This window comes from Lepisma saccharinum, chromosome 23, assembly GCF_977018435.1.
Source record: "Lepisma saccharinum chromosome 23, izLepSacc3.1, whole genome shotgun sequence".
Lineage (NCBI taxonomy): Eukaryota > Metazoa > Arthropoda > Insecta > Zygentoma > Lepismatidae > Lepisma > Lepisma saccharinum.
Genome location: NC_139251.1, coordinates 27,167,107 through 27,237,138, shown reverse-complemented (window position 1 = coordinate 27,237,138; position 70,032 = coordinate 27,167,107). Strand labels below are relative to the sequence as shown.

General features: G+C 40.1%; 2 protein-coding genes across 2 annotated transcripts in view; both read left to right on the top strand.

Moving 5' to 3' along the window:
- Positions 1 to 9,294: 9,294 nt before the first annotated feature.
- Positions 9,295 to 50,200, top strand: LOC146005205 (uncharacterized). The gene is made up of 8 exons (XM_083144262.1): positions 9,295 to 9,409; positions 12,994 to 13,114; positions 15,002 to 15,214; positions 16,560 to 16,690; positions 24,681 to 24,896; positions 45,143 to 45,765; positions 46,703 to 47,064; positions 49,895 to 50,200. The coding sequence occupies exons 1-8, from the start codon at positions 9,350 to 9,352 to the stop codon at positions 49,918 to 49,920; spliced, it is 1,752 nt and encodes a 583-aa protein (XP_083000388.1). The 5' UTR covers positions 9,295 to 9,349; the 3' UTR covers positions 49,921 to 50,200.
- A 19,589-nt stretch (positions 50,201 to 69,789) lies between these two features.
- LOC146005232 (uncharacterized) overlaps positions 69,790 to 70,032 on the top strand; it is a 12,161-nt gene continuing 11,918 nt past the window's right edge. Inside the window, exon 1 of the mRNA XM_083144314.1 lies at positions 69,790 to 69,894. Coding sequence (XP_083000440.1) covers positions 69,838 to 69,894 — 57 coding nt within the window. The 5' untranslated portion in view covers positions 69,790 to 69,837. The remainder of the gene's footprint in view (positions 69,895 to 70,032) is intronic.

Sequence of the window (70,032 nt, the reverse complement as noted above, 5' to 3'; positions counted from 1 at the left end):
ATCAATCAATCAATCTGTCGTTCACTCGTTCGGCTGTGAACTGGGACGCCCACCCCCCGTGACCCACTATGATGCCATCTCTGGTTCCGACCCACATAGACCACCTTTCGTCATAATTATACATTTTGCACGTGACGTGATATTGTTATATTGGCTGCGTCGCCCCACTCTCTCTTATCTCCCCAGCTACTTCTTTATAGCGCAATGCTAGACGTGAAATTGACATAATATTGTCGTCAGGCAAATTCTTTACTTTCGATTTCATACCACCATCGGTGGATTATTGAGATGGGCGATGCCGCCGGATATAGATGTTGAAAACTAAGAATAAATTGTCATCAATTTAGAGTTAACGATAATAGCAGTGTCCCACCCCTTTGACAACTAACATTACCCTAGAAGGCACTTTATCCAGCCATTGTAAATCTAGCTCCATGAGAGTCAGTTTTAACTCCATTTAAGGTGAAATTTAGTTCTTTATGACCATCAGGTTTGGCAACACTGCCAGGAGGCAAGGGAAAAAGCATTGATCATATGGGAGTACGATTTGATTCATTCTCTTGGGAATATAAAACTTCCGATGGAATAGAAAGAGATGTCAACGGGAAGAGGGCAGTTTGAAGATGAATTTCACCAGCGGAAAAGTCGAAACTTCCATTTGATTACCCGTAACTTGATATTGAAGTTGATTCCCCATAAGGAATACATGGGATTCCGAAAATTCTTATTCATCATATTTTTCAAACATCGTGTCCAGATTAATAATCAACATAACAAAATGTTTGCACTTGCAACATGGAGAGAAATTCATACTTTTGGATACACCCAGGGTTTGTTGTAGTAGCAGTGCCCATTCGGGCGATACTGAAATAAATGCACAATAGCTGCGTAATTGTATCTCCTCGCCTTATAGACTGGGACAATTTTCGAAAATTCTGACTGTAGGAAGCATTTTTGAGGAAAAGCGGGCAAACAACATTTTCTGAATGTAATTGATGTTCTGATTACGAATATTTTGTTTGCCACTCTCGATTTTGGTGTTATATGCTTCAAATCGCGAAAAAACAAAATGGTGGCCATACGAAATTAGTTCCTATTAACTTTTGAAGGAGCAGAAATAAAATAGTGTTCTTGGTGTCAAACATTATGTTTTTGGGCATGCTGAATCCAAATATTATGTTTTGAAATCGCAAATTTTAAGCGATGTGCTCCAAATCGCTAAAAAAACAAAATGGCGGCAATACGAAATGAGTTCCTAATAACTTTTGAAGGAGCAGAAAGAAAATAGTGATCTTGGTGTCAAACATTATGTTTTTGGGCATGCTGAATCCAAATATTATGTTTTCTAATCTGAAAGTTTAAGCTATGTGCTCCAAATCGCTAAAAAACAAAATGGCGGCCATACGAAATGAGTTCCTATTAACTTTTGAAGGAGCAGAAAGAAAATAGTGATCTTGGTGTCAAACATTATGTTTTTGGGTATGCTGAACTCAAATATTATGTTTTGTAATCTGAAATTTTAAGCTGTTTGTTCCAAATCGCTAAAAAACAAAATGGCGGCTACCTTCATCCATGCAATGTTTCGTATCCATACTTTTGAAATATGAATAAAACAGTGTAACAGTAGGTTTTTAATACAGAAAAAAGTATAGAACATTGCTAAAGTAAAGATGCAAAATAATAATATTATTCGAAGCATAAGACCATATTGAAATATTAACAGTACCAGTGTATGATAAATCCGCACGTTATCCTTATTCAATCTTATTTTGCCTACAGAAATAGTATAACATTTTTCTAGTCATGGATATTCATGCACTCCGTAGTGCCAGTATCTGCACATTTGCAAGCTGCAGTACATACAAGCTGGCCTTTCCTGCAGGAACATGTAGCGGATATACAACCACCCAAATATCCACAGGTGACAATGTCGTAGCAGGGTTGTGGAATTGGTGGCAGCGATTGAAGTTTTGGAACGAGCTGTCCATCAACCATTTTCCATCCCAAGATAGTAGGTGGTGGTAACACAGGTTTTGGTATGACCGACTGCCTCCACACGATGGCTTTATAGTGGGTCCGTTGTACATGTAACCGTAGAGCATCGGTAGTGGGGAGCAGTGCTTGTGGTGTTTTTCCTTTGCTGAACAGCTTTACTCTGGCTTCATCACAGCTGCTTGCATCCGGTACACCATACAACTTGCATATGAACTTTTCTGCCTTGTGTGCTGTTTCTTGTTTCAATTCGTCAACACCAAGATTTAGTAGATCATTATTATTAGTGTTAAATATTTTCCATGCTGTCTTCTTACTGATCCCAGCAATGTAGAATACTGTGTCGCATCCTGCTATGGCGTGGAATGGGATGAGAGTTTCGAAGACAGTATCCGTAAACGAAAGCTTCTGCCTGACTTCATGTACTGGAATGTATTTTTTTTTTATTTTCCTGCTCGCAACCACAATTTCGTACATCTAATCTTGTGAAATGACGCTACAAATTGCACTAATACATCTGCATCACATGCTGAGACAACAATGTTATCAGCACCAGAATGAAGACAGTGAAGTACAATGCGCGTGTCCGCCTCTTCGTGGTTTGCCTGCAATCCTTCAATAGACAAATCACGATTGTTTGTTCGTACGTCATCCTCCTTGTGAAATCCACCGGAAACCACAAATATTTTGTCTTCAGCAGCATTGTTGATCAAATTATTAGAGAGAAAACAGGCCAAATCTTTTTTATTCTCTGAGTTAGCAAGAAAGTCACTGAATTTGTTGGGGATTGGCACGGATCCATTTTCTATTACTCTCCTTACTAAATGGGCATGTTTCAAGCGCCTATCCCTTGTTCCAGCCTTGATTGAAGTTGCGTTAAACCGATCAAAGGTGACATCAATCCTTGACATCAATCCTCTTAAAGCTTCTTCCCATAGAAACAACAAGGTTAAGAAATACATCTGCCAGTTGACCAAAGTTTAAAAACTCCTGCAGGCTTTCCAAGTGCAACAACTAATGCTTGACCATCTCTTATAAGGCATGATGCAGACGGAATTGATATATCAGGTGGACAAATTACATCCTTGGTCATCACATCAGCTAGAATGGCTTTGTTTCCTGTTCTCAGACTTCCATTTGTGTTGGCAAGGGAGATTGGAACTGGCATTAGTTCATGACACAACATGCGATTTAGATCCACATTACGACCTGCCTCATAGGCAGTTACGAGGCGCTGGAGAATATTCCTGTCAGTTTTCAAAATGGTTTCCTTGCCACTTACTACCAATTTAGCTTCATAGAGGGACTTAAAGGTCCTTGCATTTGAATTATGTAGAGGATCACTTGACTTGTGTGTGACTTTTACCAGGGGCCATCATCCTTTCCTTCACGAAGGTTTCTAGCTTTACCTGGCCCAGTGTTTCAGCTTTGAGGAGAGTATCTTGAATATCTGAAGTAGCTAAGTCCTTTGTTTGTGGCAATGTTCTGCAGGAACTGATAAACATCTGAAGATGATGGCTCACAGGTGCAGATCTTTTCAAATTTATAAGTGGACCCGTGGTTCTATGTTTCTATCATTCTGAAATAAAGTCATTTTTGTGGTTCTTTTATTTAAAAAAGAGGAAAAAAAACTACAACAATTTTCAAAAATGTCAGATTAGATAACATAATATTTGGATTCAACATACCCAAAAACATAATGTTTGACACCAAGATCACTGTTTTCTTTCTGCTCTTTCAAACGTTATTTGGAGTTCATTTGGTTTGGCCGCCATTTTGTTTTTTAGCGATTTTTAGCTCATAACTTAAACTTTCAGATTAGAAAACATAATATTTGGATTCAGCATGTCCAAAAACATAATGTTTGACACCAAGATCACTATTTTCTTTCTGCTCCTTCAAAAGTTATTAGGACCTCATTTCGTATTGCCGCCATTTTGTTTTTTTTAGCGATTTGGAGCAAATAGCTTAAAATTTCAGATTACAAAACATAATATTTGGATTCAGCATACCCAAAAACATAATGTTTGACACCAAGATCACTATTTTATTTCTGCTCCTTCAAGAGTTATTTGGAGCTCATTTCGTATGGCCGCCATTTTATCTTTTTAGCGATTTGAAGCACGTAACATCAAAATCGAGAGTGGCAAACAAAATATTCGTAATCAGCACATCAATTACATTTTGAAAATGTTGTTTGTCCGCTTCTCCTCAAAAATGCTTCCTACAATTTTTACAGCCACATTTCTGAGAATTTGCACCAGGCTATTAAGCACTTTTCCATATCCAGGAATGAAAATGCTAATTAAAAGCCTATGAGGGATAGCATTTCACTGATTTATACACAATCTGTCCCGGGAATCTCTACAGAGAGCGAACGAAAGCAAATCTCTGCGCAAGTAGTGACCCGAGAAGGCTCGCTCAAGTGCGAGGGCAAGTGAGTGCAGCTACCAGCCGTTTACAGCAGCGCGCAGTGCTAAGCTTCGCCCACTCGCTTTCGCCCCTTCCCTGCCGTCATGCGCGGCCTTTCTCCAGAGATTCCCGGGATAGAGTATATATCACTTCATGGTCCAGATTCTGACACAATTTTCCTATCAAAGCATGAAGTAGGAATGAAAGAAACGTATTCCTAAGCTTTTGTTGGCAGTTTAACAAGATGAAGGGTCTACAACACACTGTAGGCAGAGTGGGATTGTTTTAGGAACATCCGTGGCTGTTATGTATTTGCAGCTTGGGAGCGAGTCATAACCAATCAACAAGCGAACAGCTGACGTCATCTCAACGAAGCACCTACCGCCAACATTCCCGCTAATGCTCTACACTGTTGATAGGCTCGCCAGCTATATCCTGTCCCAGCTAACTGTAGAGCAGGGCCGCGCATAATGGCAGAGGAGGAGGAGGAAAATCGAGTGGTGAAAGCGCAGTGTTGCAAACCGTACGGTCCAGACCTTAGTCCGTACGCTAAATGCACGGCTTGTCAAAATTTGCTCTTGCAGTTTTATCCCTAATATTTCCCTAAGAAATTCTTAAACCAATCGTACGGATCTGGAGGCAAAAATACGGTCCATTTGCCATGTGCGTTCGGTATTATCCTTTTCAAAAGTTTGCAACGCTGCATAGCGAAGGAGGAAATCGGTTAACTCCCGTCGCCCATTACACAATCCCGTTTCTCTCACTGTTCATTGGTGGAGCCGTCTCGCGTCACTACTTCCGCAGAGACTTGTTCTCGTTCGCCTGGTCTACAGTTAGCTGGTACGCATAATAGACTCGCAGAGTAAGCTGAAGATGTTCTAAGAACTATCAGACTCCACCCAAGTAGTTTAGATTCGAAACAGGGTCACCCTACTTCCAATTCGGCAAAAATATATTCAAAAGAAATGTCCTCAACCCAAGCTGATAATAACAGTTATCAATATCAGATAAAATCTATTGGTAAAACGTTGACATTTTCACCCAGTATCGAACTGCACTTATATTTATTTTAAAGATTAACATTCCTAAAAGTACAGTCTCGGTGGTCCGGTCGGTAGGAAGCCTGACTGACTCGCGAGAGGCCAGGGTTCCATTCCCGGAACGGATGATTTCAGGTGATAACTTTATCCCGCAATCTCCCTGCAAGGAGTAGCTCTGGAGTTCACCCATCCTCTAATAAATATGTACCTGGGGAATAAAGGCATCCAGCCGGAGCGTGGTGTTGATCACATCACCTCCACAATAGCAGGCATTGTGAATGTGTGGAACCCTACCTCCAGATTTTCCCATAAGCCTTCACGGCTGTTTTCAATGTGAAGAGGTTGCTTTACCTCTTACATATTCCTAGATGTAAAATATTACCTTTCAGCCATGGACGTTCGCAAGATTTCTTCCAGAGTGGGGCAAATGAGGCATTTTCTCTAGGGAGGGGGGGAGGGATACTTTCGCACATAAGTGTTACCCCTTCAATAAAACACTCCTTCAGTTTGAAGTTCATATGTTCCACCAACATCCTGATAATAATATATCTTACTGAATCGAAATTATATGTGTGAAATGTGTAATTCTAGGTTAACATACAATTTCCAAGGAAGTGTGGATCCCTTGCTCCCCCTTTCGCACGTCCATGCTTTCAGAGAACACACTAATTTATTTCAGGCAAGCTGTTAATCGCGGCAAAAGGAATGGGAGATAAATGAATGTAAATTTCAGTTATAAATCTGAATAATTGTGTGAATATAAGATTAAGTAAAACTTGATGCTAAAAGTAAACTTATTTTTTGATCAACTCGCAATAGCTATTTTCATGAGAAATTCTACTTATCAGATCAAAGATCAAGAACGTTGGAAAGATATGATTTCTTTGAAAGCATGCGAAATAACAACTTTTATCAATATTGCTAATCTGGATTTATCTCCACTTCATCTTCACATGATATGGATAAGAATAATACTATCATTCTGCCATACATTAAAAGATATTCCAAGATGCGTCATTTGGCTCAATATAATCGGAGCTCTGATAAAAAAAGAAAGCAAATTCAGATAAGAAAACACTAAGATTGAATTTTCATTTAGGAATGTGATCGCTGACGTTTCCGTTCTATTTATTATGTTGCCACCTAGCTAGATTTCTTACTTAACACCAGAGGCGTCTCGTGAACGCATGCGGTGCATGCTGCGCATGCGTCAATTGTGGGAAAAAGGACAGCTTGCTCTGCGACGACATTCATGAGCATTTCTACATTCTAATTTCTTCATATAGGAGAAGTATTTATTTTACACGAGAGCGCTGAACTAAGCTTATATTACATTTCTTGGATCTGAAGTGACGCATGCGTCAATTGTGGGAAAAGAATTATTACTTTCTTTCACTTCAGATCCAAGAAATGTAATATAAGCTTAGTTCAGAGCTCTCGTGTAAAATAAACACTTCTCCTATATGAAGAAATTAGAATGTAGAAATGCTCATGAATGTCGTCGCAGAGCAAGCTGTCCTTTTCCCCACAATTGATGCATGAGCAGCATGCACCGCATGCGTTCACGAGACGCCTCTGCTAACACGCTACTGCCTTCTGAAATACGAACATATGAAACTTACTGGGCGAATAACTATTTTACTAACTATAGAAATGTCCCATTTAGTTGGCTACAAGTTTAAGCAATCTATATAATTAGAACAAACTTTCAATTATGACTTTAATTGTGCGAGGACTTATATGGTGCACGTATAATATATACAACGTAATTGTATTTATATTTTATGCTTTATAAACTTAGAAAGAAGAAGAAAGAAAGGTCGATTGCACAAAGAAAATACAAAATATTGATTGATTGATTGAATTGTTGTTTTAAGTCCACTTTATGCACAGAAGTACTAATCGGGACTGGACCTAGAGTTTAATGTGGGATGGGAACCACTGTGCCATGTGCCTACACCGGGTATCGAACACGGGACCCCTTGATTACAAGGCAACGACGATAAATGCAAAATATGACGTAATCATCTGACTGTAGTGCGTTCGACTAGGGTTCGATTCCACGGATGGTGACCTCATGCAGAAATAATTCCGTTCTTTTCCTTGCTTATGCTTGTCTGGAGTTTACCCAATGTCTCATCCATGGGCACCTGGAAGAGGCAGGTAAAGGCGGCCGAAGTGTGGTGCTGATCACACCTCCCCTTATTTCCACACTCTCCACATGCCCACTTTATTCTCAGAAAGGTATATCGGGACTGGGCCTTTGGTTTTTAAAGTGGGATTTGGACCATGTTCCGGCCCTCCCAGATGCCATAGTGGCGCCTTGTAATCAAGGAGCTCCGGGTTCGATTCCTGGCAGAGACACATTACTTCCGATTAGCCTGTCAGAACATAAAGTATGGATAAACAACCTCAATGTTGTTCCAGAGTTCCCGTATTCGTTCCGAAAGCAGCAGTCAGCCTAATTTTGCCAATAGCCGAGTCCAGTTAGGGCATGCGCTCTAGGATCGATGATCTCGGTTAAAGCAGACGGACTATAAATAACTTAGACCAGTCATCTCACTAGTATGTCGGAATAAGTTACATGCTGCAGCTACTTTGATTTAGATGAACATTTTTCATATAACTTGAATTCTATTTCACTACAGTTCTGAACGTTTTTTTTATTTTTGTTATTCTGCGTCGGTTTTCTGTCACTTTTGGATGGGGATGAGTAATTTATTGATTTATTATTTTACTTCGCCTTTCTGTCAGTTTTGATTAATCGCGAAGATGAGGATAAATGGTAATCAAATGAGATGGATGAACGGACAATCACACGCATATAGGGACAACACAACACAAGCTCTATAGAGAATTATCCTGGCCGCAGGTCCAGGCGCCAGAACCTCGTTAGTCTGCAAAATGCAGTCCAGGGTGTACTACGTGGAAATGTGGTTGACATTTTGGTGTCTTCAGAAAGGGTCACTTCTTACACTCCCGGTTTATTGATTGAAATAAACTTTTTGGAAAAGTCAACACTTGGGTTATTTGCACCCATCACATTATACTTGGCCCAGCCCCTTACCACAACAAAAATCATAACTTAAAATCTCCTTACCCATATTAAAAACTGAGGCTGTACAGGGGCACTCAGTACATATGTGAACAAAACACAGGACAAACCTTAAGTCCTGACGCCAGACCCTCGTTGGCCTGCAGTTCCTGGGGTGTACTGCGAGGAAGTGAGGCTTACTTTTGAGGCCTTCCCTTACGTCCGAAGGATGAGTGACATGATAAAATTGATGAAGTGACACTCACAAAAGAACGCCCAGGTTTGGATTCGAACCCGGGATCCCCGGCGTTGTAGCGCGCTGTGCTAACCACTCCCCCGAGGAGGTTGGCACAGCTTCGAAGAATTTGAATTATTGTTTTAAATCCATTTTATGCACAGAAAGGCTAATCGGGACTGGACCTACAGTTTAAAGTGGGATCCGAACCATTATGTGCCGCCACCGGGTATCGATCCCGGGACCCCTTGATAACAACGACGTTACCACTACGCCATCGGGGAGGCCCAGCTTCCAACAAGACAAGCCACTTGATTTAACAACAATAACTAAATACCGGTACCATATACATGTGGGTATAGTGAGGAACCATGCATTACAAGCCTCGGACAATTATATAACAAAAACAATATCAAAACAAACTACAAGTTAACAAAGAACGCCCACAAACTGTGCATACAAGCACTTGATATCCCTATCAGAAAGTTAATAAAAATGCCGCACAAATGAAGCAATGAAAAAAATGAGTTGCTTGATCAGACTACCTCGAAAAGATAACCAAAACACTTTCCTTATCTTATCTGACAATGAAGGCAGTGCTTGCAGTTGTGTTGTTGGGAAGTCCTCCATTGTAAAATGGGATGTTGTGGGTGTAGTAATAGAGTTACAATAATATTTGCTGGAGTTTTTTGCCTGGTAAGTGTAAACTTGTACTATTGTAACCATTATAATTTATATAGTTCGAAGATGCGTACTTGTTATAGCAACATGGGCTGTGTGAATGTAGCAATTAGTCACAGGTTTATGGGGAGCTTTAAATATGTAGTTGTCACTAGTTCCCGCTCGTGTCATTGGCTCGTCTTCTACAAGCCCGTGCAACTGCACAACCGAGCTGGGAATCGTGAAAAAATTCACAGAAATCTGTAACCAGAAAGTTACAAAATTTTGTAAACACATTCCCCCAAACCCTTGTGAAGTCAGGTAATGTATATTTGTTGAATTGAACAAGTGTGCATCTAATTATAGACCATTCCTTATAAAACTAATATTTCAAGTAGGGATGTGAGCAGTTCTATTTCCGATATTAGAACCGATTTCCTTATTCAATATTTTACTTTCCAAATTTTGGACATAGAGGCACGGGTGATAATAATGGCACCGTATATACAGGATCCCTCAAATTTTCATTTAAAAGTTGTGAATTTGTAGGAGTTCGTAATTGTAACGCAAGTTTCTGCAAACAACAAAGGTTGTATATTATGCATATAAAATTCCCTGCATGAAAATTTAGTACGGCAATTAATACGAAACTTCGATGACATTGTACTCGAAGAAAATGTTCATTGATCAGGGGTTCCTATTTATCTGTTAGTGTGCAACAATCCTTTAGATCAATAACAAATATAGAATAATTTTGATAATGCGTACAATATTGTGGAAAATTGTTAACCTGTTGTGCAACAGCCTGTGAGGGCCAGGGCCTACCTACCGACTTCCGGACTCACTCCCAACAGTTACGGGGTGACGTGTGGTCAGCACGACGAACTACCCAGACGTTGTTGTAGGTTTCCGTGACTGGGTTACGCTATTCATTCGTAGCACGGCCACGGACATATTGCTTCACTTTTTTTCTGGATTCCCGCTTTCACGGGGTGTGCTAATATGCATTTTGTATTATTAATTGACCAAAATAATATAAAGGATAATCATATTTGTAAAGCTAGTGTTAAGGTGACTAGATCTACTGGCTTTAAATAATTGAGGACTAAAAGTGGTAAACGTTGTAAGTGCCAAAAGCGAAAGTGTTGGGAAATCGCATCGTTCAGCACATCAGCCCGTAAGAACGTTCACACTAGTGCCTCTTTAGACGCTCTTTGAACTACTTAGAGGGCTACCAGCCACATTTCATGTTTACCACATTGTAAAGCATGGCACATTTCACAGTTTAACGTTTAAAACGGTGTTTGAATTATTGTGGCACTTACAGCGTTTACCAATTTTAGTATTCAATTATATTTAATATTTTCTAAAGTTTCTCTCTCTCTATCTAAACGTGTATATATGTAGATAGAGTGCGAGATCAATATTTCAGCTGCATAAAAAAAATATTTCTATAATTAATTTTTATGATTAATATTTCTAACATTCGTCACAGTGTAAGTAAGATTACGATATATATTCTATTTTTATGATATTAACAGTATTGTTATCAGATCATCTTCTTACATGTAAAAGAAATAAAACTTACTTTCTGGACACTACAGGGGAAAACGCATGAAATTCTATTTATGTAGGGACACAAAACATTATTTAGCTAAGCTGGTCCTTACAGTTAATAACCCTGTTGCATAGAGGCCATATTGTTATAGTTTTGACAAGTTTAATGCAGTGACGTGCTTTGCTGTTGTTCCTGAAAAGGAATAACAAACTAACACTGTCGTCTTGAAGGTCTGTTTTCTTGTAATGATTTCAAATATCAGAACTTTATCCCTTCTCATGTGAAAAGTATTTCCGTAACAACGTGAAATATCAAATATGTATAGTCTAATACACACACAGCATTTTTATGTTCAATAGTCACCACAATCGGTTAAATATAGGCAATATCAATTCACACACCACGTTTGAAGAAACCTCGAGAAATTTCTGTTGGAACAGCAACAAGATGAAAACTAGTTCCTTGATTACTTTTTATCTCGTTGCTGTTCCAACCATTTAGGAACATTTTTATTTCTCTCTCATTTTTATTATTTCTTTCCATCCTCATTATTATTATAATCATTATGTGCTACTTACTAATTCATATTGCACGTTCTCTTTAACACAAAAATAACATCACTATTAGTATTACATGTAAGTTTCTCTGTGTATTTTTGTCAATCTTTATTTATCTTATAATTTTTGTGTATTATCAATCATTGTGTATTGTTTTTTTTTATTCTTTCTCACTTTCTTATTGACAATGATTGGTTGTAACAACTGACCAAGAGGCCGAAATGCACTTACTTTAACAAAGATGATTATTGTTGTTGTTGTTGTTGAAGTATCGGCACTGGCGTACGCAGGGGGGCTGAAGGGGCTACAGCCCCCTCCAAAATTTTGAGAAAATCAACATTTTAAAATAGAAGCAGTGAAGAACTCTGGAGAATCCAGATTGGTAAAGGCAAAATCGCCTTAAAATGACCCCTGATTGCAATTTTTGATAGTAGAAAGTTTTAAACATACGAAATATCTTATTGTGTATGTCACTCACGGCCATAAACAATTCCAGCCCCTCCCGAAAAAATCCTGCGTACTCCAGTGAGTATCGGTAAATGTTCTGCTCCACCACATCACCACTTAACTCTTGCCCCTTTAAAATGAAATCTATTTCCAATTTATGTTGAAAGAGCTTGTGATGAATGCGTTTTTAAGATTTAATATCGCTATATCGTAACCAACTGTGAAGTTCGTGGGATCTTACCAAGAATGTTAACCAATTAATCAATGGGTGATGTAAGCTATTCATCATTCATCCTCTGATGAGGGCACTCGTCATTGGCATGAGGAGTTAACGCTTGGCAATACGAAAGGTACAAATAAAATTTAGGAACTTAACAGCTAGAAAAGACAATGGTCACTCGTTGGGTTTTCTGAACCTTTGAACCTGAATCATGGCTGGGTCTTAGGGTAGTTACCTGTCTATCTGACGAATGAAGATAATTACGATGAATAAAAATATACTAAGTCCTCTGTTGGCTTTTCTATCGGTTGACCAGCGCGTCGTCTCACTTCTGCTCCACTGCTCTCCTAACCTCCTCTCCCTCCTCAATTCCAATCCAAAGTCAGTCCCCTCTCAGCTTGTATCACCTCTATATTCCCTAGGCCATGGAGCTCTTCCTCCATGCCGAATCGTGTTTTTAATTGCCACTATGCAAACCGCTGACTCCATAGACAGGAGAAACTACCTGTTTCCTGAATACCTCAGGAGGTTTGCATAGCACAACACTGTGCATTGTTTACATGCCTCAGAGGTTGAGACAACTGAGATAAACAAGTGAATGCCCTGGTCAACATGAAGCATTCAGAGAGGCTTTTTAAAATAAACATATAATCTTAGGGATTGATAGAATATGCCGTCTGATTACCACGCGAGAAACCCGGGTTCGATTCCTGGGCATGAGTAAATTACAGGTATGAATTTTTGGACCACTCTGTACATATTCCATGGAACAAACTTAGGGTTATGCAAAATAATTAATTTAATCATATTACTAAAATGATTTTCCTGTCTATTTCAGATTGAAGCGGCAATATGGCTGATCTTGTCTATAATAGGGATGATGCTCTACAATTGCGACATGGAGGTGACCGTGTCGCCCTCGCATCCTGAAACTTTCGTTTACCTGGTATATTTCTACAGTGAGTAAATACTGAATTTGAGGTTCTATGTATTTGAGAGCTTTATCATTCTGTTTATATAATGTTACTTAAAATTTAACTTTTCACACGTAAGTGTAGCATAAGTTCCGACCTTCGATTTTTGACATTGCAGAAACTAGACAAGAAAAGTCAGCTAATGCCAGGGCCTCATCACGACTGTACTGCTCTACTAAAAATTAAAACACCCCGGCAAACTCTTGAACTAAAGTAGATAGCCACTTGTTTTCCTCCAAAGACGGTGGAAAAGAAGACGGCTCAGTCGGCTTCGAGAAGCATCGTTGTTACTGTCTAGTAGTTTAGCAGCAGCCCAACAGATGGCTCTGTCTTAAGATTTGCTCTTTCATCGTTCTAATACATTGCTAATAGTCTTTGGGAAGAACGGGACCCATAGGATTCTAACCCAGACAAGTAACCCATTAACTAAAATTTAACATTTTTACTACGGAACATTGCGTACCCACTTAAGCATTAACTTTAACACTTTCTCAAACAATAACTACTTCTTCCACCAATACCTTAACCCACTTTCCCATACCTATCCTGACGCATCAAAGGTCCTACCTACCCTTCCTGGAGCTTCCAGAATAGTTCCTTCTTATTGAAATCATTCCAATATACTGTTCCTCTCTACTATAACCACCCACTATTAATATAATCAAACGTTATATTATTTTCTACATAACTTTGAATATTCTAAATTCTCTTTATATGCATTATTATACATTTATATCATACCAGAATACTTATACTTATTGTAATATATATCTGTAAACCGGGGCTGTCCAGGACTGCCGAAACAGCCTCGGTACTTGGTAGCGTACTTGATCATGCAGAATGTCTGCACAAGACAACTTGTAAAATTTAAACAATAAAGAAAAGAGAAAAGAAGAACATGGGGAACCGACATTCATGGAAATGACGTCCTGGTCCTGGGAAGAACGGGTGAATGAACTTGCTTCCTCCCGGGACTTCCGTTATACCTCAATCACACGAGGCTAGATCACCTGCTGGATTTTCCAGTTGGACTTGGACTAGTTGTGTGGTACTGGCTCAGCTGCTAGTTTTCGCCTCCAACAATACTTGTTACCTCACTTACTTTTGTTCCAACAAGGCATTGAGCAGAGCAAAGAAGCTAAAAAAAATGGACGAGCAATTTGAAGGAGAATAGCAACTGTTGATATTAAAAATTAAAATAATTAAAAGAAATGTATGGACTAAAAAATGGCTCGAAAGAAAATAGTCATGGACAATTTGCACGGTAATACCACAGATAGTATCTTTATCTGTTGTAATACTCATGGATCCCACTGTACGTAGCTTACTGCTTCATGTGCAGGTCATCATATGACAAGGCTTAGGTGGCAGAACAGCCCTAAATGAACCTCGCCCGCTCAATTATTAAAAAGTGGACTTTAAACAACAATTCAATTGCATTCAAATTATCCGAAATCCGTTTCAGATGCAACGGATAATTCGGATATCCGGACAATCCGAATATCAGGATAATTTTAATATCCGGATAGTACGGATATCCGAATAATTAATATATCTGGATGGTACAGATTTGTTGAATGATTTGTAGAGAATCCGTACAGTGAAATACGAACATGACGAATACAATAATATGTGGATAGCCCGTAAAACGGGTAAACGATAAAGATCTCCGGATAATACACGCATACGGATATCCGGGCATTTAAGATAATCCGGATATTAGAATATCCGATATCCGGATATTTGAAATTCGGAGAGAAAATTATCCAATATCAGAATAAAAGTATATACGGATTTGGCCATCCCTAACTAGGACCTCCCTGGACTCGCTCTAAATACTTCTTGTGGTTCATATCCATTCTTCTTTTCCAGATGGAAGGTGCGCCCCGGAGCCGCTTACCTTCGGTACGCTACTGCCTACGATGCCCACTACTCCATCAAACTTCACTTTTCCAACAGATAGCACCATTCCAACCATTCCAACATGGCCGGAGTCTGCAGAGCCATCAGACAGGACTAGTGAATGGATGGAGGCCTACATAGCCATGAGCGCCATCTGGGCGTTCTGCTCCTTGATTCTGATAGGTGAGTCCAACCCAGCCAGGCCTGTACCCAGGGTTTCCTTGAGGGGGCAGATCCCAAAATATGGAACAAAGAGAAGATCCGAAACTTTGTTTGGATTGATTGAATTTTCTGCCAGTTTTAGTTAATCGCGACGGTGAGGATGAGTGACGAAATTGATGAAGAGACACTTAAACCCATGTCAGGATTCGAACCCGGCACCTCTGTAGTCGTAGCCTACTGTGCTAACCACTCCGCCATGGTGATCGGCGAAATGCTGTTGGAGTATTAGATGTGACCACCACTGCTATGGTAGTATTGCAGATGAAGTTAAACGTACTGTATAATTGTAGAGAGTAGCAACATGATGGTTTAAAGCAGCGGAAAAATAATGCAAATGCCCGATAGTAAGCAACATAATCACACAGACAAAGGCTGTCACATGGCCTAGAACTTGGTGTGTATTGTTTACATTCAGTTCTCAGAAGTATTCGAATAGTACTGTGTATTACAGAGTAACAATGTTTCCAAATATCCTTTAATTGTCTTATACCATGATCACTGAACATTTGTGATAATTTCATGTTTATAGAATAATACCGGCTGTTTCATAAATAATTGAGCGGTTACAAAAAATTATTGCAAGTTTATTATTGAACATTTAATGAAACCAGTCCAGAACGAACGAGGGACGCAAACAGTTATCTTGACACAGCACGCATCGACACAATAGTTCACCATGGACCTGTCGATAGTGTCTATCACTGCGATATCATGCGGCATCGGTGAGACGAATACCCTGTCTTTGATGAAACCCTAAAAAAAGAAGTCACACGGTGTAAGGTCCAGTGATCTTGGGAACTAAAACATTTCACAAAATACTGTGAGTGATGTGGCTGATTTGAGTGTCGCCTATCGGCAGGGATGTGAACTCTCAGCTTAACAAAACACAGACGCATAAACTGTTTGCGTTCCTTGATCGTTCTGGACTGGTTTCATTAACGTAAGTTCAATAGTTTACTTGCAATAATTTTTTGTAAGCCCTCAATTATTTATGAAACAGCAGGTATATTTGTAAATTAAATTACATGTGTTAGCAATGAATATTAAAATAAAGGACGTGTATAAATGTGAGTTACCAAAAAAGAGGCATTTTCGCATCACGACTGTAGTTCGAAAAACTTTTACAAAATGTTATTTGTAAATTTAAAGGACTGCTCGGTTGGAGTGCAATGCATATCACCATATTATGTAAGTTACTTAAGCAGTATTTCTTTTAACTGATTTTCAAACATAATTATTTTTGAGCAGTGGCGGCGAGTACCGTTTTGTTGTTTTGAAAATCTTATAATTTCTCATATTATTTCAGGTGCTGGTTTTACTTCTCCTAACAAATTCACATTATTTCTGCACAGTCCATGGATACTCGTGACCCTTGGTACGTGTATCATGGATATTGTTGCAGCTGTGACGTATGGTATCGATATTGGCAAGACAAACGTAAGTTTTACTAGCCCATGACTTCATATTATTCTCAATATAAAAATTGCCCTAAGGATGAAGATTTTAGTTTTTCAAGGAGCATCTAATGACAAGAATGTGTATTACTTCTAAAGTTTGGTGCCATGAACAAAATTAGTCCAAGACCTGGTATTGCTGTTATTGGATACGAAAGGTTTGAAGGTCAATTCTGAAAGCAATTGTTCCATTGAATTAAAAAATGATTGTTACAAATGACTGTTGTGACCAGAGCCGGCCCTAAGGGGTGGCCAACTCGGGCACTCGCGCTAGATAAAAGAAAAAATATTGTGTACGGTTTTTTTACGAGTTTATAGGACGCTGGTGCTTCCAATGAAGTAACTAATGTGATATAGCCCGCCTGCAGTTACCCCCCCCCCAACACTTTTCGCCACTTTTGCCCCCGCACTATGCTATACCTTATCTACTAACGGAAATATACTGTCTTTGCCTCCCCAGTTTTGGCACCTTGCCCCCCCCCCCTAGTTTTGGAACCCAATCGCCGCCACTGCCTGCCTGCATTCATACATTATTTTGACATACTTAAACATATCCAAAATTACGGAAATCATATTCTAAATAATCTAGACTGCATGAAAATAGTTTTCAAATATTTGTGCAAAAAAATAGGTAATATGTATTGTTCGTTTACTTATAGAATGAAATCATCATGTTCTGCTCTCCTATGCTTTTCTCCATGCCATGAAGGTCTATAGGGGGTGTGGAGTTAAGGCCCCACACTTTCTTGATCACGGCCGAAGGTGGGGGTGATGTGATCAGCACCACGCCCCTATTATTTTTACATGAAACAATGTAAATGAACTACAGCGTCAATCCAATGAAAAGTTTAAAAGATATGTTATTGGACATGATTAAATATTTATGGTTATATAAATATAGTTTTATAGTTAAAGTAACAGTTTGATATTGAACAAACCCAGTTTTGATTTGTTTTTATGGGCGCTATTCACCGGATGTTTATATTTATGTGCTTCCTTGGCGGTGGCGGGGCTGCACTTCCGGTTTTGAAAAGAATAACATTGAATTCAATGGTGTAAAGGCAGTGTCTTCGGAAAAGGCGACAATATTTGTGTGGCCTTTGGTTTCAACATGAGATATGGGAACAAACAATTGTTCTCAGATATCTATGCATCGTTTTCAGACAGACCCGATATTGGAAGATCAGTGGATTTAGGCAGTAAAGTGAAAATATTGGACAAAAACACGAGGGAGTGGGCTCTGCAGTCGGCACTTCAAATCAAATGAAAATATTTTACATGTTTCGAAAATTATAATTGTCTAACGCACATGTGTTGATTATATTTAAAAGTTGGAACTATTTATAATATTATCACACATTTCACTTTTGGTTGTTGATAAGCGCTATCTCCATGGGCGTCGGTATGTCAGTCGACCCTGCCCCTCTCTGGAAATTGGCATCCTTCATTTCAAGTTGCAAAAAAGCAGGAAATTCTTATTGCTAATAACAGAAATAAAGTTAACTTGGTTAGTATTCGAACAGAGTAATCAATGTAAATTATGCATTAGACCGAAAAAAATGAGCGAACAATACAGGAACCAGGATATTTTTTCATATTCTACCATTTAATTCAAAGAATAAATGGTTCCACAGTAGGGTGTATCGAAAAAAACTTCTTTTCGAAATGTTAAGGTGGCTAGTGCCGAAAAGTGGCCATTTGTGACCAAAAACACGTCTGATTTTTTTCAGATTTTTTGGAGGTCGTTTAGGTGGCGCGCATCGACCTTGAAGTTTTGATAGTGATTTGGTTATGCAACACGCACAACAATTTCACAAAAATGTCATTATTTGGCTATTGCATGTGTTTTTTTCTGCATTATGGTCGTTTATTGTTTTGTTTATGGCAAATATGTTACATTCGTGCCTTAGGGGTGGTTTCCTATGCTGTTTACGTATGCTTTTGGTCAAAAAATTGTCAATTTGAGGCTAAAAACTCCATATTTTTCTATTGATGGTTTCCAATTGGTTTCGACTGTGTTTTATTCGAAGGTTTTCCGATATAAAAGACTAAATAAAATATTTTGGCTTTCTAATTGCTAACAGTTCCTCAATTACTGTCCAGCGCTTCGCTTATTTTCATAGCTTATTATGCTTTGAAAATAACCCAGAGCTCACCACGAGGAGGTGGCTGGACTGCGAGCTCCACCCACCCAAATGATGTTGGCAAACATAATTTTACTAAGGGGCAGGCCAAGATTTTCTTCTAGTTTTCTCCTTGATCTTTATAGTCGCTTTTTGTTCGAAATGTCGGCATATGTTCTCTAGATTCCAATTTCTATTTTATGTAGCCATCACGTGCGCTGGCGCCGAAAACGGAAGAAGCAGCCTCTGTGATAATTTTCACAAGTCGCTCCACTCCTTGCGTGTGGCAGGGGAAGTCTTGAATTTCCGCTATATTTTTGTTTTTATTGTAGTCATCTACTTCTTCATTTGTAATATTATTGGCCAACGTAGGCTCGTGAAGGGAGCATGAAGCCTAATCAACCATGTCATAGTATTGGTCTGCATTAAAATTGATGGTTGGTAAAACAAAAGTGCGAATTCTTTTGCCTTTTTTTTCAATCCTCTTGCTTTCTTAATTCTTTGCCAACCAGAACTTCTTATTTCTGGGATTTTGTCGGTTATTAAAGCCAGCAGGAGATTTTCAGGATGGGCCAGGAATGCGTTTTGTTGAATGACCCTATTAATCAGCTCTCTCAAGTGGTGTGGGAGAAATCGGGACAAGTAGATCAAATTCCACATACTACATAATGGAGGTGTACGCTCCGGTGTGCTTTGGGATCAAGAAGGAACCATCGATAACTGACGGAGCCCGACACCTCTGGAATTTGATCCACTTGTCCCGATTTCTCCCACACCACTTGAGAGAGCTGATTAATAGGGTCATTCAACAAAACGCATTCCTGGCCCATCCTGAAAATCTCCTGCTGGCTTTAATAACCGACAAAATCCCAGAAATATGAAGTTTTGGTTGGCAAAGAATTAAGAAAGCAAGAGGATTGAAAAAAAAGGCAAAAGAATTCGCACTTTTGTTTTACCAACCATCAATTTTAATGCAGACCAATACTATGACATGGTTGATTAGGCTTCATGCTCCCTTCCACGAGCCTACGTTGGCCAATAATATTACAAATGAAGAAGTAGATGACTACAATAAAAACAAAAATATAGCGGAAATTCAAGACTTCCCCTGCCACACGCAAGGAGTGGAGCGACTTGTGAAAATTATCACAGAGGCTGCTTCTTCCGTTTTCGGCGCCAGCGCACGTGATGGCTACATAAAATAGAAATTGGAATCTAGAGAACATATGCCGACATTTCGAACAAAAAGCGACTATAAAGATCAAGGAGAAAACTAGAAGAAAATCTTGGCCTGCCCCTTAGTAAAATTATGTTTGCCAACATCATTTGGGTGGGTGGAGCTCGCAGTCCAGCCACCTCCTCGTGGTGAGCTCTGGGTTATTTTCAAAGCATAATAAGCTATGAAAATAAGCGAAGCGCTGGACAGTAATTGAGGAACTGTTAGCAATTAGAAAGCCAAAATATTTTATTTAGTCTTTTATATCGGAAAACCTTCGAATAAAAACACAGTCGAAACCAATTGGAAACCATCAATAGAAAAATATGGAGTTTTTAGCCTCAAATTGACAATTTTTTGACCAAAAGCATACGTAAACAGCATAGGAAACCACCCCTAAGGCACGAATGTAACATATTTGCCATAAACAAAACAATAAACGACCATAATGCAGAAAAAAACACATGCAATAGCCAAATAATGACATTTTTGTGAAATTGTTGTGCGTGTTGCATAACCAAATCACTATCAAACTTCAAGGTCGATGCGCGCCACCTAAACGACCTCCAAAAAATCTGAAAAAAATCAGACGTGTTTTTGGTCACAAATGGCCACTTTTCCGCACTAGCCACCTTCATTCATTCATTCATTGTTTTCTGCCTAATTGGCAGGTTTTTCACTGCAATCTCCAGCTTTCCCTGTTCTCTGCCTTACGCTTCGTAATAGCATACGACCCAGTTAATTTAATATCATCCATAAGCTGATATCTCTTTCTTCCACGGACTTTTCTTCCTTCAACCATTCCCTCCAAGGCATCTCTTAGCAGGCAGTTTCTTCTTAGACAGTGTCCTAACCAGTTTCTTTTCCTCTTCTTGATGGTCTCCAGTATAGATCTTTTTTCACCAACTCTTTTCAGTACGGCTCCGTTTCTTACCTTGTCCGTCCATTTTACACGCTCCATTTTTCGCCATGTCCACATTTCAAAAGCTTCGAGTCGTTTCTCTTCATTTCTTCTCAACGTCCAGGTTTCTGCACCATATAGTGCTACACTCCACACAAAACATTTCACTAATCTCTTCCTTAGACCTATGTCCATGTGTCCACAAAAAACATTTTTTCTTCTATTGAAAGCTTCTTTTGCTATTGCGATTCTCATTTTCACTTCTTGGTTCCAGCTCATGTCACTGCTTATAGTGCATCCGAGGTACTTGAAGCTATCCACTTGCTGGATTCTTTCACTGTTTGCTCTCACATTAATATTCCTTGGTTTCCGTCCTATAACCATTGCCTTTGTCTTCTTTACATTAATCTTCATCCCATACTGCTCACAGCTGCTGTTTAACTCTTCTAACATACTATTTATGGTTATTTCATCCTCAGCGAATAATGCCATGTCATCAGCAAATCTTATGCAGTTTATTCTTCTTCCTCCTAAACTGACACCTCCTGTGCCCTGGAAACAAGTTTTCACTATATCTTCTAAATAAATATTAAACAAAGTAGGGGATAGGCAGCATCCTTGTCGTACTCCTCTTCCAATTTCACAGCCTTCTGTCATTTCGTCTCCTGTTCTCACTTTAACTCGTTGATTCATGTATAAGTTTCTTAGAAGTCTTCTCTCTTTCCAATCTACACCAATTTTCTTCAGAATTTCTAAAAGTTTAACCCAATTCACTCTATCAAAGGCTTTCTCCAGGTCTACAAATACTACAAACACCTCCTTTCCTTTCTCTAAATATCTTTCCCCAATGGCCCTCAGTAAACCAATTGCATCCCTTGTACCTCTTCCTTTCCTGAAACCAAACTGTTCTTCCTCTAACTCGCCACTGACCTTCGAGTATAGGCGTCTGTTCAGAATTCTTAGAAGAATTTTTGCCGAGTGAGATATCAAACTGATTGTCCTGTACTCAGAACATTTTCTGGCATTGCTTTTCTTCTGCAGAGGTACCAAAACAGTCTCCGTGAAATCTTGTGGCCAATCCCCTTTCTCATAGATTTCATTGCATAAGTGCAGTATTTCTCTTTTTCCATCTCCCAGGCATTTGATAAGTTCAACAGGAATTTCATCAGTGCCCGTTGCTTTCCCATTCCTCATTTCTTTGAGTGCTTGATCAAATTCTTCATTCAGGATATAGTATCCTTTCTCATCGTCAGGCACGTCGTCTTCATTTTCTACATTCAGACTGTCTGGGCGATTCTCTTTCTGGTAGAGCTCTTCAACGTACTTTCCCCACACATTCGATATTCCTTTTTTGTCTGTGATTTCACATCCTTCCTCGTCTTCTATCATCCACATTGTTTTCCATTTCTTCTTTTAACATTTCGAAAAAAAGTTTTTTCGATACACCCTATTCCACCGTTTTCAGAATTCGAAAAATTATAATTTTAGGTGAGGTCACACAATATAAACTTTGTGAGTATTTTTTCTAACTTCTGAAGTCCTTTCTTGAACGACACTTGTAAAAGTTAATAACAAAATACAACTGTTTATTTCAGTATAGTAGTTATGAAATGTAAAAGTATTTATGGAAAATAGTTGTGCTGGATATCCACTCGGCTTGTGGATCGAATAGCATGATAATAATAAACAAAAACAACAATAATAATTAAATTCGAATAAAATGTATTTAATTAGGTACTATTAGTGTATAACAATAATTTTAATCGTAGTAATTACACTGGGGAACAGTGAAATTGCGGCACAGTGTTTGAGAGCTAATTTAGGGCAATTTCATGCTGCTGAATAATGATATAATAATATATTTCCTGAATTGGCTCTAATTTATGAAAAAAATGCAACTAAACCAAAATGGCGGACACATAAGACATACATATAAATGAACTTCCAAGAACAATTTAATATTTCTTTTTGTGATTACAATCTTTGTACCATTAAGAAACTAAATTAATTTATTTGTAAATTGTTGATAGGCCTGTACAAGGTTGATTGTATTTGTAATATGACAATGGAAGATGCAATTCACTCTTGACTATTCGGTTTCCACCACATATGCAGCTATTACATGATACTTCTAATAACCTTGATTACATGGCTGTTGATTTTAGTTCCCATAGTAACGCAAAATTCTTTATTTTATGTTACTCATTTTCACAAAGCACTGTATACATTACGTAAAATTGAGAATTTTGAACAATTTCAGCCCATTATCAAATTTTGATATTACCGAGAAAAGCGTGGAGTAATTTTACCTCCTACATTTTCCATGGTGTGTTTATTTTTATAACTGGAGTCAATTCAACTTAACCAATCATACAATTGGCAATCACAGCTGTTTTGTGTGCTGAAACTGTTATTAAACTTTATGCCACAAAATAAAATATTTTTTTGTTCTCCAGTGTTATTATTATTTGTTTTACTTTTGTGATCGAAGTATTTCAATGTTTATAATTAATGTAAGCTTCATTTCAACCTGTCTTTTCAAAAACGAAACTGATGATAGAAGATCAACATTGCCTTGGAAAATATTAGTATTGTCCCTTATATCTGCATCCAAAGGATCCGGGAAATTGCCAATCTTTTCTATGTGCCTTTGTTTCTCTACATCACTCAAAATTTTCAATTGATGCATTTAGTTTCCGATCTTTTATATGAAAATAAGGTCGGTGACGATCTGTATTCCACTTCTTTACATTGGAAAATTCGCCAAACCGGAAGTTCTTTCCCCGCCATCAATAATCGAATTGTCTGATCGATCATTTTTTGTTTACTCAGGAATAACCCCCAATCTACTTCGATTCGGGATTCGACCAGGGACCTCTAGAGTCGTAGCGCGTTGTGCTAACCACTCATCCACGGAGGTCGGCGAAAAACACACACAGTTTTGTAATTAAATATAATGAACGTCGCGCCACGAGTACATCAGAATTTAAATGAAACTATAATTTTGATCTTTTACTTTTACCCTTTGAGCCGCCGCTGGGTAATGGTAACAGCGTACTTTACGAAATTACCGACATCAGAAACTGCACCTCTTCGTCTTTAGAAGAAGGTGCAAATTCTACAACGTCGAGGGGCGAAGAGGGCAGCAACGAGACAGTTGACCTTGAAGCTCGCATTTTCTTGTCCCAATGTATGCCATATGCTGCCTTCATTACTTGTGCAGTCAAGCACAATAAAGGTCAAAGTTCCAAGTTTATATTCACGTTCGGTCAACACCGTAGAGTTAGGCAATACGCATAATGCCATGTTTCAAAGTAACAGTATTTCGGGAACAGCTGAAACTGCTGATTATTTTGTATTGCTACATAAAAATAGCGTGTTGAGAATCAGTTTGTTTACACTATATCTTGTAATTAAATAACCGTTCGCTGTCTTGTATTACCTTTCTTCCTCTTATTAGTATATAAAGACCATGTAACGCATGACGTATATATACATAATGTTTTGTTAACGCTTCGCAATGGCAATTGCTAACTGAAATATCATACTAAATGCCTGATTGTTAACTACTGTCTGCTCTAAATGCTGCAAGATTTTTGAAGACATTTACGTAGGAGTTATGTTATCATAAATACTAAAGAAAATGCTTCCGTATAAAACTAGCCTAAGACAATGAATGAAAATAGGTACTGATGCAATTTCATTTTTTTTTATCGCTGTTATTTGATTTCAGAGCTTCGATGATCTCTTGGTTTTTATTGGATTTTCGAATTGGAAGGAACTGAAGGGAGAATATAATGTTCCATCTCTGGATATTGGGCCAGTGTCAATAATTCCATCTGTCGTTCTAACTTTGTTCTCAGCAAGGTTCGTCGTGCTTTGGTTGGTCAATTTCTGTTTATTAATATGTGCGACTCGTTCCACTATCCAGTTGACGAAAGAGTACAAGGTAAGTTTATTTCCTTTCTCTTCAAAGAGACAAAAACAGTACAAAGGTAAGAATTTGTAAACCAAATTATATTAAGATACTTGTGTAATCTTCTAACAGGGGGTCTATTCATAGATTACTAGACATAGAATACTCGAGTCTCTTGGCTAAACAAGAAAAATCTCTCTTCGAACTTTCTACAAGATGGCGGGGCAGTCAATGAAGTGACTCTTGATACTCAATGCTCATATTCAGCATGATAGTAGTGCAGGTTGGCCGGTTCTGCGCCCGAAAATGGGGCTCGGTGGGGCTCGCAGTGTTGCCAACTGCTTATTCGAAAAAAATCACCAAGGTTTTTCTTGGTCTAACCTAACCTAAAGCAAGGAGCTGGCAATCTTGCTTGAGAGTTCACAAACCGGAAGTGGGGCTCGGTGGGGCTCGCAGTGTTGCCAACTTCTTACTCGAAAAAATCACCAAGGTTTTTTTTGGTCTAACCTAATCTAAAGCAAGGAGCTGGCAATCTTGCTTGAGAGTTCTGCAACCGGAAGTGGGGCTCGCAGTGTTGCCAACACCTACTCGAAAAAAAATCACCAAGGTTTTTGTCTTGGTCTAACCTAACCTAAAGCAAGGAGCTGGCAACCTTGCTTGAGGGTTGCCTTACAGTGCATAAAGCAAAGTTGGCAACCTACTGGTATTTTTGCCATAGTTTTTTACAAAAAAGAGAGAGGAGAGAGAGAGGGAAGAGTTAAACAACCGACAGCTGCCAACACCCACCCTAACCTAACCTAACCTAACCTAACCTAACCTAACCTAACCTAACCTAACCTACTCTAACCTAACCTAACCTAACCTAACCTAACCTAACCTAACCTAACCTACTCTAACCTAACCTAACCTAACCTAACCTAACCTACTCTAACCTAACCTACTCTAACCTAACCTAACCTAACCTACTCTAACCTAACCTACTCTAACCTAACCTAACCTAACCTAACCTACTCTAACCTAACCTAACCTAACCTAACCTACTCTAACCTAACCTAACCTAACCTAACCTAACCTAACCCAAAGCAAGGAGCTGGCAACCTTACTTAAGACTTGCCTTACAGTGCATAAAGCAAGGTTGCCAACCTACTGGTATTTTTGCCATAGCCTTTTACAAAAAAGAGAGAGAAGAGAAAAAGGAAAAAGTTAAACAACCGACAGCTGCCAACACCCACCTACAGCCTTTTTTGCTTGGTCTAACCTAGCCTAAAGCAAGGAGCTGGCAACTTTGCTTGAGGCTTGCCTTACAGTGCATAAAGCAATTTTTGCCAACCTACATATACTAAACAAGGAGAGCCGACAACAAATATGTACTGCCGTAAAAGAGAGAGAGAGATGGGTGGATGGTAATATAGTATGTGTGTGCGTGTGCGCGTATAATATGTAGCATTATTAACTAGAGTGTGTTGGCAATTTACTTACAACTAAAAAAAAATAGAGATGCCAACTTTGCTGTAAGATGAAGAGAGAGAGAAAAACCTATAGCTGGCAACAGTAATGAGCGAATGCGCCATATCGTAATTTTCCAACTCCCGGGGGCCAATGTTTGTATATCGTAACCTTTGTAAACCTCTCTCTCTCGGGGGGAACGATGTGCCGCGCACACACACACACACACACGCACACACACACGCGCGCGCGGGGGCCAAAATTTTTGAATTTACGGTTGGAAAAATGTTTTTCTATGACATGTTTTCGTTCGAGGCAAATTCGTAGGTAGATATTGTTAAATAAATATTAATATTGTAAATATATATATATACTTATTGTATTTAGTTTTTCGGTATCGAAAAGCGACTGTCATATTGTATTTGAAAAAATATTATGCTTTTGCCTGTGGATATCTAGAAAAACGACAATTTCGTTCCCTCTCTCTGTATATGCTATCAACGTTGGCACAATGACACAAATTCAACAAATACGTAGTCAACCGTACATCTCTTTTTTTTCCTGACAATTTCGTTATCTGACTAGGGCGGAAATGGGTTTTCCGGTGACAGAAAATACGTTGCTCCGTTTCTATACAAATAACCAGAAATCACCACATGTATTTCGCAACTATGCTTGGCGGCAGAGAAAAAATACAATTCCGGTTTAAATCCAATTTCAATGAGCATCTATTGAAGATAGATTCAAAACAGTATTCAACCGGCGAAATGAAAACACGAAGTAGCGTCCGCTCTCGTGGGTGCAGAGGCGGGGTCAGGGGCTACGAAATAAATAACCGGAATTGTATTTTTTCTCTGCCACCAAGCATAGTTGCGAAATAATGTGGCTGAAATGTAGGGGGGGGGGAGAATGTTCTAGAGAATTTGGTTCTTGGATTTCTATTGGTCCACGTTGCGTTGGCTAACATATCATTTTTGACGTTATTAGAAAACCGTATAAAACTTAAAGCGCTGGTGTAGAAAGTTGTGTGTGTTTTATTTTCAGCGTCAGTGAAGAGCATTTCTGCAGAATTTCTAAAAGTAAGTAACTTTGTTTCTTAGCTTGCATAAGTTGGCTTTGATTTATAAGTATGGCACTGCTTTTGTGGAAGAAAATATACTCACAAAACAAAAAAAGAGAGAATATAGAAGGTATTTCATGTCTCTCTCTGCTTTTATATATTTGAAGCATGCATCTTGGTAGCTAGAATATCTTTTTTCTTCCGTGTGCCGCTGTTGGTAGGTAGGAAATATGTGTGCGGGGCATATTTCAAAAAATAAATGTGTTAAATTGTTAGAAAAAGACAGAAAAAATAGAAAAGAGTTGCGTGTTTTTGATATCTAGTGGAAGTACTGATTAATTAATTGAGTTGGCGTTTTTTTGAAGCCCACTTTATGTACAGTAAGGCTAATCGGGACTGGACCTACAGTTTCAAGAACCACTTGTACGGGTATCGAACCCTTGATTACAAGCCTACCGCCGTGCTAACGCAGAGGCTAGTGGAAGTATTGATTGATTTGATGTTTTAAGTCTATTTTATGCACAGTAAGGCTAATCGGGACTGGACCTACAGTTTCAAGAACCACTTGTACGGGTATCGAACCCTTGATTACAAGCCTACCGCCGTGCTAACGCAGAGGCTAGTGGAAGTATTGATTGATTTGATGTTTTAAGTCTATTTTATGCACAGTAAGGCTAATCGGGACTGGACCTACAGTTTCAAGAACCACTTGTACGGGTATCGAACCCTTGATTACAAGGCTATCGCTACGTCATCGCAAAGGCTAGTGGAAGTATTGATTGATTTGATGTTTTAAGTCTATTTTATGCACAGTAAGGCTAATCGGGACTGGACCTACAGTTTCAAGAACCACTTGTACGGGTATCGAACCCTTGATTACAAGGCTATCGCCGTGCTAACGCAGAGGCTAGTGGAAGTATTGATTGATTTGATGTTTTAAGTCTATTTTATGCACAGTAAGGCTAATCGGGACTGGACCTACAGTTTCAAGAACCACTTGTACGGGTATCGAACCCTTGATTACAAGCCTATCGCCGTGCTAACGCAGAGGCTAGTGGAAGTATTGATTGATTTGATGTTTTAAGTCTATTTTATGCACAGTAAGGCTAATCGGGACTGGACCTACAGTTTCAAGAACCACTTGTACGGGTATCGAACCCTTGAATACAAGCCTACCGCTGCGCCATCGCAAAGGCTAGTGGAAGTACATAGTTATTCGAATCTTATTTATTTAAAATATTTAGTTTTTTTTTATGCACGCTTATTGATTTTAAACCTAAAATTAAATAAAATCCGGCAATTATATCCAATTATACTTATGGCTACAACGAGCATTGAGATTTTTTTTGCTACGTAAACAAAATGGCTGACATGCCAAATATGAACAGGCTATATAGATTTGAGAGAGAGATGGATAAAAAAAAGTTAATTAAAATTTAATTTCATGATTGCAACACGGAACTTAATGATTGATTTAGTTTATTTTATTTTACGTTTTGTACCTCTTGGCTAATTTGCGAAGATTGGGGATGAGTGATGAAATGGACATTCACAAACAACCAAGCCCGACCAGGATTCGAACCTGGGACCCTTGGCGTCGCAGCGCGATGTGCTAACCACTCGGCCACAGGGTCGGGCAAGTGTTGGTATATACATAGACCAAAGTTACATGGTTCTAGGCCCCATAGGAGCCGAGAAAATCAATGTCTTGGAAAATGTCTTAAGACAAATATCTCAATCTTTAAGAAAGTCGACTTCCGGTATCTCAAGATGTTACTTCCGGTCTGTCAAGAAAATTTTCTTAAGACAAAAATCTTAAGACGTTTTCCAAGACATTGATTTTCTTGGTTCCTAATTGACCTAGGATGATGATTTTAGGTTTGTTGGATAGGATTTGACAAAAACTATACGACTAGCAAATAAAATCGATTCCACCCCCTCAAGTTTCGAAAATATAGACAATTTTTTTATTTTTTGAGAAACTTGATTTGCTGGCTTAGTTTTTACCCTATTTCGAAAATTTTAATGACATTTGATAAAAAATTAAATGTACTCTACAGCCTATTGGAAACATAATGATTAGTGCTTACTGTTTTCGAGTTATTTTAAATTTAAATTTCAAGATGTGATTTCTAAGTTGTTTTGTAACTCGTAAACTGGGGGTCGTAGAAAACCCATTATTGTTTTATCTGCTATTGCCCGACAAATACTATAAACACAAATAATGTTTATTGTTTTGATTTAAAAAAATCGAAAATAACTTTGTTTTCTGAAAATAACTTTGTTTTCTGAAAATAAAAAATGTGTGTATGGAAAAAAAATACGATTGTGTAATTTTTTATGATGTATGTTTGCATGTAAAAATAAGTATACCTGAAAGTTTTAGAATTTCAAAATAGCTATATATATATATATATTTGCTATTATATCAGCCGAAACAATAGAATATATATAAACAAGTACATTTTCATAGTTTCATACCTCTACTAGATTGGTAGAAAAATATACTAATGGGCAATAAAATCTGAAGAAGATTCGTGTCTAGCAAAAATAAGCTAAATAGAATTACACATGCATACAATATTTATTGTGCTTTTTCCTATCTACAATCATATTTTTCTTATATATTTTTTTAAATTTTTTTACAGGGTTTATTTTGTAAACACTCTACCACCAACAGATCACATATAAATAAACATACCCCCAAAAAAATGCGCTCCATGAAAAGTTGTCCTGTGTGCAAGGAAACCAAATCAAGCAAACATTTTGCAAGACATTGTCGTACCTGCGTGCCAGGCAAGCATTTGGCTGCCACTGAACTATGTTCCGGATGCAATATACAGATCACAATTGCGTATGTCAAGGAGCATAAGCTTAATTGTCTAAGCAAAAATACATCTGGGGCTCAGCCTTCGACCTCCACCAAGAGGAAGGCAGAAGCAGCCTCCATCAATGCACCACCCACGAAACGCGTCAAGCCTGTGGCGAAAGCGAACCAGACTGCTTTCGAGCGGTTGTTAGAGGACTTTGTCCTCACTTCGGAGGGCTCATGCGACGTACGTAGTTTTTTGGAGAACGTGCAAGCCAAAATCATTTCCATCCTCGGCGATGCGCTTGCAACGCACTCCACTAAATTCTACGCATCGCTACGTTGCCAGTACAAGAAGCCGTCTGACGAAATTTACAGCTTCTGCCACAACACCAAGGCGAAGACGCTGCATCTGGCGGATGTCGACAACCTCGAGGTCATCTACAACCAGTTTACCGATGAGCTGGTGGCAAAACAAGAAGAACATGAAGCTAAAGGCTCGGGGGGTTCGGTGTGTGGCGAGCCTCACGAACTGTGCGTCAAACTTTGTAAGTTCGTGCCTCTCTCCGCCTCCAGCTACGTCCCCTTACCACCTACTATTGCGGCAAAGAAGGCCGTCCTGAACATTCAGAACAATGACGCCAAGTGCTTCGTATGGTCGGTGCTTGCAGCGTTGCACCCTGTCGACCGGAAAAACCATCCACACCGAGTTAGCCACTACCTACCCTACAAGGCAGAGCTGGAAGTTGCGATGGCTGGGATCGACTATCCCGTAGAGGTCCCGGACATTCGAAAGTTTGAGGCTCGTGCGCGGTTGGCTATCAACGTTTACGGTCTCACTGACGAAAATGCGGTGTACCCCATCAGGGTGAGCGACGTAAATGTTGATGGTGCGCAGGAAATTCACCTTCTGCTCATCAAGGACGAGACCCATCACCACTACACCCTTATCCGTTCCCTCTCCCGGTTGGTGTCGAGCCAAACAAGCAAACACAAACACCACATAGAAGTTTGTCGCAGGTGCTTGTCAACTTTTGATAATCGAGAACAGCAGGATTATCAGAGCATCAGAGGTCCCAACATCGCTGCAGAGAAGCTTGCCAGCCACAAGATCTACTGCAATGCCAACGAGCCGGGTGTGGCAGTCTTGCCCAAACCTGGCACTGTGGAGCGTTTCCACATGCACGGTGCCATGGTGGAGCATCCCGCTATCATCATCGCGGATTTCGAGGCCTTCCTCAAACCCCTGTCCACTTGCGATCCCGATCCCGAAGTTTCCTCCACCACCCCTTACCAACTCCACGAGGCATCCAGTTTCGCATACGTTGTGGTGCGACGTGACCAGCATATCGCCCCCGAGCCCTACGTGTACCGTGGTCCCGACGCCGCCAAACACTTCCTCGAGAGGATGGTTGTGGAAGCCAGCGAGATAGGGAAGGTACTGTTGGCCCCCAAGTCTATGCTCCCACTGTCTCCCGACGATCAGCGTAGACACGACGAGGCCATCGCTTGCCCTGTCTGCGTCAAGAAGTACACCGCCAACAACCGTAAAGTTCAACACCATGATCATTTTAACGGTAGGTATGTTGGTCCATGGTGCAACGGATGCAACCTCATGGCCCGGGACCCGCGCTTCATCCCTGTGTTTTTTCATAATGGCTCGGGATACGACTTCCACCACCTCGTCAAGCATCTTGGGTACGACGACATGCGAATCAACGTCCTGGCGCAGAACGAGGAGCGTTACATCAGTGTGAGCAAGTGGGTGCGAATCTCAGGAACACACTCTACCGTCGAGCTTCGCTTCCTCGACTCTCTGAGGTTCCTCCCGGCCAGCCTCGATGCTCTCTCAGGGAAGCTTAGCGACGAGCAAATGCTCATTACCTCCGGAAACTTTCCGAACTTGAACGCCGGCCTCTTCAAGCGTAAGGGGGTCTATCCCTACGAATACATCACAGACCCTTCCAAGTTCGCGGAGACGTCGCTACCTCCTCGAGCAAACTTCTATAGCAAGCTGCGAGGCTCGAACATCACCGACGAGGAATATCACCACGCCCAGTCCATGTGGCGCGAGCTGGGCTGTCGAACTCTCGGGGACTACCACGACGCCTACCTCAGACTTGATGTGACACTCCTCGCCGACGTGTTCCAGACGTTCCGTGCGACTGCGAAGACCATCTACAAGCTGGACCCTGCATACTTCTACAGTCTCCCCGGACTGGCGTGGTCGGCCATGTTTCTGGTGACGAAGATCGAGCTGGAGCTTCTTTCGGACGTAAACATGATGCTGTTTGTAGAACGTGCCGTGCGGGGTGGAATGGTCCAGGTGTCGCAGCGACACTCGCACGCCAACAATCACCACATGTCCACCGGTTACGACCCCTCACAACCGTCCAGCTACATCATGTACACGGACGTCAATAACCTCTACGGACACTCCATGATGCAGCCACTCCCCTTTAGAGGCTTCGAGTGGGCTGACCCTTCCAACTTCGACATCGAAAACTTCGACGATTCGGAACATGGGTTCTTCGCCGAGGTGGACCTTGAGTTCTCCGAGAAGCTGCAGGATTTGTTCTGTGATCTTCCCCCTGCACCCGAGTTCAAGTGTCCACCCGATTCCAACCAGAAGAAGCTCGTCATGGATTTCGAGCCCAAAGAGCGTTATGTCCTGCACTACCAAAACCTCCGGTGGTTGATGCAGCGAGGGGTTACCGTCCGCACAGTACATCGAGTTTTGATGTTCGAGCATTCTCCATGGTTGAAGCCATACATCGAGCTCAACACCGAACATCGCACAGTCGCCACTTCTGATTTCGATCGCGATTTCTTCAAGTTAATGAATAATGCGGTGTTTGGCAAAACTATGGAGAATGTACGGAATCGCATGGACATAAAATTGGTAACGAGGAAAGCACAATGTCGCAGGCTCGTAGCAAACCCATTATTTAAATCGAGGACCATTTATAACGAGCAGCTTGCTCTGGTGCATATGAGGAAGAGTGAGGTGAGGCTCGACAAGCCAATTTATGTTGGTGCCTCAGTATTAGACCTGAGCAAGCTGCACATGTTCGAGACGTACTACGACATATTACGTCCACATTATAGCCACAACATCTCGCTTCTCTACACGGACACGGACAGCTTGGTGTACCACGTCCACTCAGCCGATGCATACAGGGATATAGTCACGGCACCAGCTTTGGTTAACCTCTTCGACACCTCGGGCTATCCCCAGCCGAACCAGTACGGCATCCTGCCCCGAAACAAAAAAGTGCCTGGCAAACTCAAAGACGAGAAGGACGGTGATGTAATTCTCGAGTTTGCAGGTCTTCGCGCCAAGGCCTATGCCATCAAAGCCGAGGGCAGCGTTACCAAGAAGGCCAAGGGTGTCGGCAGATAGGTGGTTCGGGAGCATCTCGCATTAGAGGACTTTGTCGATTGCCTCAAGACCAGGTCGTCGGTTCTAAGAGTAGAACAGCGCATCCAGAGCGTCGACCATGTGTTGACCACAAACAAAGTTAGAAAAATTGCGCTGGATCCCAACGACGACAAGAGGTGCGTCCTCGAGTGTGGTATTCACACATTGCCGTGGGGGCACTATCGCTTAGCAGAAAGCAAAACCTGCAACATATGCCCATCTTCAACAGAAGATTCATAAAAACAAAACAAAACAAAAAAAAACACTTTGACTGTCATTACAAAAAAACTTTGACTGTATTCTTAAATAACCAGCATGCCTATGAATTTGTTCGGTTTCAAAAAACAGATCATTATGGAAACCATACCAGATCATGAAGTCTTACCTTCCGTGTTACCTAAACTCAACGGTCTGTTGATCATTCACCTCAACAGCATTTGGACGAAACTGAATGACGATGTGGGCAAGATGTTTTATGTTTTTAATAACAATTTACATTTCTACGAAATTCCGATCGACGGGAAACTTCAAATCACCGTGAATCCGGAAAACGCAGGCGAAATCAAAATTTCTACCGGCAAAAACATTTTTCGAATCAAGCACGACAAGATGCTTTCTAACATTACGTACGATGTGTCTGCAGGAGATTATCTTTACATGGAACTCCTCGGAGATTACGACAAACTTATTCCTCTCTTCGTAGAATTACGAATCGTCTATCCTATTATAAATAACCGTTAACCAAAAATGCCTAACGACATTTTCGGCAACACCAAGCGTGTGGACCACGCAGAAGAGATTCTCATGTTGGACATTCGAGTTAAGAAGTTGAGGACCGATTTGATCGCTTTGCAGGAAACCTTAAACAAAAGTTTAGAGTCGGAAATCGCTACGCTCCAAACGCAATGTCTCGACCCCATTCTGAAAATCGATTCCGAACTGAAAACGCTGATAAAAAATTATGTCGACGTACCTTCTTACGACAACGTTCAAAATATACAGTTGAGCGTGGATTCGCTTCAAAATGATTTGGCCAAATTACAGCAATTTCAATCGAAAAATGAAGATTTGGAAAAATTGAAACTCGAAATCGAAGAACGAACTTCCGCAATAGAAAAGAATTTCTCCGAACTTCAAACCGTCGTGAACGATATTGATGTAGAACGCTTGCATGTCGTCGTTTCCAAATTACAAGAAGAATTCACCAGCACGTTGGAAGAAATTAAATCCAAGTTGCAGACTTTGGAAGATACAATGACGAACCTACCATCGTCGGACGAACTGCAGGTCATCGGTAAAAGCGTCGCGAACATAAAAATTCAATTGGAGGCGTATCGAGATTTCGAACACATTCAAACCACCATCGCTACGCTTCAGGCGTCCTTGGAATTGATCAACGAAGAAATTAAAAATATTCACGCTGAAGCGAGAGCGTTGACGAGCATTCAAGACACGTTAAGCACGGTTCAGCAGAAGATCGAATATTTAGAAAATTTGAACGTCGAATCCAATCTTGCTCATTTTCATCACGTACTGGACAACATACAGGGTGACTTGGAATCGTTACGGACGAGCGTGCCTTCGAGCGAAGATTTGGAAAAATTGAAAACGGCGGTGACGGCACTATCCGATTCGAGCGACATCAAAAGCTCATTGAGCGATCTCGAGAGTAGGGTGGCCAATCTCCCCACCTCCAAAGAATTGCACGCTTTGAAAAGAAACATATCTCGAATGCTGAAACGACTAGAAACGGAAACGGCGAACGTGGAACAGATTCGAGACGAAATTAGTTCGCTGGTGTCGACGCTGCCCACTTCGCAGAGCGTCGCCGACCTTCACACGCAGTTTACAGAGATGCGAGGCATCGTGAACGATCTTACCGAGAAGAGCTCGAAATTGAATCAAGTCGAGAACCTTCAGAACATCGTCGTCAACATCAGAGATCAAGTTGGAGTGCTGGAATCCACGCAGGAATCGACGCTGGCCTCTTTCGGTGCCAAGTTGCAAGAACTCAACGAAAACTACAAGCAGTTGAACGTGGAAGTGAAAATCAAACCGTCGTTTTCTACCGTAACGGATACTATAGTCGAGCATTTGCTGCCCATCGAAAATAAACTCGGACAAGTTCACAGTAATCTGCTCGGCGTCGACACTAAATTCGCTAAACTGCATTTTCTGCAAGCCATCGAAATCAACAGCGTACCCAATCAACAGAGAATCTCCACGTTCGTCGAAGGTAACAAACTGTACATGTTGCATCCTTATCATCCATACTACAAGTTTCTCCTCGATGGCACGATTCAGATAAACGAATTTTCGTACTGGTCTCACGGTAGAAAAGCTAGCGTTCCCACCATGACCTTAATATCGAATCGTGGTGTCCAGAAAGCGGGAAACATTCCTCTGGCACGTTGGAACGAAACGCGCAACATATATGAAATACACGAAGACGAAGATCTCACCGTTTTCGACGTGAGTGCCGGCGATAAGCTGATCATTCAAAACACGAGCGAAGTGCCACCCTCTTTGAATCCCATCACGCTTGTGCTTCTCTTGAAACGTAATCTCTAAAAAAATGTCTAGGCAAGCCATCGTTGAAGAATTGCATAAACCTGCACGCCGTAACTACGAACGTTTGGCTGTGGTAACCAAGGGCATCGACGACCTCTGGCAAAGTGACCTCGTGGAGATGAGTAGCGGCAATTTGAAAAACGTGCATAAATTGAACAAGGGCAACAAGTACCTTCTCACCGTCATAGACACGTTTTCGAAATTCGCATGGGCTCTACCTTTGAAGGCGAAAACGGGAACGTGCGTCACGGAAGCATTCAAGACAATTTTTCGCGAAAGCGGTGGCAGACGACCACGGTTTCTGCAAACGGACAACGGTAAAGAATTTTACAACGCCGTATTCCAAAAGTTTATTCAAAAACACAAGATTCGACATTATTCGAGCTTCAGTCACATCAAAGCCAGCATCGTGGAAAGATTCAATCGAACCTTGAAAACACACATGTGGAAACGATTCACGCTTCGGGGAAATTACAAATGGGTCGACATCCTGCCGGAACTCGTCGACACCTATAATAATACGGTACACAGAACGATAGGCATGAAGCCAGCTGACGTTACCAAGTCCGACGAGCAGCGTTTAATTTCTACAGTTTACTGTCCAAAGTACACACCCACGACAAAAAAAGCTAAATACAAAATTGGAGACCTGGTGAGGATCAGCAAATTCAAACGCACCTTCGAGAAGGGGTTCACAAAAAATTGGAGCACGGAACTTTTTACGGTGGTTCGAGTTTTACCTGGAAACCGACACACGTATATAATAAAAGATAGTAGCGGCGAGATTTTGAAAGGAAGATTTTACGAAGAGGAACTCTCTAAAACGAAACACCCCGACACGTACCTCATCGAGAAAGTTTTGCGTAGGAAAGGTGACAAACTGTTTGTCAAATGGCTGGGACTTCCGGAAAAGAGTTGGATCGACGCGAACGAAGTGATCTTGTGAGTACGTGGAACGTGGTGAAGCGTCTACCGGATCCGGAAAGTCAAACGAGAAAAAAAAAGAACGGCGAGTTACTTCCCGACAGCATCCGCTGTCTGATCGTAGGTCCTTCAGGGTGTGGGAAAACGACACTGCTCGTGGACAATTTTCTCCTCGCACCGAATTGGTTAAATTGGAAGAACAGGCACCTGTACGTGTTCTCGAAAAGTTTGGAGCAATCCAAATACCAGCAACTGATGAAACTGTACGATGGTCTGGACATTGCAACGTTCGCCTCGGAAATAAAACCACTCGACGATTGTCGTGAAAATTCAGTCGTTGTGTTCGACGACGCCATCCTGGAAAATCAAAATGAAATTCGCAACTTTTTCACGCAAGGTCGTCACAAAGGAATGGATTGTTTTTACCTAGCTCAAACGTTTTCCAAAATTCCAAAACAGTTAGTACGCGACAACACTAATTTCATATGTTTGTTTCGTCAAGATCACACCAACCTCAAGCACGCGTACGATGACTACGTAGGCGGAGACATGAACTACAATCAATTTTCGGAAGGCTGCTGCTCTACTTGCTGGAACGGTGACGATTTCGGATTTGTGACGATCGACATGACGAGGAAACCCAACGACGGAAAATACAGAAACAAAATCAACGACTTTCTAAACGTTGCAACGTTGTGAGAAACGACGTGTATAAATAACGTCATGACGAAACGAAAAATCGAAGACGAAAATCTCAAGCTTCGCGATTACCTCGCGAAACGCTTCAAAGGTTGGAAATCCGAGAATCGCGGATTCTACGAAGAGAAGAAACGTCAGGATCAACCCGTGATCGATGCCATCAGCAGTCTAGGTAAAGAAATTAAAAGTGTCACGGAACAAAATAAAAATTTGATTAATGAACTCGTACCGCTCGCAGCTAAAAGTTACGCCGTACCCACGCCCATTTCGAGCATTCCTTCGACGCCGTTCGAACTGAAGGATGCACCGGCACGACGTCGAGCCATAGGCAGCACGTCGTCTTCGGATAAAATCCAGTTGGGACCTTTGGCACGAGACTACCTGAGCACGGGGAAATTCGACAAGGATGAAGTGTTCGGATTGTATCCCAGCATGGAAACCAGCGAAGGCGGCGGTGTGGTGTGGAAGATTGGGAAATCGAAGGTGACCTTCGAAGGCAACGACATTAAAGTCAATTTAGGCGACAAGGATAGTTGGAACAGGTATCCGGGTACGGTGGGACTGTGGGAACTCGTCGCCAAAAAGCAGCCGAAAGATTACACCGACGAAGATTACCAAAGTTACAAGGAAATTCTGATCATGACGGATGCCTTGTACCAGAACAACGACGCCTCGCAGAATAGGGTGAAATCGAGCAGCGGCGAGAAGTACAGGAATCTCATCAAACCGATTTGGAACCAGGTCAAAACGGGCAGCGGCGTCAAACGCTACAACACGTTACCCAAAGAATTCGTTTGGGTGGACGACGTGAGGAAGCTCGTGGACCGATTGTTGGTGATAGCCGGCGAAGAGAATGCACACAACGAGAAGGTTGGCATCGTGGACATGATCAGCACGAAACTTTCCAACTTCATCGTGAACGACGACAAGGGCATAGGTTACCTGATCAAAATCATCAACACGCTGCCTCCAAAATTTTGGAACGTGGCCGAAGGAAAGGGACTCGTGAACGACATCATCAACAAGTTACCTTTCGAGATGCATCTACCTGGCTACCAGTACTGCGGACCGGGTACCAAACTCGAGAAAAGATTGGAGAGAGGAGACAAGGGTGTGAATCCGTTGGACGCAGCATGCAAAGATCACGACATCGCCTACAACACCACGCAGACGGATCTGGACGCACGTCACGAAGCAGACAAAAAATTGGAACGCGTAGCTTTCGAAAGGTTCGTGAGCAGAGACGCATCGCTGGGTGAACGGGTCGCCGCACTGGGTACCACCATCGCCATGAACACGAAACAAAAATTGGGGTGGGGTATATAAATAACATACCGTAAAAAAAAACTACACAAGAAAAAATCTCAGAATATATATATAAATAACATACCGTGAAAATAACACATAGAGATCAACATGAAGCCCAAGGGTGTCGTGTACCAGATACCATACTCCAATCTAAAAAATCTAGGTGCTCTCGATGGGTTACTCACCAAGAAACAACGCGAGAAGAAACGTTCTTGCTTGTCGAAAGGACACGGAATGAAATTGCTGCTCAGCACACCTCAATTGAAAAGATTGCAGCGTTCGCGGAAACAGCAAAAGATCGGAGGTTTCATATTCAGCATCCCGGCCATCCTGGCGGCATTGGGGGCCGTTGGAAGTTTGGCCGGCGGAAGTGCCGCCATTGCGAAAACCGTCATCGACTCAAAGAAGAACAAGGCGGAATTGGAAGAACAGAAACGTCACAACCTGGCCATGGAGAAAAAGGGGAAGGGCGTGATGAAAAAGTTTAAAAAAAAGAAACAGAAGCACTCACCAACCGAGACATTGAATCTCTGATCGAACCGTTACAAATCAAACACTTCAGAGGAGTTTTCATGTCCGACTCGTTACCTTCAACCGTCAAAAGAAGAGAATGCGGCGTAGTCAACTTGGACGGTCAAGAAAATCCAGGCACGCATTGGATATGTTACCACAAAAATGATGATAAAGCATTCGTTTTCGATTCTTTCGGAGGTGTTCCACCTACAAATTTAGTCTATTATCTGAAAACGAACAAAACCTCTATATACTACAACGACGAACGCATTCAAGATTTCGGAGACGTGAACTGCGGTCATCTCTGCCTCTCCGTGCTCGCGTTTCTCTCTAAAATAAATAACCCTACGATCGAAGATTTTCAGAAAGCATTGTGGAACCTCAAACAGCATCACTAGGATGGGCGTGTTCCATCTCACGAGCGAATCTTCAATCTTGAAACTCACGCTGCACGACGACATCGTCTATCCTAAATCCGTGGCTCTGCGTGCATTCTACAGCATGTACCTCATACCCAATGTTACGCAGCACAACAACAAAATTAGCGTCGGAAGCGAACACATCGTCGTCACGCCAGGACAATACAATCTTTCCACTTTGCAAGCTCAATTACCCAAAGGCACATACCTTTCTCAAAATTCGGTCACGCACAGAGTGGAAATCCTATCCGCGACGGAGACCGTGGACCTGGGCACCATGGGAGAACTTTTAGGTTTCGAGAACGACACCAAACTCGAAGCTGGCATCAAGCACGTAGCAACCAACATTCCTAAATTCTTGGCCATAGAGACTCTGAACGTACACTGTAACGTGGCCGAAGGTATGATCACGAAATCTTCGGACGGATTGTTAGGAAGTCACAAGCAGACGGGAATCATAGCCACTTTCAAACCAAGTTCCGAGTTCATGGAACCGATCATCTACACGCCCTCTTCGCCGATCTATTTTCCAGTATGTCGCAACCGCATAGACGACATAGAGTTGGTGGTGACGAACGAGAAAGGAGAGGTGGTGGATTTCGCAGGTGCCACTACGACGGCCATCGTGGAGATCAACGTATAATAAATAACCATACATGTAAAATGGAGCAAATCGAAAGTTACGAATTGCAATCTTTCCCTCCCAACCGTCGCACGTTCGCCAATCTGAACGAAGCGAACAGGGAGATCGAATACGACGTGGACGTAGGCGACGGGTTCGTTCATCCTCACAGAGCGGACCTCTACCTTCAATTCGATGTGGTGAAGAAGGAAAGCGGAGACGCGTTTCCCGCAGCAGCAAACTTGATACTCGTGGACAACTTCGTGCCTCACCTGTTCTCGCAGGTGGAGGTGAGGAAACACAACACCGTCATCGACAGAATAGATTATCCAGGCATCACGTCGACGGCAGTGGGAACGTTGAAATTATCCAAAACGGACGCAGCGTACTATCAAGCGGGAGGATTCGAAGCCGGGACCAAAATATCGACGAGAAGTCACACGGTGCTCTTTCCTATGCGTCTGCTGCCAGGTTTCTTCTCAGACTACAAGGAGATCATGTGGAAGGGAGGACTGAGGATCACGTTTCGAAGAGCGGCCAACGACAACGACGCACTGATGCGATACGCTACTTTGGGTCCGGACGGCACCACGCCGATAGCCAACACTTTACCCGAAGCAGCCAAGTGCGTCATCCGGAGCATGGAATTGAGAATGCCGGTGGTGGAATACGAAACGAACTACGCCCTCAAGTACAAAGCGGAGATCTTGAAAAGTCCGCAGGTGCTGATTCACTTTCACGGTTACCAGTGCGTGCAGAAAATGGCGTCGGGAAGTCACATGGAATTCGACGTGACGACGCAGTTCAACAACATACAGTTCGACATGCCAGATTTCGTCGTAGTGCTCTTTCAGACCGGGCGCAATAACAATCAGGAAAAAGATTCCAGCAAGTTCGACGACTGCAAGATCAAGAACGTTTATCTGAAGAATGGACGCAACGAAGTGTTCCCGCGCGAGAATTACAACCTCGACGTGACCAAAAACGATTACCTCAAACTTTACGAAGCTTACACAGCTTACAAACGCGTGGCCGAGGGAAGCGTGGACATGTACTACACGCCCAGCGAGTTCAAAGCACGGAGACCCATGACCGTCATCAACACATCTAAGAGAAAGAAGGTTGTGGTCAACGATCGAACCAACATCAAGGTCGTCTGCGAGTTCCACGATGCCTTGCCCGAGGATACCCTATGCAGTGTCATCCTGATTGCAGAGAAGTCCTTCGCCTACGACGTGAAGAACGAGAGGGTCACAGAGCAGTTTTAACAAGTTTTTAACATCTTTTCTTGCACAATAAGAAATTTTCTGCACTAGCACAATCAGTTACAATAGCACAATACGAATTTCACTAGTTCAGATCAGTTACAAATGTCAATTTCATTAGTTATCAGTTACAATATCTTTTTTGCACTATAGCACGAGACAATCAGAAAATTTGCACAAAAAAATTTGTTGTTGTTTTTACACGTGAAAATTAACAATAAAATTTCTTTTTTTATCGTTTCAGATGCTGTCGAAACATCAAAAACACATACACACACTAGAAAAAAAAAGCATGCAACTTTATTTGTAACACGCACATATTCTCCATCTTCATCAAGAAAATATTATAATAAACATAATTATTTTTATCTATATCTCACAATAAAACTCTATATCCAAAAATATCACAACATCAAATAACACTAGAGTCGTTAGTACACGTTGCATGCATTACGGAGGTCCTCTGTAGGGTTTCATGGAAGTTTGGGGGAAAAAAAAAACACGTGAAACTCTACAGAGGTGCGGTTATCTACAACCGCAGCCGTTAGAAAACTTTTACATTTTTGGTTGGGCACCACGCACCCTGGCGAGGTTATAGGGGCCAGGCATCCTAAAAACAACAATTATTATTTTGTTTGTTTGTTTGTGTTACAATACATATGCGCGCGTGTGTGTGTGTGTGTGCGTGTGTGTGTGTGTGTGTGCGCGGCACATCGTTCCCCCGAGAGAGAGAGGTTTACAAAGGTTACGATATACAAACATTGGCCTTCGGGACTTGGAAAATTGCGATATGGCGCATTCGCTCATTACTGTTCCCAGCTATAGGTTTTTCTCTCTCTCTAGCCCTTGCCAACTAAAAAAAAGTGTAGGTAGGAGTTGGTAACACTGCGAGAAAATAGAAATCATGCCTTACAAGAAAAAACCATTAAGGCGATTTTTATTTGATGACGTTGAACCCGTGTAGTGTTCCCATCCATCCATCTCTCTCTTTTACGGCAGTGCCGGCTCTCTTTGTTTAGTATATGTAGGTTGGTAAAAATTGCTTTATGCACTGTAAGGCAAGCCTCAAGCAAAGTTGCCAGCCCCTTGCTTTAGGTTAGGTTAGACAAAAAAAAGCTGTAGGTAGGCTGTCGGTTGTTTAACTCTTCCCTCTCTCTTTTTTCTTTTTTTTTTTGTAAAAGGTTATGGCAAAAATACCAGTAGGTTGGCAACCTTGCTTTATGCACTGTAAGGCAAGTCTTAAGTAAGGTTGCCAGCTCCTTGCTTTAGGCTAGGTTAGGTTAGGTTAGGTTAGGTTAGAGTAGGTTAGGTTAGGTTAGGTTAGGTTAGGTTAGGTTAGGGTGGGTTAGGTTAGGTTAGGTTAGGTTAGGTTGGGTTAGGTTAGGTTAGGTTAGGTTAGGTTAGGTTAGGTTAGGTTAGGGTAGGTTAGGTTAGGTTAGGTTAGGGTGGGTGTTGGCAGCTGTCGGTTGTTTAACTCTTCCCTCTCTCTCTCTCCTCTTTCTCTCTCTCCTCTCTCTCTCTCCTCTCTCTTTTTTGTAAAAGGCTATGGCAAAAGTACCAGTAGGTTGGCAACTTTGCTTTATGCACTGTAAGGCAAGCCTCAAGCAAGGTTGCCAGCTCCTTGCTTTAGGTTAGGTTAGACCAAGACAAAAACCTTGGTGATTTTTTTTTCGAGTAGGTGTTGGCAACACTGCGAGCCCCACTTCCGGTTGCAGAACTCTCAAGCAAGATTGCCAGCTCCTTGCTTTAGGTTAGGTTAGACCAAAAAAAACCTTGGTGATTTTTTCGAGTAAGAAGTTGGCAACACTGCGAGCCCCACCGAGCCCCACTTCCGGTTTGTGAACTCTCAAGCAAGATTGCCAGCTCCTTGCTTTAGGTTAGGTTAGACCAAAAAATACCATGGTGATTTTTTCGAGTAAGAAGTTGGCAACACTGCGAGCCCCACCGAGCCCCACTTCCGGTTTGTGAACTCTCAAGCAAGATTGCCAGCTCCTTGCTTTAGGTTAGGTTAGACCAAGAAAAACCTTGGTGATTTTTTCGAATAAGCAGCTGGCAACACTGCGAGCCCCACCGAGCCCCATTTTCGGGCGCAGAACCGGCCAACCTGCACTACTCATGATTCTAACTTCAAATGAAATTGGTAAAATTAGCTTCTATACGGAATTTGAATTTGTAAACAATTTCACACTGAAAACATAAGATTAAAATATTTGCTTCATAAAATATTAAAGTGATGAAACAAGAATGGCTGGAGTGTTCCCATAATAACCCTAAGTAACAACAGCATGATTTTGTAATGTTTCGGTTAGTGGCTGCTTCTAGTCGACAGCTGATAAGCACAAATTACATATGCAGTCAAATGAATATACATATGGATATATTCCCAGATTTCGTAGCTGTAAAAAGTCAAATAGCACCTCTAAACTGAACTCTGTGTACTTAATTAATTCTATATACGGATGCTAAGGTAAGAATACAAAAGTGTCTTCCTTCTCTCTTTATATATGTACATAACACCCACCACACACACACACACACACACACACACACAAATATATATATATATAGTCATGGGAAGATGAACGGGCATCAAAAGCTAAATAAAAACCAATTCCAATGTGAATGGTAATGAAGAGGAGAGGAAACCATACCTTGATTCAAGTAAAAGATCCGGGATATTTATCCGATGTGTTTCTGATGATCTTGCAAGCTAGCGTGCCACTACTTCCTTCTTTCGATCAGGAAGAGTAACCAGGTAGTTGCAAGCTGAATTTTGTCTAGCCAGAGGAATTTTGTTATGGTCGCTGCCTTGATTGGGTCAATGTGCTCGAGCTCAAGTTGGTTTTTACTTCTAGCTTTTGATGCCCGTCCGTCTTCCCATGACTATATATATATATATAAGCGAGAGAGAGAGATATGCAGGATAGATAATGGTATTTCGAGGGCTCGTATTTCTGGTCAGAAATTGTCCGTGGACCTTCATTTCCAAGTTTTCTTGTTTCATTTTCTTATTTATTAACGTAGTCTTTCTACCTCTCAATGCTGATCGCAATGGTGTGGTAACGAGATGATTATATGAAATCGATAATGAGACATGGCTTACTGATGTTCGAAACTTCTCACCTAATTTTTTGGTTAAGTTATGGATTTGACACAATTTCCATTTGAAACTTCTATTTCATTTAGAAAGAACATTAACTATATCTCTTCTCATTCTGCTAGAAGCCGGGTAGACCTTCACAACAACCTACAGGTTACCTAAATCCGAACTTCAGAAACGATTTGCCCACTGTGACCGAAAGGGTGGAACCAGCGAAACCCAGCTACCTTTTGGCCAGCACAGCAGGCTATCAGGAGAATGTTACGAAGTTCCAAAATCCACCGTCCAAGCAGAACAACCAGGCACCACATCCTGAACATCTACAAATGCATCAGATGAACAACCTGAGGCAGATTCACGACAACAGATATTCCAGTGACAGCAACGATCGTTATTCTGCGCCGTTTAGTTACGAGAAGGGAGCCAAAGAAACATCCTTCAACCAAGAACCAAAACGTCCCGCACCGCCTAACAACTTGAGACAATTGCACGAGAACAGATATTCCAGTGATTCCAGCGACCGTTACTACTCCGCTCCGTATAGTTATGATAAGGGAGCTCAAGAATCATCTATCAAGCAAGAGCCAAAACGCCCTGCACCGCCGGTTCCTCTGAAGCCTGCCATTAAAAATACAAGTAAATATGAAAGTGTCGACAGTGCCATTGACGGCAATGATCCTTATCTGAATACAGGTGGAAGAACTGAAGGAAGTCAACACCGCAGTGAAGATCAGAATTGGAATAGGTAAGTAAAGTTGGGGATGATCAGGATTTAAATTGTGTTCGATCCAACCTGTATGATTACTTTCTTAACATTTCTGGCTGTTCTGCAGCTTGGAAGCGAGTCATTTCTCCCGAAGTCACCAATCAACAAATAAGACGCTGACGTCATCTCAATCCAGCACCTATCGGTAATCCGCTTGCTCATGCTCTACACAGTTCATAGGCTCGTTAACTAGACTCATGCAGCAAGCTGGAGATGTGTTTAAAAAACAACCTGCCTACCTTTCAGCACTAGCAATCTCTCGGCAGTACCATAAATATAAAATGCGACAGAATCCCGACCGTCAGATGTGCAAGTACAGTGTATGAAAAAAATAATTAATATTACCGATTCCTGCCATTAATATAACATACTCTCTGAAGTCATTCTTAACAGGGACGTATCTAGTACCATATTTCGAGAGGTGTCCGAACCAAGTGTCTCACATGTAATAATGATAATAATAATAATGTTTATGATTAACAGCCTAATAAGATTAATATGTCTGTTAATAGATATGAGAATGAAGATAGAAGAGCATGTACCTAGGTATTCATTACCTGGCTTATGTCAAGTTGAAGATCACCAAAATTTGTATGAAACCAACCATCCTATCAAAAAAAAAAAATAGATCATTTATTGAATATCAAAAGGTTCGTTAGGTACAGCTGACGAAAAGTAAAGTCCTGATCATTATTTTATTGCGTATTAGTACTAGTATTATTACGCATTATTCTTCACAGGCACTGTCAACGCAAAGCTGACCTGATCCTTAGTTTCATGTAAGTTCGACGGAAATAAATCAACTTCATACTGTAGAAAAGTAAACAAGTTAATTTGCTTATTTAATTTTGTACTTGGTAAGTCTTTTAAGTAGGTTCCTTGGTAAGTAAATTATAATGAATTTCTTGCGTTTCAGGAACCAGCCAGCCAAACGTACATCCCAGAATTACGCTGGCCTTCCACCTGACGAGCTCCGCAACCAGATGCCCTGGTCCTACTTCCAGCCAAGGGACGAACCCCTGCCGTCAAAGATCCTTGACATATTTGACTTCGACGAGGAGGACGAGCTTCCTCCAGTTCCAGTTCCAGACTACACGCTCCACTTTCCAAAGAAGAAGACCAACAGTTTGCTGTCCAGGACGTCCTCCATGACCTCAGAGAGTCAGATGCCAGAGCCTCGTCTCCCCGTGAGGAGGTACAGGGCGCCCGAACCACCAGTCCATGATGGGCCCATAGTCCTGCCAAGGTTGACGAACCGGGATCCACTTTCCGCGAATAGTAAGTATTCGGCATCCACCAAGGTGGGAAATGAAGGTGGGTCCGATCGGAATATTTAACTAATACGGTTAGGTCATGTCACGTAGATGTTTTTGCTTTTCTGACGAATCAGTTGAATATTAGCACAGACAACTGCTGACGTAATTACAGTCACCCCTTAGCGGTGAGTTTCTTCAATGCCACAACCCGTGTAACCGCTTCTTTGCAAACACACGTCTCGGGCACCTGCCTACCGTGACGTCACGTTCGCCAGTTGCTTAAAATGTGCCAGCGCCATCTCTTGTTTGATAGTTTGATCCAGAAGTGAAAGCGGGCGCCTCCAAGCGGACTATTCGAGAACTTCTTGCAGACGCAAATTGAAAGCGCAGAGGGTTTTGCTGCTTGAGATCAATGCCTGTGATATAAGTAATTTCCTAACGAGAAAAAGCTCTACCAGTAGGGTTCAGATGGGGTCTCCCCGAAAAATTGTCCAGCAACACAGTTATAGTAAGAAAATATTTTTACAAAATCCCGCACGATGAAAGAACCTACCCAGACTTTCTGTCTCCAGACGTGGGAGTTTCGAAGTGCAAAAAGCTGTTGCCACATACCTGATCTTTGCTCAGTCACAAATCGTGACACCTTCGCTGACAACCTGTACAAATCCCTCGCAATTCAGATTACAGACAGTTTAAAAATGTTATAATCAAACACATATTCTGAAGTCTCAAATTTGGACTTTCTAAATATTTGAAAATTTTGTAACTTTGAGATGATACGATGAAATTAATTTTAAGGGAATAAATAAGCATCACTTTTCATCTTAATGTGTTTTCATACATATTTCTATTTAATTATTCTAATAGTAAGCCGTTTTATATGTAAATTTGGTCGATTTGTTTTAAATAACCAATATATATAATTAATTAAAATATTAATACAAATGTTAAATAAAATGTTATCATAAGAGGATTTTTATACCTCTCCAGCTTCGAATCAACCTTCCCTCAAACCAAGAAAAATATTCTGTCATCGTTACTTTGTCTATGTATTCCATGACATACCTAGGTAGTAACATTTAGATGTAATAGGAGCGGTCTGGCATGTGTTTATGTAGATGGGAAGTTCAAAAAATTCTCAGAAAAAGCAAGTATTTCAAGATTTGATAATTATTGTACAGAGCAGTGGACCTTTGGCCAGCGGCAGTATTCTCGAAAATTCCTCTCCTGTGAAAAAGCTGGTGCAATATTCCAAATTCTGAATCATTACATCTTTTTAGGATTCCTTTTAGAGCATTCAAATGAATGTTCATGTGGTTTGGGTTCAGTTATTGTGTAGAAATCTATTATAGAAAATAGGCTTATGATTCCGCGAATCTATCCCAAATGGGGAACAGCGAATAGAAACCCCATGAGGATTCACTTAAATGCTCTAGTGTTAAAATTTTTCTGTTTACATGCTAATTTACAAAAAAAAAAGGACATAACTATTTTTATGTAAATTTTGATATCTTATCGTACATAATGATTATAGATATGAGTTGAGTGCACCATCAATATATTTTTAAAAACCGAATCACCAAAATTCTATGAATTATGGTAGGCATTAAAGCCATTAATATTTTTAAAGCGATCATGGACATTTTTACAGTCGTTTTATGGCGATTAGGGGGGCGAGGGGGGACAGTTGCCCCACACATTTTGCCACTTTTGCCCCGCACCACCTTATCTAACAAGGTAAAATAAACTGTCCTTGCCCCCCTAGTTTTGGAACCCAATCGCCGCCACTGGTTACAGTAGTCTTTGACCGTCATTTGACAGTCAATTTGTTACAGTGTAGATGTATGGGCGTCACCAGAATTTTTTGTTGTGTAACCTCTCGCATAAATCTTTAATTTTTGGATTTTTTTAAAACTGTAGAACCATTTATTCTGTGGATGAAGTGGTAGAATGTGAAAGCAAACAGGATCCTTTATTTTACACTTAATTCTTTCGCTCTAGCCACGCTAAACCAAATGAACTACTCGCATATTTATTTTATTAACAATAAGAATAACAAGCTTTCTGTTCTTTGTAACTTGAAATGAACTATGCAAATTTTCAGGGGGGGGGCGATGGACCTTTACAATCCCCTCTCTTCCTGACGTCCATGCGTAGAAGGAATTCTAAATAAATGCAGTTTTAAGAATTTGGAATTTTCGAAAGCTTCTTTGCTGCAATAGGACAATTCTGAAACATACAATTCTGATGGTTAAGGCAATTATTATTAGGGAAAGAATTTTAAGTTGCAAAATTATGGTCGGGAAATGGGAAAAGAAGGTTCTGAAATTTTTTTCAAAAAGATGCAAAAAAAAGGTGCTCCCTTTTTATTCACCTTCTGTATATAATGCGCGCGGACCGCATAGAGAGCTCTTGTTCTGCCGAATAGGATTTGTTGAAGTTTGTGTTTTCTCTCGCGGGTTTTGCTACATTATCTTGGGAACTATTGGGGCTGCAATGATTATATTATACCATTTCATAGCTCTCGTTCTATTCTACAAAATGAGACTATAGGATTTTATGTAGCTGCTCAAGAAGAGTGAAAATCATTTATTTTTCTGTCCAATTTTCTGACAAAACATGAAAGAATAGGAAGGAAAAAGTTGCTGAAGCATCAAGGAGGGGCTAAAAATGGGATAAATGTGCTAATCTCACAAAAAGGTGCAACAAAGTGTGTTCATTTTACTTGATATGATGTCCTAAAATATATCTGTCAAACGATCGGTATGAGAACATCTATATTTTTGGATATGTGCTGCACCTTAAAATCCGTTTCCTAATTATTATTATTATTGTTATTATTTTAATTTCAGGATCACGCCATGAAGGCCTCTTTTAAATTTTCTAAAGATGCAAAAAGTGAGCAGCTAAAACTGTATCCAGAGTTGTTATCGGCAGGCTAGCACAACGGAACAGGCCAGACACATCTGTCGGGGGTCAGTTTTACAAGCAATAAGTGGCCACAATTTGCCACCACGTAATTGCCAAAAATGATAATCTTGTATTGATGCTTTATAAGGAATGAGAAAGTTATGGGATAATAATATGTCAATCAAGAGTACAAATAATTTATTATACTTATAGATTCTATATGAAATAAAGTTACAACATCCTTACTATATTGATATGCATTATTTGTTTGTACTCTAATCATAGATAAATTAAGAAGGCGAACACCCTTCTTCCAAGGTGTCACTGAAGAGTCTCCTTATCGCACAACGCGATACCAAATTTGCGTTTGACGTCAGACGCGGAATACCTACGTTGTTAAGTTGGGTCTGTTAGGTTTGGTTCTCTTAGCATAACTAACTAACTCTCTAGCCATCTTAAACCCAAAGGTACATGGCTGCAGCAACATAAGCCTTCCATCTGTCCCTATCCTGGGCAAGATCAATCCAATCTTTTCCATCCTTACCGATTTCCTTTAGGTCCATCTCAACGTTATCCTTCCATCTTCGTCTTGCCCTTCCTACTGGTCTCTTACCACCAGGTTTCCCAACAAGAATTCTGTAAACTCTTCTTTCTTCTCCCATTCGTGCCACATTTCATTAATAAATAGTATTTGTTAATGAAAATTGCTGGGCAATGTAAAACGACCAATGTCTGGAGAATCTCTCGTGGACCGGCATAATGCCAGAACTCTGTATTGGGCGGTTGAAAAACACTGCACTACACTTTACATTGATTGATTGGATTGGATTGGATTGGTTGATTGATTTGCTTTATTTTACTACGCTTTATGTACCAATTTTGGCTAATTTGCTAAGATGGGAATGACATGATGAAATTGATGAATGGACACTCACAGATGAAATTGATGAATGGACACTCACAAACTTTCATGCACAGGCCGTGATTCGAACCCGTGACCCCTGGCGACGTAGCGCGATGAGCTAACCACTCCGCCACTGAGGCCGGCACTTTACATTGCAGGACGTTACTGGGTCATTCCATGTCAAATCATCCAGAATTTTGTGAAAATGTCACCCACCATCCCCGATTTTGATGAAATTCGGTATACTTATAGAACTTTTGATGCTGATTACAAAAATGACAACTTTTTTCAGATTGGTCAAGGGGTTCAGAAATTACGAGTTTTTAAAAATCTCCGTGTACGCCTCATGCGGCTCCACTTTGAATGACACGCATTAGGTTATAAATTATAGTATCTTCTCTTAGGTTTGCCGTAGAAACTTCAAGTTTCTTTTCTTTTGCTCAGGATAGTGTAAGCTTTCATTTAAATAAGGTTTCAGATCAGTGTATCAATAATCATGTATTTTATGTATAGTTTCATGTATTTTTTTAGAAAAATAAATGACTAACTTCAAGAGCGAATTTCGTGCAATGCCCCCCCTTCAATTTCCCCCAAATTTTATATACAGGTAGCTCAGAGTGGGTACTAATGTTTGATGGAAAAATTGGGATGGGCGGTTCAGAGACAGGGTGATAAAAAAATAATTTGCATTAAAAGTTAATCTTATTAAAAATGCATATGTATTTAGCACAAAGTCTGAAGTATAATATTCAAAATTTCTGTTCACTATGTGTGAAGGTAAGCATAGGCGTAACCTGGTGGGGGCAAAGGGAATCATTTGCCCTATCCAAAATTTATAGATTAATTATAACCTACAAGTTAAATATATTTTGTGAACCTCCTGGCACTTGAGGAACAAACAAAAAAAAGAGTAATTATTGTGATTTTTCAAATGTATTTAGCAAATAATCTTTGACACTATTTTAATGGGACGGAAAACTTTATGATTCTCTCAACCCAAAGATAGTTCCCAAGTTATGCCCATGAAGATAGTACCGAAAATACTTACTCGATTGTATTATATGCATTGCAAAAATTTCATGCACTATAAATTGTGCCCTTCACATTTTCTGTTCCCAACTGTAAAAAAAAAAAAAAAATCTGTACCTTCTCTGGAAGCTAGTAAAAGGATTTTCTTGGAATTGCCGGCCTTTCAAGGAAGCTATGCTTTGTTGCATGCTAACTTCATCCACGCTTTACTTCAATTCATATCTACTTGTATGTGAATACTTCAGTGTTTTAGGTGGACTGTCGAGCTAGAAAAAAGTCACCATCGAAGTAGTGGATCTTTGGATCTTGTTGAACTTGGAATGGAGGAGAAAGAAATAGGTGGAAGTGGAATCAATGACACCATATTCAAAATACCGTGGTCAGCATACAAATTATTTCTTAATTAAAATCGTTCAAGCAAAGTTAACTGTGTTTCATCATTTATTTGCAGTAGTAATGTAAGTATATGAAGACATAGTATGTACTAGAAACGCAATTTGTAATTTTTACACAAATCAATGATCATTAACTGTAAGTTCTTCCACAGTAACTGTAAAGTAACTCACAGTTACTTTCAAAGTACCAGTAACTGTAACTGAGTTACTTTTTAAATGAGTAACTGAAACTCTGTTACTTGTAAAAAGTAACTTACCGAACACTGCAAATAGCCTGTAGCCTAAGTTCAAAACAGTGCATTCTTAATCTTCCTGGTGCTGTTGTATAGTACTATGCAATCGCTGACACATTGTACTGCGGGTTGTTGTCATTTCACCTTACGTGATTAATAAGAAATTTATGCCTCTAATACTATTTCTATGGAATTGGTACTTCATTGCTCAACTTGTTACTTGATACTGTTCATGTGTATACAAGTCTTCTAAGTGTTCCAACCACCCCATCACAAGGAGATTTTCTGTGGTATGTGGCAAGAAAAGGACCATTTGGAAAAACTTCAATCAGCACAAATGTGTATTATTAATTCTTACTTCGTATTACGTATCTCCGTGAAGAGTATAAAAATAATTCCATATTGAGATAAAATGCACAAAAAGAAGAATGTTCTCGAAGAAAATTTGCTAAACTTGGGAATGCTAATGATGAGGATTATATTTTTTTAAAAAATTGAAGACAGTTGAAACTAACTTAGATACAGTGGAACCTCGATTTTACGTTGTTCAGGGGATCAAGCTGAAAAAAACCTTGAATGCGAGAAAATGTAAAACCTGGGAAAATTTCTTAGCAATTTGCTATGTTGGGATCACCAAGATTGAATGTAAAATGCAGGAAAATGTAAAATCGAAGAACTTGATATCTGGATTCCACTGCAATTATTATTTTAATTAATCTATAAATTTTGGAGGGGGAAATGATTCCCTTTGCCCCCGCCAGGTTACGCCTATGCTTACCTTCACACATAGTGAACAGAAATTTTGAATATTTCACCTCAAAACATATTATACTTCAGACTTTGTGCTAAATACATAAGCATTTTTAATAAGATTAACTTTTAATGCAAATTATTTTTTATCACCCTGTCTCTGAACCGCCCATCCCAATTTTTCCATCAAACATTAGTACCCACTCTGAGCTACCTGTATATAAAATTTGGGGGAAATTGAAGAGGGGGCATTGCACGAAATTCGCTCTTGAAGTTAGTCATTTATTTTTCTAAAAAAATACATGAAACTATACATAAAATACATGATTATTGATACACTGACCTGAAACCTTATTTAAATGAAAGCTTACACTATCCTGAGCAAAAGAAAAGAAACTTGAAGTTTCTACGGCAAACCTAAGAGAAGATACTATAATTTATAACCTAATGCGTGTCATTCAAAGTGGAGCCGCATGTGGCGTACACGGATATTTTTAAAAACTCGTAATTTCTGAACCCTTGACCAAACTCAAAAAAGTTGTCATTTTTGTAATCAGCATCAAAAGTTTTATAAGCATACCGAATTTCATCAAAATTGGGGATGGTGGGTGACATGGCCTGGATGATTTGACGTGGAATGACCCTACTGTGTGCTATTCAAAGGTTATCATCACCCAGGTGTATATTTTCTCGTCTAAGTCAATAATAAAAATGTGTTTCATTAAACTTTTAGATAAACTAGCGAGTCGCGAGTTACCGATAATGACGTTCTATGAAGCTAAGCAATAATACGTACATTACAGCGTGTCTTGGGCGGAATACATAGCGTATGTTTCTGTTCAAAGAGCACTAAACTTAGTGTCATTTGGGTCGTTCCCAACTGCAAAGAATGAAAGGACAAACATTTTGAAACCACACGACGTTTTATGTTCTTTCCTGGTTACGAGTACGTGTAATTCAACCGCGGAGAATTAGTGAAATTTCTCAAGTTATCCATAAAAATGTAATGTTAACGTGCGGTTTCTTTGTGTTAAACAGATATGTTCCCTTATACTTTCTTCACACTTACAAATTTATAATTCCTGTAAATAAGAAAGTCTTATAGATTACGAGACGTGAGACAGAAGAAAGTTTGTTTTTACTTTAAACTGCCAATGCGAATTTTGCATTTCCTTGTGAGAGGTTAGGGCTATTTTGACAGTGTGTATAACTACGCGTATTATACACACAGGCTGTGTAATACACTTTTATAAATTTCTACTTCCATAGGACGTGTGTATAACTATTATACACACCAGGCACGTAGCGAGGGGGAGGGCTAAGGGGGCTGAAGCCCCCCCCCCAATCCTACAAATATCTAATTTAAATAGTGTATATTAGTAATTAATTTTACTTTTTTAGTAGGATTAAATATTTGATCTAAAAAGATTAGTATATAAAAGAGGAGCCAGGTTATATTTTATATTCTACCATTTAATCCAATGAATAAAATAACAGCTAATAGTTATTATTGTAAAATGACAATTATAACCAAGGTAATAATTATTATTGGCATTATTATTTCTACTAATCAAGTTTTATCAGCGCGCTGCCCCCTCTGTACAAATATTATTTCTGGCGACGTCTGTCCTGTTCGATAAGGGGTGAGGCCCCCCGAAATAAAATCCTGGCTACGGGCCTGATACATATCCTGAAGAAACAAAGTACTTTGTAGTTTCATACACACATTTGTTTTCAAAGGCGCTGTATATAAGAAATATACACGTTGCCTGTAAGTTGTGTATCAATGTGATACACATAACAGTTACAGTGTTAATAACTATTCTTCTCCATAAATGTATGCTATATATAGAAAGGTTGGTCAAAAAGTAACGCACAATGGTAAGGACTAGGGAAATGAAATTTTGTAGGTAGAAGCATTGGTCCTCGACCACCTAACCAACAACTAGTTACGAACAAAGAGGCCAGAGTTACGCGCAAAGGACATCAACTTGCATCACGATAACGCACGACCGCATGCTGCGATCATAACAGTTCAGAAGATCTGGGATGGACAGTGGTGCCACAACCCCCATACAGTCCTGACCTAGCGCCATCGAATTTCTATCTGTTTGGGAAACAGTTTGGAGATGACAACGAGCTCATTGCGTGTGTGAAAAAGTATTGTAAAGACCAACCTCAAGAGTTTTACGAACGTGCATTCGTGTCATGGAAACAAAGATGGCCTATAGAAAACAGATTAAGTGTCTATGCAAAATGTCCTAGTGTTGGGCATGCTTTATGAGAACTCTGTTAACTGGGGGAAAGAATCATCCCACATTTCTCCCACTTCAATCACTGCTGACCCCCTTGAGAAAAATTCTGCGGGCTGCCCTGGGTGTAAGAGATGAGACTAAGTGAAGATATCCAAATATCAACCTCACTTCCACCCAATACTGCATTTTCTAGACTAGCGAAGCACTGGAGCCTGGACCTGCAGCCAGGATAATATTCTGTAGGACATGTGTTGTGTCGTCATTATGTGTTTGTGATTGTCCCTTCAGCCATCTCATCGTATCAGCAGCGGTGGCGATTAGGGTTGCGAGGGGGGCATTTGCCCCTCCCACTTTCTGCAATTTCTGCTCCCGCACTATGCTACACCTTACCTAACAAGGGAAAGTAAACTGTCCTTGCCCCCCTACTTTTGGCACCTTGCCCCCCCCCCCGCCCGCAGTTTTGGAACCCAATCGCCGCCACTGCGTATCACCATTCATCGTTATCTTGGCGATTAACTGAAAGTGGCAGAAATGTGAAGAAAAATCGAATCAATTATTATGTATTATTCTTAACGCACCAAAACATTTAAATTGTGAAAATTGCAAGTGACGAAACCAAGTACTATGCAAATAACGTTTTTTGAGTTCCGATATCTTCTTTGTTTATTTGAAATTCTAGTTTTAAAGCACTGATTATTCATTTATCATATTCCTTTATCATTTCTCGGGTTAAAATCAAATCAAATGTGTCGTTTAATATAACAACAGCAGGTCTAGCATCGAATTCCTCATGGGAGAACAGTTGCCTGTCTGAAGCGCAAGGACAGAACGATGGTGCTGCCCTCTTCAATTAGCTTTGCCTGAGTAGCCACATTGATGACGTCAATGACGAACGTCTTAACCCGTCATGTCTAAAAGAGCAACTGAAAGAAATGACTATCTACCTACAGTGATTTATTTTATAGTTTCTACAACTCATATCTAGTGTGCGAATTAAGGGGGGAATGCCGGGGATTCTCCCCCACAAAAATATGAATCCCTGGCAAAATAAAATTATTTTTATCCCTGCCAGGGATGTTTTTATCCCTCCCCCCCAAAGATAATGAAGTTGAAAGCATACAGTAAGTATCCCATGTCTTAACTATGTAACTAACACAATTGAAAAATCATTCGTGTCCATTAATGGTGCAGTCAACAAAGATTTCCCTGCCGAAAAGTATACAGCCTTGTGGATTAAAGAAGGACGCCATTCTGCAAGTGGCCAACATCACCGAGCCGAGACAACAGAAGGCTGTTTTCCGCTTAAATTTTCATGGTATTGTGCTCACATTTTACATGTATTGAAACGTTCACATTAACCTTGTAGGTAGGTCAGATCAGGAGTGCCCATCCCCCTCCCCCCAAGGCTAATGGCGCGTCCCCCCAAATCATGTCATGTGTCCCCCTAATTTATATCATTCTTTCCCTCAAACCATGTCATATCATAATCCTCATAAAGTATTTAATTACGACAGCGTGTCTACTGAAAGTAACTTTTTCTTAACTTTACTGAACACTATAGTGATCTGCCTCTACTTCCTAGACAGTGATCCCCCCCTCAAATCATTCATCATAATACGTGTCAATTTAAGGCCTAATATGTAAGAGTTGGATATTACTCCCCCGATAATGCATGTTACCAGTTATAATTTCCTTGGAAATCTACAAATTGCTATTTATATAACAGCAATGGTTAATTGATAACTTAATTCAACTTGTGTCTAATGTTATATTGTTCATCAAATTTCCGTCAGAAAAATCCGCCCCCTTCCAAAGTTGGGTGGATGTTGCATGGTCCACAAACGCACCTGTGAGCACCTTGCTCCTAAATTATTTCATTTCTTCGTCTAATGGATTAAATATGGTGCATTTAAGTGTAAATTGTTCACATATGTTTTAGAAAAATATACAAACGTTGAATTTTATATTATTTGAAGGAGAAAAATCCCCCCAAAATCTCGATGGCTCAGTCTGCGCCATAATTCCCCCGTGGGCACCCCTGGGTCAGATAGACGTTAAGTTTGAACTTTGCAATAGAAATTTGGTAAATTTTTGTGTGAGAGTTTGAGTTTCCTTAGAATATAAATACACTAAGTATTTTTCGAATTACGTGTAAATGTTATCATAAGATTTTATGACGCTAGGTTAGAACCAATGTTCTAAGGTACTTAGTACCGCAAGACTGGTAACATATGCAATTTTGATTACCCCCCCCCAAAAAAAACCTTCAAAATTAGATCACAAATACGACACTGAGTGGACATCCCGCAAAGCCAAAACCTTAATTCGCTTAGTGTTCATAGCATTCGACTTTTGGACATGTAGACGCATTTGGAAATACACACAGCAAATGCAACTTCCCAATGGGGTTCATCGCTCCGATAAGGATCTCTGGCCAGAAAAACATGCCCAGAGCGTGTTTTGACTAAGGAAGACTGTGACTTAGAGGTAAGAAACAATCACAAACCCTACACATTATTGTTATCCAAGTAGACATGCAAGGAACTTGTTTTCCAAAGGACACATCAAGATATTGTTTAAGATGGCGAAACTTCGAGATCACAATCTGCCAAGTTTTTTTCTGGCCAAACACTTCATTTTTCAACGCAGTTTTCTAAGATTGGCCGGAACGGTCTGTTTCAGTTTGCAATTGCATACGGCTGAGTTGTTTCTTTGTTTGGTGTTAATTTGACCATCGGAATCTGTTTGTACTAAGTGAGTATTTCTTCTATGTCTTCAGTTTTATAATTTAACCCTTAGTCGACACACCTGGGTCCTAAGGACCCGACGGATATTTTTGCCTTTCCTTACGAAGCGATTGGCAGCAATGACGGCTCAGTAGTCTCCTAGCCCTTTGTTCTCTTCGAGCCAGTGGAGTAGTTAACGTTGTGAGGGTGCTAAATATGACAAAAGCAAATACCATTGGGTCCCCAGGAGCCAGGTGTGTCGTTAGTGTTACTTTTTGTGTAAAGGTGATTTTTACTTCGTCCACGCTAAATCGAGGATTGTGAACGAAAAAGACAGCCTTGCAATCTTGAATGATTCCCTAACAGATATTGACGGATATCAGTGGTGCTGACAATGAATATGGGGTTAGTGAACATGAATGAGATACAGAGGAGAGCGTACAGGAAGATGGTAAAGTAGGTGAATATGCCAAGGTATAAGAAGATGTAGAAGAAGCTGAATAGGGCAGTAAGACTGACAAAACTAATTTATTTTATGGAAAAAAACCGGTATACATTGCCTACATTGTTTTGAAAAGTGAAAAAAAGCCAATTAGAGAAAGGTATTATACCAGCGCTCTCGCCGTGGCTTTGGTCAAACTGTAGTTGTGTTATTTTTCTTACATCTATGTTTTATAATTAATATAATTAGTATTTAATTACTGGCACATTAGGGAATCTCACATATGAAGATTGGAGAGAACGACGCAGATGGTTATTCATATGCACTCATTTCTATCCATATATGCATATTTTGTGACGTAAATATATTTATGAAAATATATCTATTTGTTACAGTGTGAATATATATATTTTTATGATATGAACATACTGTTGTTTCAACTACCAATAAACACATTTCAAGACAGCATGAACAAATATTGTGTATTTCCAAATTTTTATGTACATAAAAAATAAAATAAGAACCTGGGTCACAGGGACCCAGGTGTGTCTTAAGTGTATTTTTTTTTAGGTGTGTCGACTAAGGGTTAACACTTTAACTGCCAAGTGTATCAGATGCATACATAGGACGTCTCCTAATTAATACACAACTTTCAGCCGGCGTGTATAGTTCTTATACACAGCAAATGTGTGTATGAAACTACATGGCAGTGTGCGAATTAATGGGAGATGCCGAGGATTCCATCCCCAAACATTTTAACCCCGGCAAAAGAAAATTATTGTTAGTCCTGCCAGGGATGTTTTTATCCACACCCCCTCAAAGAAAATAGAATTGAAAGCTCTATAGTATAACATTTCTTAACTATCTAACTAACACAACTGTAAAATCATTCATGGTCCAGCCATAAAAGATTTCCCTGCTGAAAAGTATGCAGCTTTGTCTATTAAAGCACACCATTCTGCAACTGAACAACTCACCGATTCAACACACAGCAGGCTGTTTTTAACTTGTTTTAATAGCATACTGCTGATATTTCACATGTATCAAACGCCACCATCAATCAAACATAAACTTTCTTGACAAATAGTACTACCTACGCTTGATTCACTCGTAGATCTGGCAACATGTCACTCAGTTGCCATGACAAACGGTGCTGCCATCTGTCATCGAAAAGTTACTGCAAAGTTGCCTTTATTTCCCCCTTAAGTGTTCACAAGTAACTTGTAAGTACAGCGCATTCGGTTTAGAATGAGCTCTGGCATGCGCAAAGCGGGGAAATGTTTGTCGTCTGCAGAAGACGTCACGTGGCTCATAGGAGCAGTGTTGCAATACGCTGAAGTTACAATTCTACTAGACATGAAACTAGCAAAGCTATATGCTGGCGTCTCATAAAAAAAAAATACTTAGGAATATAAAGTAGCATGCTGTCCTTCACGATCGTGAAATTCGTCAATTGTTCTACGAAACACATTTGTCAAATTTCTTTCTTCTGCGTGGTTTGTTAGGTGTTACTAATCCCTTCCTAGTTACTTTGTAGCGATCATTTTCGTTTCAATGTACTTACTGACGTATCAGTAGATGCAGAAACACGCTTTTGCACTTGTTTCACGTTCAAGGCGAGACCACTGTCAGCTTCTTTCTTCATAAACTTATGCAGATAATTTCTCAACTCTGACTGTGAATCACTTTGCTTTCTCCAATATTCATTCCAGTTTTCATCTCAGCTTCCGTTGAATAAAACACCCTAAGCAACACACGTCAACAATCACCTTACTCGTGGTAACACGATCTACCCCCCACCTCCCCCCGAGAGAGGAGAGGGAGGATGCCTCTTTCGCCGAGGGGCTTAATCAATGGGGGCTTCACCGACAAAAATAATCATCTATCATTCTTTTCGTTGAACTATCACCTTCTCAAACTGTCGAATATATATATATGGTCGATACCGATAATGTACCGATCCGATATAAAATTAGAAATGGTCCTCGAAAAACCTGAAAGGTTCATTGACCTCCTTAATAAATGTGTGTTTCAAGGTGACTGCGGTGAGAAAGAAGTTGCATATTTAGACATTTACTTTTTTAGATAGTACAGCATGGAGATTATCCATAAAAATTACAAGAAAACGGCAGAATTTTGCACTAAATTATCAAATATTTATCGATATATATGATAGGTAAAATAATCGGTAAGTTTACCGATAATCCGATACACCTATATGGCCATATCGGCCGATACCGAAAGAGTATCGATTAAGCGGTCCCATCCCTAATATATATATATATATATATATATATATATAATGTGTCTGTGTGTATGTGCGGTAAGTACCGAACACACCTACCAATAAGCTCTGGTAAGATTATGGATATAGGTAATTGTTAAGGCAGTTAGCAACACTGCTCTCAGTGGAAAACTCGTATCGTCGCGCTGACGGCACAGGCTTCTGCGCAGCTGAAGGCCAGAGCTCAAGCTAAACCGAATGGCCTGTAGGTTAGATGGACATTAAGTTCGAACTTGGCAACAGAAATTTGAGTTTTCGGTGTTACTAAGTCGATAACTCTTTTTGTGTATTAGTTTGGATTTTCTTAGAATTTAAATACACTAAGTTTTCTAAATTACGTGTAAATGATACAATAAGATATAATGACCTTGGTTAGAACCAATGTTCAAAAGTACTTAGAACTCCCAGGCAGTAGTTTAGTTTATACCACGGTTTATACTGAGTGGTAGCATATACAAATTTGCATACCCCCCAAAAAACTAGGGAAGAAGCAATTTATAATGTGTATTATATTTTAAACATCATCCAAATAGCTCTGGCTGGCTTCCAACAAGAAAATGCAAAATTCGGCCTGCCAGGTAAAGTGTTAAAGATTGTCAAGGATTGTGACCGGTCAACGCAAATCAAAGCAAAATAGTTACATCACTCTTAGCCTATGATCACATTGGATCCGGTTTCGTCCAGCGTTTGCTTTGTCGTTCTGACGATGCGTGGTCAAGTTGCATCACGAAAGTAGTCAGTGCGTTGGTAGAATTTTATGCGCAGAATGCAACAAAATAACCGATATGTTAATAGCCTATGTTACTTTGCTTGATTAATTTGAATTTTACTTTGCTTTTCTGCACTTTTGGCTAATTGCGAAGGTAAGGATGAGTGATTATGCCATGAAATTGATGTAGACACGCTCACAGAGAACACCTATGCCCAGACCAGAATTCGAACTCAGGACCCCTGGTGACCTCCACCACGGAGGCCAGCGATATGTTACTGTTGGAAAACCCTTTATTGAAATACTGGAAGGGTGAATGGAGTGGGTTAATGAGATTTTGTAAGATTTATTGTACAGTAGAGACTCGATAACCCCATGTTCCGAATAATAAAGAAAACAAAACATCTTTCTTTTTCTTCTTATAAATACTCAGGTAAGTGGGTTTGTGAATGGAAACAATGCAACATTCTGAAGGCTGAAGACAACTGACTATTTCTTTAAAGTGAAAGTTCAATATTGTTTAACTATCATTTTGTAACATCAATGTAAGTAAAGAGCGCACTATACTTCTGACGAATTCTACCCGAGAAAAAAAAAAGGATTTGGTTCCATTTCGTGGTCGGTGATACACGGCCGTGCACTTCATTGAGATTAGCTTGGTGATAATGTGATTGCCCACACTTATCAACATGGCGATTTTCTGCCGTTTTCGGGTCGAGTACGCCAGTGTAAGGGTGCAAATGTAATATGTTAGACCTACTTTTGGAGTAAGGTAACGACAACTGTAACGCGCTGGTTTTGGAGTAAAGTAACGGAAACGGTAACGTGTTACTTTTGGAGCAAACCAACAGCAACTTTAACGCGTTACCTTTGAGTAAAGTAAAGCCCCGTTTCCATTACGACAAATATGCCGCGCAACATGACGCGCGGCATGTGCCAAGCATTTGTTGAAATGGAAACTGTCTGCAACATAACGCGGCGCAAGTGCAGGGGACAAAATTGTCCCAAACGATTTTGACGCACAACATGCGCCGCGGACAATGGAAACAGCCTGCAGCAAGTTCCTGGGGCACGGGCATGCGCACTAGAGTAGAAACAAACGACGCAAGTGCAGGACTGTCCTGTTTTTCGTAATCTCTGGTCCAACAAGATTTGATAACAATTCAAAATCACTTGCAATCATTCTTACAAACTTTTCGTATCCACTTTGAAGACGTAAGTCTCTCATCAACGAGTTATACGCTCCTTCCGAATTTCATTTCGCTAGAAAACTTCTAATCCACCATCTGTCGATTTCGCCCCTTTTTTAGAAGTTCATGGTACGCGCCTGCCATAACCACAAAACCCGCCATAGCTGTATTATCCATCTTTACACAGGTTAAATCACCACCAAATTATTACAATACAAGAGAAGAAACACTGACTACTCTAAAGCACTGCGGTCCTGCACTCCAGTGTTGTTGCGGGTGTATTTTGCAGAAGTACTTTTGAATAGGTGGTAACAGTGCACTGAATGACGCGCAACATGCGCCGGCGCATGTTGCTCGTCATAAGTCTGGAACTTGTCAGAATGGAGTAAGGTAACGACAACTGTAATGCGCTGCTTTTGGAGTAAAGTAACAGAAACTGTAATGCGTTACTTTTGGAGTAAAGTAACAACAACTTTAACACGTTACTTTTGGAATAAGGTAACGGCAACTTTAACGCTATATTTTGGAGCAAAGTAACGGCAACTTTAACGCATTACTTTTCGAGTAAAGTAAGGGCAAACTTTAACGCGTTACCTTTGGAGTAAGTTAACGACAACTGTAATGCGCTGCTTTTGGAGTAAAGTAACAGAAACTGTAATGCGTTACTTTTGGAGCAAAGCAACAACAACTTTAACGCGTTACTTTTGGAGTAAGGTAACGGCAACTTTAACGCTTTATTTTGGAGCAAAGTAACGGCAACTTTAACCCATTACTTTTGGAATAAAGTAACGGCAAACTTTAACGCGTTACCTTTGGAGTAAGGTAACGACAACTGTAATGCGCTGCTTTTGGAGTAAAGTAACAACAACTTTAACGCGTTACTTTTGGAGTAAGGTAACGGCAACTTTAACGCTTTATTTTGGAGCAACTTCAACGCATTACTTTTGGAGTAATGTAAGGGCAAACTTTAACGCGTTACCTTTGGAGTAAGTTAACGACAACTGTAATGCGCTGCTTTTGGAGTAAAGTAACAGAAACTGTAATGCGTTACTTTTGGAGCAAAGTAACAACAACTTCAACGCGTTTCTTTTGGAATAAGGTAACGGCAACTTTAACGCTATATTTTGGAGAAAAGTAACGGCAACTTTAACGCATTACTTTTCGAGTAAAGTAAGGGCAAACTTTAACGCGTTACCTTTGGAGTAAGTTAACGACAACTGTAATGCGCTGCTTTTGGAGTAAAGTAACAAAAACTGTAATGCGTTACTTTTGGAGCAAAGTAACAACAACTTTAACGCGTTACTTTTGGAATAAGGTAACGGCAACTTTAACGCTATATTTTGGAGCAAAGTAACGGCAACTTTAACGCATTACTTTTCGAGTAAAGTAAGGGCAAACTTTAACGCGTTACCTTTGGAGTAAGTTAACGACAACTGTAATGCGCTGCTTTTGGAGTAAAGTAACAAAAACTGTAATGCGTTACTTTTGGAGCAAAGTAACAACAACTTTAACGCGTTACTTTTGGAGTAAGGTAACGGCAACTTTAACGCTTTATTTTGGAGCAAAGTAACGGCAACTTTAACCCATTACTTTTGGAATAAAGTGAGGGCAAACTTTAACGCGTTACCTTTGGAGTAAGGTAACGACAACTGTAATGCGCTGCTTTTGGAGTAAAGTAACAACAACTTTAACGCGTTACTTTTGGAGTAAGGTAACGGCAACTTTAACGCTTTATTTTGGAGCAACTTTAACGCATTACTTTTGGAGTAATGTAAGGGCAAACTTTAACGCGTTACCTTTGGAGTAAGTTAACGACAACTGTAATGCGCTGCTTTTGGAGTAAAGTAACAAAAACTGTAATGCGTTACTTTTGGAGCAAAGTAACAACAACTTTAACGCGTTACTTTTGGAATAAGGTAACGGCAACTTTAACGCTATATTTTGGAGCAAAGTAACGGCAACTTTAACGCATTACATTTCGAGTAAAGTAAGGGCAAACTTTAACGCGTTACCTTTGGAGTAAGTTAACGACAACTGTAATGCGCTGCTTTTGGAGTAAAGTAACAGAAACTGTAATGCGTTACTTTTGGAGCAAAGTAACAACAACTTTAACGCGTTACTTTTGGAATAAGGTAACGGCAACTTTAACGCTATATTTTGGAGCAAAGTAACGGCAACTTTAACGCATTACTTTTCGAGTAAAGTAAGGGCAAACTTTAACGCGTTACCTTTGGAGTAAGTTAACGACAACTGTAATGCGCTGCTTTTGGAGTAAAGTAACAAAAACTGTAATGCGTTACTTTTGGAGCAAAGTAACAACAACATTAACGCGTTACTTTTGGAATAAGGTAACGGCAACTTTAACGCTATATTTTGGAGCAAAGTAACGGCAACTTTAAAGCATTACTTTTCGATTAAAGTAAGGGCAAACTTTAACGCGTTACCTTTGGAGTAAGTTAACGACAACTGTAATGCGCTGCTTTTGGAGTAAGTTAACGACAACTGTAATGCGCTGCTTTTGGAGTAAAGTAACAGAAACTGTAATGCGTTACTTTTGGAGCAAAGTAACAACAACTCTAACGCGTTTCTTTTGGAATAAGGTAACGGCAACTTTAACGCTATATTTTGGAGCAAAGTAACGGCAACTTTAACGCATTTCTTTTCGAGTAAAGTAAGGGCAAACTTTAACGCGTTACCTTTGGAGTAAGTTAACGACAACTGTAATGCGCTGCTTTTGGAGTAAAGTAACAAAAACTGTAATGCGTTACTTTTGGATCAAAGTAACAACAACTTTAACGCGTTACTTTTGGAGTAAGGTAACGGCAACTTTAACGCTTTATTTTGGAGCAAAGTAACGGCAACTTTAACGCATTACTTTTGGAATAAAGTAACGGCAAACTTTAACGCGTTACCTTTGGAGTAAGGTAACGACAACTGTAATGCGCTGCCTTTGGAGTAAAGTAACAAAAACTGTAATGCGTTACTTTTGGAGCAAAGTAACAACAACTTTAACGCGTTACTTTTGGAGTAAGGTAACGTCAACTTTAACGCTTTATTTTGGAGCAAAGTAACGGCAACTTTAACCCATTACTTTTGGAATAAAGTGAGGGCAAACTTTAACGCGTTACCTTTGGAGTAAGGTAACGACAACTGTAATGCGCTGCTTTTGGAGTAAAGTAACAACAACTTTAACGCGTTACTTTTGGAGTAAGGTAACGGCAACTTTAACGCTTTATTTTGGAGCAACTTTAACGCATTACTTTTGGAGTAATGTAAGGGCAAACTTTAACGCGTTACCTTTGGAGTAAGTTAACGACAACTGTAATGCGCTGCTTTTGGAGTAAAGTAACAAAAACTGTAATGCGTTACTTTTGGAGCAAAGTAACAACAACTTTAACGCGTTACTTTTGGAATAAGGTAACGGCAACTTTAACGCTATATTTTGGAGCAAAGTAACGGCAACTTTAACGCATTACTTTTCGAGTAAAGTAAGGGCAAACTTTAACGCGTTACCTTTGGAGTAAGTTAACGACAACTGTAATGCGCTGCTTTTGGAGTAAAGTAACAGAAACTGTAATGCGTTACTTTTGGAGCAAAGTAACAACAACTTTAACGCGTTTCTTTTGGAATAAGGTAACGGCAACTTTAACGCTATATTTTGGAGCAAAGTAACGGCAACTTTAACGCATTACTTTTCGAGTAAAGTAAGGGCAAACTTTAACGCGTTACCTTTGGAGTAAGTTAACGACAACTGTAATGCGCTGCTTTTGGAGTAAAGTAACAAAAACTGTAATGCGTTACTTTTGGAGCAAAGTAACAACAACATTAACGCGTTACTTTTGGAATAAGGTAACGGCAACTTTAACGCTATATTTTGGAGCAAAGTAACGGCAACTTTAACGCATTACTTTTCGATTAAAGTAAGGGCAAACTTTAACGCGTTACCTTTGGAGTAAGTTAACGACAACTGTAATGCGCTGCTTTTGGAGTAAGTTAACGACAACTGTAATGCGCTGCTTTTGGAATAAAGTAACAGAAACTGTAATGCGTTACTTTTGGAGCAAAGTAACAACAACTTTAACGCGTTTCTTTTGGAATAAGGTAACGGCAACTTTAACGCTATATTTTGGTGCAAAGTAACGGCAACTTTAACGCATTACTTTTCGAGTAAAGTAAGGGCAAACTTTAACGCGTTACCTTTGGAGTAAGTTAACGACAACTGTAATGCGCTGCTTTTGGAGTAAAGTAACAAAAACTGTAATGCGTTACTTTTGGATCAAAGTAACAACAACTTTAACGCGTTACTTTTGGAGTAAGGTAACGGCAACTTTAACGCTTTATTTTGGAGCAAAGTAACGGCAACTTTAACGCATTACTTTTGGAATAAAGTAACGGCAAACTTTAACGCGTTACCTTTGGAGTAAGGTAACGACAACTGTAATGCGCTGCCTTTGGAGTAAAGTAACAAAAACTGTAATGCGTTACTTTTGGAGCAAAGTAACAACAACTTTAACGCGTTACTTTTGGAGTAAGGTAACGGCAACTTTAACGCTTTATTTTGGAGCAACTTTAACGCATTACTTTTGGAGTAATGTAAGGGCAAACTTTAACGCGTTACCTTTGGAGTAAGTTAACGACAACTGTAATGCGCTGCTTTTGGAGTAAAGTAACAAAAACTGTAATGCGTTACTTTTGGAGCAAAGTAACAACAACTTTAACGCGTTACTTTTGGAATAAGGTAACGGCAACTTTAACGCTATATTTTGGAGCAAAGTAACGGCAACTTTAACGCATTACTTTTCGAGTAAAGTAAGGGCAAACTTTAACGCGTTACCTTTTGAGTAAGGTACCGACAACTGTAATGCGCTGCTTTTGGAGTAAGGTAACAGCAACCGTAACGCATTACTTTTCGGTTTAACTTGCCAAACTGTTTTTCTCATTATATATTTGGAATCAAACTCTCTATCCTAATCAACCTAATTTTTTTGCTGCATAAGATATCTCATTTGAGAATAAAGATAAGGTTAGTTGTGCCCGCATGACACTCTGACGTATATTGCGATATGAATAAGGTGAGCGATACAATTATTGATTAACCAACGAGGAAAAGAGATTCATGATATTTAAAAAAATAATTAGTACTGACAATGATCATGGATTGCGGACTTTCAACCAGTTGTTGTAAAAGTCTAAAAAGAAACTAATTGTCCGAACACGGAAATGTTTTCCGTATTTTCATTCTCTACTTCAAGGAAATCTTATAATGTTAAAATAAATATAATTAGAGAGATAGTTGGGAAGGAGGTTGCTTACCTTATTAAAAGTTTTCACTTTAATAATAAATAAAACAGACATAAAAGAAAGAAATTGAGACACGAAGTTAAACCGAACAGAAAAAACTACAGGTTAAGTTCCATTGTTTGGAAATATGACGAATAAAGAAAAAAATGCATGTACTAACGTTGCACATCGTAGGAGGGGAGAGGACAAAGGTGATCGAAAAATGGTGCTGCTCACACCATCTCCACTGTGGCTGAGATTTAGAATGTGTAGGACCTTGCACCCACAACTCATATGTACAGTCACCGGCCATATATAAATGGGGCACCTGAAATATCTGCTTCCATGCAATAAGTTATGTGTATTGCCTAACTATACGGCGATGGGCCGAATTCAAATAGAAACTCTATCACCGTAGAGTTAGGCAATATATATAGCTTATTGCAGGGAAGCCAGTATGTCCGGATCTAGGTGTCCCATGTTTATTGCCAGTGACTGCACAACGGAATGAGGTGGGTAGTCTAGCTTTCAGCTTTACAATATAACAACCATATTTAATATTCCCGTGACTGATTCACGTTCAATAGTTGATCTTCGTGGCAGAGTGGTTAGTACAGCGTGCTACCACAGACAAAGGTAATAGCGATGAATTTCTTTTCTTTCTTCAATGCCATGGCCCGTGTGACCGCTTCTTTGCTTATTTGCAAACACACGCCTCGCGCACCTGCCTCCCGTGACGTCACATTTCCCAGTTCCTTGAAATTTACCAGTGCCATCTGCTGTTTGCGAGTTTGACCAGAAGTGAAAGCGGGCGCCTCCAAGCGGTGGATCCTCTGAACTTCTTGCAGAAACCGCAAGAGGTTTGCTGCCTGAACTCAATGTCTGCCTAATACATTTGAGTGTGGTGCTACGACGCCAGGGATCTTGGTTTCCAGGCCTGGGCATTGGTATTTCTTGTGAGTGTCCCGTCATCAATTTTATCATATAATCATTCTCATCTTCGCGATTAGCCAAAAGTGGCAGAAAAGCGAAGTTAAATAAACCAAATCAATCATATTTAATATTTCTATTATTTATTTAGGATGAATCATATTTTATATTTCCCAGTCTTATCCAATTTCATACATATTTAATATTTCTCTTACTTATCCAGGTTCAAGCATGTTTAATACTTTTCCTGACTAATTCAGGATTAGCCATATTTAATATTTCCGTGATTTATCCAGGTTCAACCATATTTAATATTTCCGTGACTAATCAACGTTCAATCATATTTAATATCTCCCCGACTTATGCGGGTTTTCTATTATCCTTATGGAATTCATTGACTATCGCCAGTAAAGTTTTCCGATTTTTAGGAAATTCTAAATCAATATGAACTCTGAGCTTTCCTTGACATTAAACCAGACACTTCCCTTTAATATATTCCCTTAAAAGATAGAGAGAAGATCTGGTACAAAATCTTTTCTTCAGTTAAAAAGGATACTAATAGGGTTATAGCCTACATACTTCTAATCAATGACACATTGCTTTGTTTCCTTAAATTCTTGAGCTTGTAATGGCAAAATCTTATCAGTTACAGATAAGATTGATCGTTCCGACTTTACCTTGCGCAACAAAGCCACATTTATGCCTAAATGGCTGCAAATCAGCAACTGACATGTGAAGGTGACCAATAATTTCGAATAATGATCCTGGGAATAGACGAGCAGCGGTTTTTCGTGCTGGGCGCATCGTGGACATTGGTAAGTAGTCGTTTACATCAACTTTATAATCGATAAGGAGCCAGTTCTCCATTTATAGTATAATATTCACAAGTTCTAGTATTAGACGTCGAATGTTATAGCAAATAACTATTTTATTCCCCTAATATAAACGGCAAA

Excerpts from the sequence above, each read along its gene's own strand:
- LOC146005205 (XM_083144262.1), top strand. The coding sequence starts at position 9,350 with ATGGGATGTTGTGGGTGTAGTAATAGAGTTACAATAATATTTGCTGGA. Across the intron at positions 16,691-24,680 it reads TCGATATTGGCAAGACAAAC|AGCTTCGATGATCTCTTGGT; the intron begins GTAAGTTTTACT and ends ATTTGATTTCAG. Across the intron at positions 24,897-45,142 it reads AGTTGACGAAAGAGTACAAG|AAGCCGGGTAGACCTTCACA; the intron begins GTAAGTTTATTT and ends TCATTCTGCTAG.